Source organism: Corylus avellana, chromosome 7 (genome assembly GCF_965113065.1).
Source record: "Corylus avellana chromosome 7, dhCorAvel1.hap1.2, whole genome shotgun sequence".
NCBI lineage: Eukaryota > Viridiplantae > Streptophyta > Magnoliopsida > Fagales > Betulaceae > Corylus > Corylus avellana.
In genome coordinates this window covers 12802431-12874519 of record NC_142496.1, presented here as the reverse complement: position 1 = coordinate 12874519, position 72089 = coordinate 12802431, and the positions used below count along the sequence as shown (strand labels likewise).

Here is a 72089-nt window from a genome sequence, read left to right as displayed (position 1 = left end):
TCAGGTCGTGGTGCAAGGGGGTAAAGAAATTGTGAACGAAGAAGCCGTTGAAGGTGACGCACTAAAGTATTACAACCTTCTTAAAAAAGCGGAGAAACCACTTCATACTGGGACAAAACATAGCAAACTAAGTGTGACTGTACACCTGCACAACTTGAAGTGCGTTGGTGGACTTAGTAACGCGATATTCTCGACTTTCCTAGAGTTCATCAATCAGTTGCTGTCTGAGAATGATGAAACTCTGCCAGTTAATACATATGAGGCGAAAACGTTTTTACGAGACATGAGACTCGGGTATGAGAAGATTTCGGCATGTTGTAATGACTGTATGTTATTCTGGAAGGGCAATAAGGAGTTGGATTCATGTACCGTCTGTGGAAAATCTAAATGGATGGATGCAATCAATTTAGATGAGGATGGTCAACCCATATCGTCGGGCAAGAAACGTCTGGTGAAGGTGTTGTGGTGGTTTCCACTCATAGCACGACTACAGAGGCTGTTTATGTCAGAGCATACTGCACGCTTTATGAGGTGGCATGCAGAAGGCCGCACTAAAGACGGCGTATTGACGCATCCAGCCAACGGCGAAGCATGAAAGTCATTCGACAATTTACATCCAGAGTTTTCAACGAACAGCAGAAACGTAAGGCTCGGACTAACCTCGGATGGATTTAATCCATTTGGGAACATGAGCACATCTCACAGTACTTGGCTTGTAATGCTTGTGCCCTACAACTTGCCTCCTTGGATGTGCATGAAACAGACGTCTTTCATACTATCCTTGATTATCTCGGGCCCAAGTTCACCTGGAATGGATATAAATGTCTACCTTCAACCCTTAATTGAGGAATTACAAGAACTATAAAATGTAGGGGTACGCACATATGACGTCTCAAAGAAAAATAATTTTGTTATGAGAGCGCAGTTGATATGGACAATTAATGACTTTCCAGCATACGCAGATTTGTCTGGATAGTCTACTATGGATGAGAAGGCATGTTCTTGCTGTATGCACTCGACAAGGTCGAAATTGTTAAAACATGGCCATAAATGGTGTTTTATGGGGCACAGGCGATACTTGCCCATGGATCATCCTGGAGGCGGAACAAAAGAACATGTGACAGAAACATAGAACTAGAATGTGCCCCTGATGTGCCAAGTGGAGATGAAATCATGAGCCAATTAGAAGGGATGGTGTTTGGGGATGAGAACGCCGGTCAGGCAAGGTCGGATGATAAACAAAAAGGAAAGAAGTAGAAGACAAATACTTCTAATGTATTGTGGAAGAAGAAAAGTATTTTATTTAGGTTGCCGAAATGTAAGTGTGCCCGACTGATATGCCTCGAACATTTTCCGTTGTGTACGACTTAAGGACCGTATAATATCGGGGTTAAAGAGTCATGATAGTCACGTATTGATGCAGTAGCTTCTACCTATTGCATTGCGTGGATCACTTCCAAGCAACGTGGTTAGACCTCTTATTAAGATATCTGCATTCTTCAGGAGCCTATGTTCAACAACATTGACACAAGAGGATATTGACCGACTACAGGGTGACATATCACGTTGTGCAAGATGGAACAGGTTTTTCCCCCAGCTTTTTTACTAGCATGGTTCATGTGGTCGTGCATCTTGTCTGTAAATTCGGACTTGGTGGACCAGTACAGTATAGGTGAATGTATCCGGCAGAGAGATAAAATTTGTTTACGGATAGTCTTGATTTTTATTTTTCACTCCAATACAAGACAAGTACTAACTGAACTGATTGATTGTATTGGTTCATATTTAGGAGCCTTGGAGTGTTCAAATCTAATGTGCGCAACAAAGCGGCTCCAGAGGGCTGCATTGCGGAGGGCTACATAGCAACTAAGTTGATGACGTTCTGTTTGAGATATTTAGATAATACACCAACCTTTCACAATAGGATACAAAGAAATCTGAATGGTTCAAAGGAACATGGAACACGAGTCCGACTCGACCGAATCACAATGACACAGAGTCACCGGTATATTGTGTTCAACTCGGACGAGTTCCTTCAATTACAGATGTAAGTCGAGGTCCTTCATTGGCATATTGTATATTCAATGAACTTGTACCATTAGTTTTGAATTATAATAAACCTAATTTCGAATTGTAGGGGGTGAACAACAAAGGATTAGTTGGAAACCCAACATTATGAGCTGTTCTGCGAGTGGTACCGTGACTACGTAAGAATAATGTGATGTTTAACAAAAGAATTGTCGGAGTATATTTGCGAGTTGTTTTTCAAATCAACTAAAGCAACTAACCTTACGTTTTCATTGTACGTAATATATTCACAGGTCGATCGATTGGACGATCAATCCAAGAAGGAACTTGGTGACAAATTGGTAATGCATTGTAGAGGACTCAGAACAGCGGGGTGTGTATGCCGATTCTTGATGGCGAAACGTACTACAGAAAGTTAACGGAAGTACTTGAGATTGAGTACTACGACAGGACTAAGTACTTTATATTCAGATGTGATTGTGCGGACAACACGAGGTACAATGGGTACAAGGTTGACGAATTTGGCATAATACTTGTCAACTTCAAAAACCTTGTCTACACGGGAGAGCTGATTACTAATGAGCAGTATGTGCTAACTTCACAAGTTGACCAGGTGTTTTACGTACAAGATGATAGGGACCCAGATTGGGCTTGCGCTGTAAGGACTAAACTTAGAAACGTATACGACGTTGGTTAGGGTGAAGGGCCTTAGGATGCATGTGCCAACTACTATGAGTGTGAGCCGCTCCTATTAACCAGAGATTGATAAGCGCCGAATGTTGCACATTCAAGCCCCTTAATTTGAATATGTTAATTCCTTAGCGTTGTTATTTGTTTGATTTTGTTTTGTTTTTGTGTTTTCAGGTTATAAATAAAGATGTAATTAATTCCATTGATTTTGGCCCTAAAAGCACACTTTGAGATGATTAAGCTTAGCCAATCATAATAGAGGACCTATATGTTGTGGTTAAGTTTAATCAAATAAAAGAAGAGATTAATTCGGAATTTCTCAAATTGGAGTCAAAATCGGATTAGATTCAAATTTGGATTCTGCATACATCTCGGTATTTAGACCATAACTTTTATCTCAAATATCCGATTGAGGTGATTCAAGAGGAATTGGAAAGCTAACTCAAATTTATACAAATCAGTGTGAAATATCATTTTCCTAATTTGGAGCGTCACACTGCCAAAATCGTCCCGCAAGACAGGAACGCAATTCTGTGCGAATCCTATTCCGATTTGGACTTAGGTTTTCTTTATCCTAATTGGATTTAGACTTAAATCTTCGAAATTTCTAGGATTACTAGGGCTTTTAGGACTTTCCTAAGCCGTCTAAATAGACCTCTAAGCATTGAGAAAAGAGACACCGCTTCCTAGAGCTAGAAATCAGAAAATTGTCTTTAGAATTTAGAAGATCATGAGTGGCTAAACCCCTTCGTGGGGTGTTGATATAATCCTATCCAAGCACAATGGTTTGATTGTATTTAATTTCTAGAATTTCAATTTATGCTTGTTGATTGTATAACTATGAGAATTGCTACCTTTTGACTATGTTCTTAATTATTAAATGCAATTGTTCTTAAATTCAAAAATCAATATTTGTGAAATTCTTCTCTTGTCTTAGAAAATATTTTACTTTTGTTGATCTCAAATCATTCTTGTTTTCTGTGATTATGAGGATGATGGTTATGCAATGGGTTTAATTGACATATGATCAATAGGATTTGATAGGTCATGCCTAGGGAAGACGGATTGTACTACACCCTAGTTTAGTGTAATTTAGGTAGACAATCCGTGCCAACCGAAGATGGGTTACACTTATTCATTGATTGTATGTATCCTATTAAAGAATTTGATAATTTATACCAAGGGAAGACGGGTCGTACCGCATCTTAGTGGTTAGGTGGACTATCCGTGCCAACCGACGATAGATTATGCTTATTCTTCAATAAGGTAGTTTCTTGTTTATTTATAACATGCATAGAATGAATTTCTGGGATTAATTATGATTAGCCATTGTTGTGCGGATAGAGGTGAAGTCAATACCCTACACTCTCCCTCTTATTTTAAATCTCTTTTATTTTCATGCACTTTAGTTTTAAAGCAAATCAAATCAAATCTCCTTTTAATTAAGTTAATTTTAATCTTTTGAATTTTGATAATAAAATCCCTGCAGTCCTTGAGGTTCGACACCCTCAATATAGCCCTATCCTACAGGATTCGTACTATTGCGAGTGGTAATTTTTATTATTGATATTTTTGGACACAAAAATACCACAATCAGAGATATTAATCACGATCCGCAGGATCATATCGAATACGTCAAACCCGACTTAAATTCAACCCAAGCGTATGTGATTGAATAAAAGTTGAATATATATATATGGGAAGAATCCACTTCACCCGCCTGAAATTTCAGGAGTTTTTCAACTTGAACCCAAAAGTTTAAAAATTGGCAATGTACACCCCTAATGTTTCAAAAATTTTCAATTTAAACCTTCCGTTACTAATTTCCGTCAAATTGGACTTAAATCTCTAAAATTACATAATTACCCTCATGCTTTTTTAAAAAAATTTCTGTCCAATTTAACGGAAATTAGTAACGGAAGGTTTAAATTGAAAATTTTTGAAACATTGAGGGGAGTACATTGCCAATTTTTAAACTTTGGGGTTCAAATTGAAAACCCCTGAAACTTCAGGGGGGTAAAGTGGATTTTTCCCTATATATATATATAGTTTAATTGGTTGTGGTTCACTACATGCACATTACATCAACACTCTTAATTAAGCTATGCATTGGGTAAAATCTGGTATATATCTTATTTTTAATATGTGAGTCATGCATACATATAAAGTAGTGAATATTTCATACATTGTATAAGGAATTAATTGGGTACGTGCTGTTTTCACAGATTACCATGAGCGGTAGGGGGAAGACAAGAGCACGAGGGGCTCGTCTTGAGTACGGCAGTCTATGTCGCATGGGTCTCCATCAGACGACCTTGATGACAGCGAGGAACAAAACGTTGCTCAGCTTTTGGGGATGCAGGACGAATATCGACCAGTAATTCTGGGTGATATGGAAGGGGAGATCCCTCTCCATAATCCATACGGTCGGGCAGGCATGGCCCAGATGGGGTATCGGCCTAATTCGTATCCGTATAGCGAGTTAGGACAGAGTTCTCAGGCCCATGTGGAGCGGCTAGACAGCCAGTATAGCACAGGTACGGACGAAAGTTTTTTCAAAAGATTGAAAGTTTTGAAAGTTTCTAACTATATTGGTGCGATATCAATTATATTTAACTATAACTACAACTTCATAAAATTCTAAACATTCTAAAAAAAATACAAAGCAGGTGCTAACGACAGTGGGACAGAGGCCGAGGAAGACACGATTGGTGGGATAGGTGCCACGGATGACCCGCAGCCCACCCCCTGCTCCCGATGACCGATTAGGCCCTCTACAGGTCCGGACGATAAGTAAGTATATTTACTCAAATGTTATGCATATAAGTCTTAATTACTTGTAGTTAGTATTCAATTGTAATAAACTTACATCGGTAATTTTTAATCTGTTAGGTACCGATCCAGATGGGAACACCGTTATTGAGGTGGTCACCATTCTTGACTCGCGCAGGTTGCCGGGGGTCCCCGCTGGCAAAAGGATCATACTTGAGTTCAATGCTTCATGGCAGCCCATCTGCTTTAGCGCCGCGAGGTTTAGACGAATGTCCGGACACATCGTTAGGAGTGGCAATCATGTCCGAATACTGGACGACTGGACGAAGGTACCGTTGCATACCAAGGAGGATATATGTGACACGTTAATGGTATGTGTATTTTATTATGTCAAACAATCCTAATGTATGTATATATACGATCTAAGTTATATATATATGTGTGTGTGTGTGTGTGTGTGTTTATATCTATATACATATACACATATATTTTAGGTTTTTTTAATTTATCAATTTTGAACTTGTGCAGGTAGATTTTTTCGTCCCACCCGAGTGCAACTTGGAGGCCATAAAGAAGGATGCATTCAGAGATATGGGCAAAAAGTTGAGGACTTGGAGGCACAAGCTAAAGAAATATCTTGCCATTACGACGGATGATACTCCAACCACTGTACAGGCGAGAGTGGGGCAAGATAAGCTCGCGGAGTACAACCCCGTCGACTTGGAGATATTGTTGGAGAGATGGTGTAGCCAGAAGAACAAGGTAGGTCATGAGTTATACTTTAATGTTATGTAGTGTCAGTAATTGTAATTGTGTTAGTATTAACATATTAAGAATGTTAATTGCGTAGGACTATGCGGCGTATATGAAGAGCTTGCAAGCATTGAATAATACGCCACATTGCACTAGGTTGAAGAGCTACGCGCGGGTGACACATGAGGAAGTCACTGTGTAATTTACCCTATACTTATAGATGTAAACATTTTATCTATAGATATATTTAAACATATATGCATGTTCTATTTTTTCGGTAGGCCATACATCTGGGCACGCCTCCTACTCGTGCACAGAATTACATCCGCGCACACACGAAGAAGGATGGTGCATATCCGAATGACATAGTGAATGAGAGATGTGTATGCTACTCACCTTAACTCTGTTTTGCTTATATATGTGATAAATTCTTTGTGATTATTTGTTGTATGACCACCTGTAACGACCTAGATTTTAAAACTCTTATTTAAATAATATTAAATAGATTAAAAATATAATGAATAAATTAGATCAATGATATATGGATTAATGATATTGAATAACTATTTAGTGTTACAAGTATATTACATTGATTTTTGACATCTTTTGTATATCCATTCAATTCTAAAATTTAGCTTCACTAATATGTTTATGAGCATAATTAAACACAATCTAGTAAATAAATTATTTATATTGGTGTTTAGTGAAGTTAGAAATTAATTTGAAGCTTTGTAGTTTTTGGCCTAAAAAGCAGTGTCTTAATTTTCATACTGTCTAAATGGGATTAAAACTGCTAAAGAAAGATACCAAGGCTAGCCACCTTTGTTGAAAGCTTAAAGTCTTCTAGTAATGATGATTATAGTAAATATCATGATTATAATGATTTAATAAGGCAAGTGGCCAAGTGGGAATGCAAATAGATTAAAGCCTAAGTTGAATAGGAAACTTTGTACAGGCCAAAAGTAGACTCAAACGAACTCGGATGAAGTCGAACCAAAAATATAAAATGTTTGTTTCGGAGTCCTCTATCTACTCTCAAAATTTCATGTCAATCGGAGTATGTTTGGACATTGAAAAATGAATCGGAATACACTACCCTCATTTTGGACGAAAATATCAATTGGTATAGAGCATGAAATATGGACTAGGTTCATTCTTTTGATTAAATACATCTCAACCCTTAGATCAAATGTGTAAAAATAAATCCTAACCATCCATTCTCTTATAAATAGAGCCTATAGCTAAATTCACTTTCACTTGAGTTTTTACAATCTTAGAACAAGTAAAATTGTTTGCTCCTCCTTTCATTTTATTTCTTAGTTCTACTCAAATACCATATAGCCTAGATCTTTCTTGTAGTGTTCAAGCGTTTTTCTAAAACTAGCTACCTAGAGAAGATTTGGTGGAGTTTTACTTCTAAAGGATTATTGGGTAAGTGTTTCATGTATAAATATCATGATTTATTGCTTTTATTACTTGTCCTCATTTAATTGTTTAAAGACCCAATAAAGCGTATAATGTAAAATAAAGTAATGGAACAAGTGAATTAATAATAAAGAGTTAGTGGACAAAATCAATTAAGGACTTATAATATTATCTATATATTATTTACTTTACAGTATTTACATTCAGTCATTTCTTTTATGTCATTTAAATTTCTGTTCATATTTCTGGCGGTAAAGACCATTTGATGTCATCCCCGAAATATGCATTTAACATTTACATTCAGTCATTTCTTTTATGTCATTTAAATTTCTGTTCATATTTCTGGCGGTAAAGACCATTTGATGTCATCCCCGAAATATGCATTTAACATTTACATTCAGTCATTTCTTTTATGTCATTTAAATTTCTGTTCATATTTCTGGCGGTAAGGACCATTTGATCTCATCCCCGAAATATGCATTTAACATTTACATTCAGTCATTTCTTTTATGTCATTTAAATTTCTATTCATATTTCTGGCGGTAAGGACCATTTGATCTCATCCCCGAAATATGCATTTAACATTTACATTCAGTCATTTAACTAGTTATATATGATTATTTTATATTAATATAATAAAATGAGTAAGTAAAGATGAAGTGACGGATAATAAATAAATATAAAAAGATGAGTGTCTTTAAACAATGATATTATTGGAGAATGAACTAAAGTATTGTTTGTATGTATGTATTATATGCAGAAGTGGAGCAGAATACTACACTAAGGAGTGTAAGTATGGATATACTTACTGAGTACTAGCTTTGTTTTATTGTTATAGGAATTCTTATTTTGTCTTATTAATATAATTTTGCAATACAACTACTGCATAATGTGTCTAATAAAATGGGCTGATAAGATAGCCACCTTAAGAACAAGCTGGGTGGATTGCCGCGAGGAACTGTCGGTATCTCAGTGGATGGGGGTATATAACCGTCCAACAGGCCTAATATATAACTAAGCTGGGGCGGTGTAGTTGCCGGCACCAAACAGGTAAACCTCTAAAGTGTGAGGGACATAACGGACGTAAACGGGCTGAGAGCTCATGAGAAGAGGTCTGAAGAAAGATTATCATAAAACACAAACTAATCTGTCATTACGCTGCATTCACAACTCATTCATTATTATATATTTTAGTCTTTAATCTTATTTGTTCAAACTAGTCTTTTTAGTCTTTATATCTAGGAAAATAGATTACTCACTTGTTTGCCTATGTAAATATGATAACGTCATCTTTACATAGATCTTGATGCAGGAATAGAAAGTGAGGACGATGGTCCTTTTACTGGTTTTGATGGTTGATAGACCATCTGCTGCAGGATTTATGCTTACTCTATGGAGCAAGTCTCATTTATGTTAATCGCTTTTATTATGTATGGTGATGTGTGTAAACTTAATAGATATTACTATGTTAATTTAGGTGCCGTCTGTGGCATATATTTGGTACACCTAGTGTATACATATGTTGTAATGAAAACCATGTTTCTATTTTATTTAATAATATATCACCTCGAGGTATTTCAGTCAGCTCAACTGTGTTGTGTAAGTTATTCCTAGGTCATAGAAAAAGAAAAAAATATACATATTCCGCTGTAAGATTGTATTTTATAAAGTTGCAGCGTCACGACTTCGATATTTGCTAGTTCGAATATCGGGGCGTTACATTATGGTATCAGAGCGGTTTGCTCTATGGGAAAGTTAGTATCATACTAGACTAGGGTATACAACACAAGAGCTTCACTAAATAAAATACTCATAACTTTTTATAAAAACTTTTGTTTGAGAATAAAGTATTAGCGATAGAAGCACAACTATGTTATTTACATGTTTGAGTGATTTTGTTGTTTGCTTTAATATAGATAAGTCGTAAATTAATTTATACAGAATTATGGTACGAAGACGTGATGTCCCTGTCGTTGAGGAAGGCGAAGCACCTCATAATGAAAACAATGAAATACCACCTCCACCTCCACCTCCACCTTCGCCTCCAGCATTCCATGATGGTGTACACCCAACATTAGTCCAATTTATGGGAGATATTACTAGGCAATTCACGGAAGCAATTTCACGGATGTCTCAACCTGTTGCACCAGTCGAGCGTATCGGTTGCTCGATGCGTGACTTTACTGATCAGCAGTTTCGTACTTTCAATGGAACTCAAGGACATACAGTAGCTGAAGCTTGGATTTCAGATATCCAACTGCTGCATGACACGCTCAAGTGTACAAATGAGGAAAAGCTGACATACACCGTATTAAGGCTAACTAGTGAAGCCCTTAAATGGTGGAAGTCCCAGGTAGAGCTGATAGGACCTGGTATTGTTATCACATGGGAAAGGTTTGTTGAGGAATTCAATAGGCAATATTTCCCAAGGTCACAAAAGCAGTTAAGAGCTATTGAATTTCAGAACTTGGTGCAAGGTACTATGTCAGTGGAACAATACTCAATTAAATTTACTGAGTTAGCTAGGTTTGGTATTAATCTTATTCCTGACGAAGTATCAAAGACAGAACGTTTTGAAAATGGTCTTAACTCTCGTATCAAGGAAAGAGTTGTCTGCCATGAGATCAAGAACTATGCTCGATTAGTAAACGTAGCATCCCTTGCTGAGAGGGCAATTCGTGAGACATCTGCAGCTTACGAACATAGGAAACGGTCAATGCCTCAGGCATCCTATCCGTCTAAACGATTTGTTGTAGGGATTGGCTCCAAACCAGTGGATCACCAGAATTTTTCTCCTCCAGTAGGAAGTCAGAAGGTTGCTTGTCCCAAATGTGGAAGAATGCATTTTGGAGATTGCAGGAGCGAAAGTACCGGCTGTTTTCGATGTGGTCAAAATGGGCATTTTAAGAAGGATTGTCCGATGAATACTACAGGGGAAGCTGGAGCACAAAGGAATGACTTCCAACGAAGAAGGCCTGCTCAAGCGAGAGTATATACGTTGACCCCCGTAGATGACGACGAGAATGATGAAGCGAACAATGATATAGTGACAGGTACCATTTCTCTATTTGGTACTCTTGTGTGTACTCTCTTTGATTCTAGAGCTACACATTCATTCATTTCTGCATTATACACTAAGATTTGTCATATAAGTACACGACCATTTGGGCAAGATTGGTCGGTACAAACACCAGGACGAGAAAGGATAAATGAATTACTATCATCATTGAGGGATGAGCATAAGCATAGTCATGTAGAATTAAAATAAGTATATGATTGTTTTGTTATCTTTAAAGAATTATAGCAGTTGTACCTAAGCAAATCACTAATCATGGTACCATATAAGGATTGATATCTAGCTATATTTTGAGGAAAATGATAATCATATTAGTGGTACATGATCATGAATATTAAGAGATAGAGATGTTGAAAAATATTATTGTCTTATAGCCACTTTGACAAGGCTGATTAAATAAAATCGAAGAAACGTAGTGAGCTCGAGAAGAAGGCTACGACATTTTGAGGTATGAACTAGCGATCGAATAATTGTTTGAAATTGATGTTGTTAGGACTTCATAAGAAAAAAAAAAAATAGTGAATGCGATCTAAAAAGGGAAATAATGATGCTTAGCTCATCATAAGGAGATTGAGAAAATGCTATGAAGTATTAAGTGGTGATTAATTAAGGGAAGAAAATGATTATAGAATTACCGACAATTAATGATATGATAAATTGCACATAGCACAAATTGCGAGCTTGATGAATACTAAGTGTAGGATTAGAATTGGTCTATCCAAAATAAAGTGCAGGGTAATTGGATTCGTCAAGGAAAGTACTAAGTGGATCCAATATTTACCTGTTGTCGAGTTTGCTTATAACAAAAGTTTCCAGGCAACTATTGGTATGGCACCATACGAAGTACTCTATGGACGCAAATGCAGGTTGCCACTTTATTGGGATGAAGTTGGTGAAAGGCAATTGGTGGGATCGAAGATAATCCAAGACACTAAGGACAAGGTCATATTAATTTGGGAAAAGGATGCTAACAGCTCAAAGCCGTCAAAAGAGTTATGCTGACAAACGACGTCACCTAGTGAATTTTGAAGTTGGCAATCAAGTATTCCTGAAAGTATCACTAATGAAAGGCGTGATGCGTTTATGTAAAAAGAGAACTAGAACGAGAGAAATACATGACAAATATCCACATTTATTCTAAACCGGATATATCACTCGGTAAGTACATATATATATATTATTACGTCGTAAATGGTATTTCATGATTGCTTATATGGGTATTGTTCAAAACTACAAAAGTTGAGGGATACCTTAGGGATAAGAAGTGATATTATTAAAATGCTTTGGTCGATATTTTGAGATGGTAGATAAATCATGGTATTGTATAAAAGTGTAGTACCTAAGTGAAAACATTGAAACTTAAGACGTAGTACGTCGGAGCTATAGAGTATATGAATAGAAAATTTGATGAACATTATTTTCTTACACCCTTTTTCTTAGAATATTACTGTACGATAAAAGCTTTGGGATTAAGTGTAAAATAAGACTAAGGATTAGACGTTAAGATAAAAATTCGAGTCACTCATATTGAGGTTATGTGATAATTTGAATGCCTTAATTTCGGGGACGAAATTCCAATAAGGTGGGTAGAATGTAACGACCTAGATTTTAAAACTCTTATTTAAATAATATTAAATAGATTAAAAATATAATGAATAAATTAGATCAATGATATATGGATTAATGATATTGAATAACTATTTAGTGTTACAAGTATATTACATTGATTTTTGACATCTTTTGTATATCCATTCAATTCTAAAATCTAGCTTCACTAATATGTTTATAAGCATAATTAAACACAATCTAGTAAATAAATTATTTATATTGGTGTTTAGTGAAGTTAGAAATTAATTTGAAGCTTTGTAGTTTTTGGCCTAAAAAGCAGTGTCTTAATTTTCATACTGTATAAATGGGATTAAAACTGCTAAAGAAAGATACCAAGGCTAGCCACCTTTGTTGAAAGCTTAAAGTCTTCTAGTAATGATGATTATAGTAAATATCATGATTATAATGATTTAATAAGGCAAGTGGCCAAGTGGGAATGCAAATAGATTAAAGCCTAAGTTGAATAGGAAACTTTGTACAGGCCAAAAGTAGACTCAAACGAACTCGGATGAAGTCGAACCAAAAATATAAAATGTTTGTTTCGGAGTCCTCTATCTACTCTCAAAATTTCATGTCAATCGGAGTATGTTTGGACATTGAAAAATGAATCGGAATACACTACCCTCATTTTGGACGAAAATATCAATTGGTATAGAGCATGAAATATGGACTAGGTTCATTCTTTTGATTAAATACATCTCAACCCTTAGATCAAATGTGTAAAAATAAATCCTAACCATCCATTCTCTTATAAATAGAGCCTATAGCTAAATTCACTTTCACTTGAGTTTTTACAATCTTAGAACAAGTAAAATTGTTTGCTCCTCCTTTCATTTTATTTCTTAGTTCTACTCAAATACCATATAACCTAGATCTTTCTTGTAGTTCAAGCGTTTTTCTAAAACTAGCTACCTAGAGAAGATTTGGTGGAGTTTTACTTCTAAAGGATTATTGGGTAAGTGTTTCATGTATAAATATCATGATTTATTGCTTTTATTACTTGTCCTCATTTAATTGTTTAAAGACCCAATAAAGCGTATAATGTAAAATAAAGTAATGGAACAAGTGAATTAATAATAAAGAGTTAGTGGACAAAATCAATTAAGGACTTATAATATTATCTATATATTATTTACTTTACAGTATTTACATTCAGTCATTTCTTTTATGTCATTTAAATTTCTGTTCATATTTCTGGCGGTAAAGACTATTTGATGTCATCCCCGAAATATGCATTTAACATTTACATTCAGTCATTTCTTTTATGCCATTTAAATTTCTGTTCATATTTCTGGCGGTAAAGACCATTTGATGTCATCCCCGAAATATGCATTTAACATTTACATTCAGTCATTTCTTTTATGTCATTTAAATTTCTGTTCATATTTCTGGCGGTAAGGACCATTTGATGTCATCCCCGAAATATGCATTTAACATTTACATTCAGTCATTTCTTTTATGTCATTTAAATTTCTGTTCATATTTCTGGCGGTAAGGACCATTTGATCTCATCCCCGAAATATGCATTTAACATTTACATTCAGTCATTTCTTTTATGTCATTTAAATTTCTGTTCATATTTCTGGCGGTAAGGACCATTTGATCTCATCCCCGAAATATGCATTTAATATTTACATTCAGTCATTTAACTAGTTATATATGACTATTTTATATTAATATAATAAAATGAGTAAGTAAAGATGAAGTGACGGATAATAAATAAATATAAAAAGATGAGTGTCTTTAAACAATGATATTATTGGAGAACGAACTAAAGTATTGTTTGTATGTATGTATTATATGCAGAAGTGGAGCAGAATACTACACTAAGGAGTGTAAGTATGGATATACTTACTGAGTACTAGCTTTGTTTTATTGTTATAGGAATTCTTATTTTGTCTTATTAATATAATTTTGCAATACAACTACTGCATAATGTGTCTAATAAAATGGGCTGATAAGATAGCCACCTTAAGAACAAGCTGGGTGGATTGCCGCGAGGAACTGTCGGTATCTCAGTGGATGGGGGTATATAACCGTCTAACAGGCCTAATATATAACTAAGCTGGGGCGGTGTAGTTGCCGGCACCAAACAGGTAAACCTCTAAAGTGTGAGGGACATAACGGACGTAAACGGGCTGAGAGCTCATGAGAAGAGGTCTGAAGAAAGATTATCATAAAACACAAACTAATCTGTCATTACGCTGCATTCACAACTCATTCATTATTATATATTTTAGTCTTTAATCTTATTTGTTCAAACTAGTCTTTTTAGTCTTTATATCTAGGAAAATAGATTACTCACTTGTTTGCCTATGTAAATATGATAACGTCATCTTTACATAGATCTTGATGCAGGAATAGAAAGTGAGGACGATGGTCCTTTTACTGGTTTTGATGGTTGATAGACCATCTGCTGCAGGATTTATGCTTACTCTATGGAGCAAGTCTCATTTATGTTAATCGCTTTTATTATGTATGGTGATGTGTGTAAACTTAATAGATATTACTATGTTAATTTAGGTGCCGTCTGTGGCATATATTTGTTACACCTAGTGTATACATATGTTGTAATGAAAACCATGTTTCTATTTTATTTAATAATATATCACCTCGAGGTATTTCAGTCAGCTCAACTGTGTTGTGTAAGTTATTCCTAGGTCATAGAAAAAGAAAAAAATATACATACTCCGCTGTAAGATTGTATTTTCTAACGTTGCAGCGTCACGACTTCGATATTTGCTAGTTCAAATATCGGGGCGTTACACCCCCTGACCCAATAATTAATGTAACATACAAGAGAGGATGTAGGAGCTTATACCCACCGACCCTGCAGCATCGTTTAGTGTGACAAAGGGGACGATCAGGTGGGCACCGAACAATGCGTTTGCCCAGGCGCTTGGAAATAAGCCTGAGTATGCTGGCAGGGTTTGGCAAGTTGGACCGAATATTCTGCCTGTACGAGGACACATACACTCATACTATATACCATCACTGGCACGGTCAAAATACGCCGGGCACTCCACCATCTCACAAGAAACACTAGACAAAGCGCTTGAGGCAAAAGGGCAAAGCACAAGGAAAAGATAGATACCCTGTTGGCCGAGAACAATGTGCAGGTAGCTCAGCAACTGGCAGAGCAGATGGCGGCGAACAATGAAAGGTTGGCTCAACAGGAGGCAATGTATGAAGCCCGTTTTCACCAGCTCGAGGAAATGATGCGGTTGAGCTCCATGCCAGACAGAGCTTTCCCGCCCTTTGCGATTGTGCGCTCGTCGGTCGATAGTGGATCAGGTGATGACATTTTTTAACGGTCAATGTGGTTTTAGAACTGTCCCTATATATATGTGCAATTCTAAATTTAGAGCTTGAATATGTTGTAGTCATTCTCATTAATGACGTTGTAAATCTTGTTGTATTTGTAGCCATTCTCATTAATGATGTTGTAAATTTTGTTGAATTTGGTTTATATATCATGGTTGGTTTGGTGATGGATGTGGGTTAGAGCTTTGCATTTGAAGTATTTGGTATTATGAGATTGACCACTATGGTCCTTGTTGAATATTGTTTGGTGCATTTCATTTTATCACGAAAATATGTTAGGGATGTAGATATAAATTTGAATTTGTTGAGTATGATGTCCTTTGTTTACATAGTAAAGTTGCTCAATGATTATTTGTTTTATCATTTGCAGTTAGTGGATTTCATTTGTTTGGTGAATATTGTTTGGTGATTGTTTGTTTTATCATTTGCGGGTAGTGGACATCATAGAGAGGATGCTACCGATGATCGGCATTGAACGTCTGGTTGGCCATTCTCACTTGTTGTACATAAGCTATTTTGTTGATGTAATTGTATTTGTGATAGTTATCTTGATGTACATAGTTAAATATATTTCATCTAACAGAGATAGTTTTATTGGTGTATATAATGTTATTTGCATGGATATGAATATGAATTATGTTATTTGCATGGATCGATAGATAAATTGTATATTATTTGCACAGATCCAAATTGTATATCAGGTTAATTGTAATCCAAAATTCGGGTACAACCCTGAAAAATTCAAAAAAAATATAGGGGGAATTTTTAAAAATCACCAAATTTTATGACGTGTCGTGTTTTGACACGTCAAAATTTTTTGATGTGTCACTTTCTGGCATGTCAAAAAATTCTGACGTGCCAAAAAATGACACGTAAGAATTATCTGACGTGCCAGAAAGTGACACGTCAGAAAATTTTCTGACGTGCTATATTTGGCACGTCATAAATTTTTTTGACGTGTTATATTTGGCATGTCAGAAAATTTTCTGACGTGTCACTTTCTGGCACGTCAAAAAAATTTCTGATGTGTCACTATTTGGCACATCAAAAATTTCTGACTTGTCAGAAAGTGACATGTCATAAATTTTTCTTGACGTGCCAATTTTGACGCGTCAAAAAATTCTGACGTGTTACATCTGACATGTCAGAAATTTTTCGTTTCTGACACCTAAAATTTTAACGCTTGACACACATAAAAAACGCCCCGTCAGAAAAAATTTCCTGACGTGTCAGACCACCTGACACGTCAAAAAACCCATGTCAGCAAAAAATTGGTTTTTTGTAGTTTGTATTAAATGTTTGAATTTAATGAAATCACATATAAGGAAAATTATTGAAATATAATTAAATGTCTTTAATTAATCTAATTTAATGATTGGTTCACTATTGAAAAACCGGTTAAAAAATTATTCCTTAAAAAACTGGTTTATCCTTTAAAAAATTATGAATTTTTAACTTTCTGAGAGTGATTCGGCTTTTATATATGATACCTTAGAGCCTGCGTCTTATGCGCCTGGTTTTTTTTATATATATATAATTAAGTTAAGAAGTCTTTAAAAGATTATCAATAAATTTTATTTTCTTCTCTTAATTAACAAATTAGCTACCAAAAATGACAAATGTTCATAAGATCATTTTAAACCATAGTTTTACTTAATAGCATATACCCACATATCAAATAAAGTTAAAAATTCATAAATTTTAGTTCTTATAAATTGAAATGTGTTAAATATGTATTCTCATATATGTAGTTTAAAATGAAATATAAAGGGAAAAAAATCAAAATAAAAACCTAGATTAATCAATTATAAAAAATGATTGATTAATCATTATATTTCACAATGATACCACTTATCCTCCACTACACAATCCATTATGGTAAAGTTTCTCCTCATAAACAATTTTTTTGAAAAATTTTACTCTTACACTGACAAAATTAAAGAAGTGTTCTAAAATATATGAGCATGGTGATATCTTATTACAATTATGTTTACTAATTTTGAAAACAAAAGAATGTTGTAGTTTAATTTTTCTTTTAAAAAAGAAAGAGATAAAAAACAGTGGCAGAAATATTGGAACACACAAAAACAAAAATGAATAACAAAGTCAGTTAAATTTACAAAAGAAAATTTGTAACTCATATTAAATAAAATTAAGAAAATTTGAATGAAAAATAATAGAAATTAAGGGAAAAAAAATTTAAACAAATGAAAAATACTAATATAATAAAAAAGAACTATTTTTTTGGTATATTTTTCTCAGTTCCAATCAAATCCACAAATATAAGAAAAAGTTTTGTCAAATAGATTTTTTTTTTTCCTTTTTCAACCATCCTTCACATATATAAAAGTAAAAGAAACTAATTTTAAGACATACAGGAAAACAAAGACAAAAAAAAATCTACGATTTGAAAAATGAGTGTGAAATATATTGGAAAAATTGAGTTTCTACGAAGAGAAACTCTCTCACTATTATTTCCTTAATTCAATGTAAAATTTACAAAAGAAAAGTAATCATTTGAATAAAAAATAATATATAAATTAAAAAAAAAACGAAAAAATGAAAATATTAATATAAATGAAAATAACTATGTTAGCAAAAAATTAAAAAAAAAAAAAAAACAAAGTAAAAAAAATTGTAGTATAATTTTTCATTGAGAAACAACGATTAGAAAATTGAAAAGAACTGTTATAGAAAAAAAATATAAAGAAATAAAATAATTGTAGTATAATTTTTCATTGAGAAACAACGAATAGAATCTCTCTCTCTCTCTCTCTCTCTCTCTCTCTCTTGTCTTTTTCCAAAATTGATTTATATAAGTAGAAAGTAAAAGAAGAAAAAATAAAAAATAAAATAGAAAAAAAATATAAGGGACAAAAACAAAAATGGAAGATCATAAGCACCGAAAATAAAGATAAAAAACATATAAAATGACAATACTAATATAATGGAAAATAAATGTTTTTTTTTTTTCAACCATCCTTCACATATATAAAAGTAAAAGAAACTAATTTTAAGATATACAGAAAAACAAAGAGAAAAAAAAAATATACGATTGAAAAATTGAGTGTGAAATATATTGGAAAAATTGAGTTTCTACGAAAAGAAACTCTCTCACTATTATTTCTTGAATTCAATGTAAGATTTACAAAAGAAAGTAATCATTTGAATAAAAAATAATATATAATTTAGAAGAAAAAAATAAGGGTCAAAAACAAAAAATGGAAGAACCATAAGCACTGGAAATAAAGATAAAAAAAACAAAAATATGAAAATATTAATATAATTGAAAATAACTATTCTAGCAAAAAAAAACAACACAAAAAAACTATAGTATAATTTTTTGTTGAGAAACAACGATTGGAAAATTGAAAATAACTGTTATATGAAAAATAAATAAATAAAACAACTGTAGTATGATTTTTCATTGAGAAAAAAAAAATAAGGGTCAAAAACAAAAAATGGAAGAACATAAGCACTGGAAATAAAGATAAAAAACAAAAACAAAAAATATGAAAATATTAATATAATTGAAAATAACTATTCTAGCAAAAAAAAAAAAAACACAAAAAATTATAGTATAATTTTTCATTGAGAAACAACGATTGGAAATTAAAAATAACTGTTATAGGAAAAAAATAATAATAATAACTGTAGTATGATTTTTCATTGAGAAACAACGAATAGAAACTCTTTGTCTCTCTCTCTCTTGTCTTTTTCCGAAATTAATTGATATAAATAAAAAGTGAAAGAAGAAAAATAAAAATATAAACATAGAAAAAAAAAAATATAAGGGACAAAAACAAAAATGGAAGAATATAAGCACCGAAAATAAAGATAAAAACATATAAAATGACAATACTAATATAATGGAAAATAAATGTTCTAGCAAAAAAAAAAAAAAAAAAAAAGAAAAGAAAGACAAGAACTGTAGTATAATTTTTTATTGAGAAACAATGATTGGAAACTCTCTCTCTCCCTCTCTCTCATCTTTTTCTTGAATTGAGTGTGAAATTTACAAAGGAACATTGATATATAAATAGAAAGCAAGAGAAGAAAAAAGAAAAATAAACAGAGAGAAATAGAGAATTTGGGAACCTTTTGTTTTCTTCATTAAGATATCAATTAAATGCATTCCAAATAAAACCCCTATGTTTGAATTGTCTCACATTGAGATAAGATAAAGCAAGAGAAGATAAAAAGAAAAATAAAGAAAGAGAGAGAGAGAGAGAGAGAATGAATTTGTGAACCTTTTGTTTTCTTCAATAAGACAATTAAATATATTACAAATAAAATTCATACGTTTTAATTATCTCACATTGAGATATAAACATAAAGTAAGAGAAGATAAAAAAAATTTAAATAAAGAGAACCTTTTGTTTTTTTCATTAAGATATCAATTAAATGCATTTCAAATAATATAAAGAGAAAGCAATGGAAGATAAAAAGAAAAATAAAGAGAGAGAGAGAGAGAGAGAAAGAGAGAGGGAGAGAATTTGTGAACCTTTTGTTTTATTCGTTAAGACAATTAAATACATTACAAATAAAACATATACATTTTAATTATATCACATTGAGATATAAGCATAAAGAAAGAGAAGACGGGAATATGGGGAGAAAAGACGGGAATTACCTTAACAAAACCCAAATGGGTATGGAAGGAATTAATCTGGGTTTTATGAAAGAACATTTTGAATTTAAATCCTCCAAAACGAAGGCGCATGGAGACTCCTCTCTAGAAGGAAAAAATCAAGAGGCTTTAAAGAGAAAGCAGAGGGCAAATTTTTCTCCTATTAACAAACGACTGCCAATGACGAAGACGTGGCAGGTTGGGGAAGTTCTTAACAAAGACACCCAACCAAATGAGACAGTAGGCCTGGACGGCCTATTCTCTCATAATGGGGGCCCATACACGGGCCTGGTACTCACAGAGGTTGAAAAGTCTTTGAAGAAAACCAAGAAGGAGAAAATAACCGAGAAAGAAGAGAATACAAGTGACCAGGGAGAGAATTTTTCTTCATGGAAGAGGAAGAACAGAGATGAGCTGGCGAAACCTCTTGAATTTCTAATCTCTCTAGAAACCAGCTATAAGAAAAGGTTAGTCAGAGATGGAGACAAACTCAAGGGGACTGAAAATACGGCCTGCTCGGTGAGTATTATTAATGACTTTTGCGACGGTTCGGGGATGGCGGTGGCTGGAGACCAGCCTCGCCGACCGCAATGAACAATTATTTTTTATTTTGTTTTGTTCAATTTTTATTTAGTTTCTGTTTTGTTCCTTTGTACTTGTTTGTGTGTTTTCTATTTTGCAGAGACAAGTGTGCTTCAATTCAAGTTTGGGGGTGTGCTATGAGCCATGCTTTCCAAGACTATGTCCACCATCTCCCGGGTACATTCTTTCCTTTACTTAGACACATTGGGGACAATGTGTCATATAAGTTTGGGGGTATGGGCACACATGTTCACACACACCTTGTCCCAATTTCAAGTTATTTGTTTGTGTTGTGTGTTTATTTATGCATGTTATGCATGTTCTTGTTTGCTCTAAAATTTTAAGTTGATCTAGAAAGAATTATGGCTTGAATTCATCAGTGAGCTTAAAATTTTGAACACATGATCTGATGAGTGAATCTGTTAGTTTGGTTATTTGCTTAGGCCAGTTGAAAAATCACATGTTTGATCTGATCACACAAGCACATTAGCACATAATCTGTGAGGTATGACATGAGGTCTAATATGTGTGTTTTTGCATCTTGGATGAAATTGGATGACTTATTAGATGACGCTTGGCATATATATTGGAAAAAAAAAAAAAAAAAAAAGATATGAAATAAATGATCACTGATGGCTTTTCACTGAGTAACTGGACCTCTTGTCTCAAAGCATTGAGTGTTCACGTCAAAAGGTGAAAAATTTGGATTTGTTCAATGTCATGGTTAGTTAGTTTTGTAGTCTTTTTTACTTGAGTTAATAGGTCGTTAGGGGTGTCTCTACACCTAATGCCCTAAAACCATCTGGTTTGGGAGTCATTGACCTAACACTCGCTACATGGGTCAATTAGAAAGCTTAAGGGTACCAACATTGCACAACCTGACAAAAAAAAAAAAAAATGTCAGTGTGTCATTCTAATAGGAAATTCAGTAAATTCTGAGATAAGGAGACATTGCATATTGGAAAGATTTGGAAGCCTCATAAATTTGTACTAATTCACTGCACACAAATTTCAAACTTGTGATGATTTAGCATGTCCTTTGTAAGTAATTGCACTTTGAGATTCCAATTCATTGTAAAAATGGAGTTCATCTTTTTAAACTTGCTTATGAATGAAAATCATAATCTTGAAGTGATACTTTAATTTTTTGGGATAACATGAACTCTTGCATGATGTTTGTGGGTAACATTTCTGGAAAACCCTCACGAGACTTCACTTGTCTACTAGGAAATTCCTAGTGGTTTAAAAGGCTTGTTGCATACGCTAAATACAATCGTACACCCCACGAAAGATGGATTTATCTTTTCTTTTCTGTTTTTCCATTCTTGTTTTTAGTTTTGTATTGCTAAGGGACTAGCAATATGTAAGTTTGGGGGTATGATAAGTGCTAAAATATTCATATTTTCAGCCCTTAACTTGTATGTTTTAATCATTTGGTTTTAGTTAATTAGGCCATTTTAATTCCTTCTTATGTTTTTCATATTTTTACAGGTTTTTGGAAGAAAATGAAGTAAAACTAGGTGATTTGCGCCCAAAAGAGAAGATAGAGACAATTAGAGCTCCCTGGTACTGTGATCAATCGCAGGGTACCTGCGATCGAGCGTAATACCCGAGAGGACACAACATTAAGCAAGCCAGGAGAGATCAAGCGCATGCTAGAAGAAGGATCGATCGCAGACTTGCGATCGAGCGCACACGGGTTGTGATCAAGTGCACCCGTGCGCAGGAGACACATCAAGTGGCGGCTAAAGTGTCACTCTTTCCATATTAGGGCTTTCCAACTCCCAATTGTAATAGGTCTCAAAACCCTACGAAATTCCTAGGTTTACTACTTTGTCTAGGACTTTTAAAACCTATAAATAGACCCTTAAGCCTCTAGAATTGGTGGGCTTGACGAGGAGAAGAAGAGGAGCTTTTGAAAGTTCAACTCTTAGGTTTATTCTTTTCTTTTCTTTTCCTTTATTTTATGAAGATATTCAACATTAACTTTATGTGTAGCTAATTTAATTAGTAGGGCTTAATTGAAGACCTAGTTATGTTTTGGTAATATTTCAATATTGGCACCTTTGTGATGATCTTGTTGTGCTATTTAACTTGATTAATGCCTACTTGCATGAATTCCTCATATGTGTGTGCCTGATCAACATATGCATGTGGTACAGACTAGTTAGTTAAATCAATTCGGATGGCCGAGTCCTAGGTTTAACATAAGTGACAAAAGTAATCCACACCGGATTCTTGGGTTAATCAACATGGGGAACCGGGAGTATATGCCATGCCCTAGGCCTCATGTGTTTGTCGATGTCCATAGAACATATGCCTTCCTAAGGAACAACTTAGTATAAATCATGCTAAATCCCTTAGGAATGAAAAGAGTTAAGAGTATACGCCATGTCTAACTCGTTGCTTAGGGAAATCTATAACCTTAGAAGTATATGCCATGCCCTAAGGTTGACAAACATTAGATATGCATAACTTGATCAAAGCATTGGCATATTGTTATATTAGCTAAATATAATTAGTGGTGGATATCAAAGCCCTACCCTTTATTATCATCATTTCAACAATCAATCTTTGTTTTGCTTAAGGAATCTATTTTTAAACATAAATTCAGCAATCCTCGTGGGAATGATCATGTACTTACACCATATACTACTATGTTGACCTTGTGTACTTGCAGGTAAAATGTACAATTATAATCTATTAATTTAGGTAATATTTTGCACAACAAAGATTGTAAGAAAGCATTTGGGGATCTAAAGAAGATTCTGACGTCCACACCAATTATTCAGCCACCCAACTGGGGTGTACCTTTTGAGATTATGTGTGACATGTCAAATTATGCAGTTGGAGCTGTTTTGGGGCAGCGTGTTGATAGATGATAAGTGCCAAATATTACATATTTGGACCCCTTTATTTACATTAGTTAATCCTTTAGCTGTGTCGTTATTTAATATTTTGTGTTAGTTTTGTGTTTTTAGTATTTTGTAGGTCATTGAAGAAAAACTGCAGCTTTAAAGGAAAAAATGCGAAGTTTGGAAGAAAAAATACTTTGAGAAGACCTAGATTGTGTGGTTAAGTCTAACCAAATCTAAGGAAATGTTAAATCAGATTAAAGTTCAGATTGGATAAGATTTCGGATCGGATTCAAATTCAGATTCTGCATACGTCTTAGTATTTTGACCATAACTCTTCGCTCAAATATCGGATTGAAGTGATTCAAACGGCATTGGAAAGATAGCTCAAAATACTACAATTTGTTGTGAAATATAATTTTCGTAATTCGGACGGTTTCTATGTCAAAATCGCCCCGCAATTAAGAGACACAAATTTGGACGAATCCTAGTCCGATTTCAGACTTCTATTTTGACTGAGAGACAGACTTCCGAATTATATAAGTTTACTTGGGCTTCTAGGACTTCCCTAAGCCTATAAATAGACTTCTTTGCATTCAAGAAGAGATAGACAATCCCAGAGAGCAAAATTCTTTTGTTTAGTTTTTTCTTTAGGTTTAGGTTTAGGTTTAGATTTTATTTTTATGTGGAACTAAATTCCCAACTAAGGTTGGGGATGAAGCCTCACCGATGAAGAACATCAATACTTTTATGTAAGTTTTTATTATTCTGATTTTATTGGGTTTTATATTTCAATTGTTTTACTTCTAATCAATTGTATAGAGTGATTCTTGGATATCTCTTGTGATTCAAGGATACATGTGATGATTTGAGATAATTTCATATGATTGATTGCTTGGCTTTTAACTCATAAAAATTGGATATCCCTTGTGATTTGTTCTACGGATACATCTGGTGTTTCAATTGAATTTGGATTCCTTTTGTGATTTGGTCAATGAATGGATACATGGGATGGTTTTGATTAATCCTTTGAAGCATAGTAAAACATATCTATGATTTAATTTGTGAGAACTTCGGATTAATATTGATGAACATAAAGTATGTTGTTATGATTTGGTGAGTGTGAATTCTCAAACCTTAGTACCTTTATCCTTAGATTTACTTATTTTATTTAGTTTATGTTTATCCTTTAATTTTCAAAACTCAAAAATCAAAACCCTTTTGGAACTAGATTAGGATTTAATTAGTTTAGATATAAATTGCTCTTTCAAAAATACAATTCTCTGTGGGATCGACCTCGCACTTGCAATCCATTAAACTACAATCGATTCGTACACTTGCGAGTTAAATAAATTTGCACAACAAGTTTTTGGCGCCGTTGCCGGGGAATTGTTCAATTTTTGAAACCAATTTATTTCTAAATTAGTTTTATTCTTCTACTAGTTATAATTAGGATTTTATTTTTCTGCAATTTGTTTTGTTTTATTCGTGTTACTAATAAAAAAAAAAAAAGATTTTTCTTGTTGTTTTTTGTTTTGTTTGGCTTGTTTTACAGTTCTGCCGCAGCACCTTCCGCACATCAGCGCGATCGAGTGCACTCATAGCAAAAGCAGCAGTTCCGTAGATCTTTGCCAAAAAAAAATTTATTTTTGGTCCTTTTTGTGAGTTTTTAAATTTTAGTTTTCATTTTTTTTTATTGTGTTGGCTGTTCTTTTAGTTTATTTTATTTAAAAAAAAAAAAAAAAAAAAAAAAAAATTGGTTAATGTTTTATGTGGGATATCTAGATGCTAAAAAGTGAGGAGAAGCATGAATTTTCATTTTAATGATTTTAATGCCTCTCCTAGTTGTAGGACACCAGCTCCTACCAACTACCCTCAAAATGTTTACCCACCTAAACCATGTTCATTTTGTTTCAATCCTTATCATGAGGAGAACAATTGTCCAGATCTGCGAGCTGAGCTCAACGACTTATGGGACAAATTAGACCAAGTCAGAGCAGCTAGATCTAACTTTTCATATGAACAAATGAACACCGGTTTCTCCAGCCCAGGGTTTGATTCAAATTTCAATTGTTATAACCCGGACTGGAGCAACCAATTTGATTTCTCAGGATCAGCTCAGGCTACAGGAAATTATGCTCACCAATTTGATGAATTGCATCATTCAGAATATCCACAGTTCGATCATCAAGCTCAACCTCCTATTTATCAGTCTACCACTCAAGTGCCTGCACCACAGTCATCACTGGAAGACATGATGAAAGCATTCATGCAATCAATGGATAAGAACATACAAGATATGAAGAATGCTACCATGAGCAACTCCCAAACTATACAAGAGCTCAAGAATTCCAACTCCCAAGCTATACAAGAGCTAAAAGGTTTTACCAATCAAGCTGTACAGGAGCTGAGGAATTCCAACATGGCTAATGGTAGAGACATACAAGAACTTAAGCAGGCCATGACCAAGATAGAAGGACAGATCGGTCATCTAGTTGCTGACTTCAACAGAATAGAGGAAGAAGAGCTTCAAAGTCAGCTGATGGCTGAAAGACACTACATGATGGATGAGGATGATTCTGAAAATTCTTATCATGAGCATGCCCAAGTCACCATCACACTTGAGAGTGAGGAAATTGTGGATAACAAAGAGGAGGAAGAGAAAGATGAGCAAGTTGAGCACTTTGAGCAAGTTGAGCACCATGAAAATGGTGAACTCCCAATGGATCCTAATCTGCCTAGTGACATGGAAGTGAGTACTGAAGCTCCTGCCAGCATCACTGTCCCTCTTGAGACACATCAAGAGCCCAAAGCTTCAGCGCCTAAATATCTCAAAGAGCCATCTTATGTCAAGATACTCAAGGACTTGTGCACACAAGCACACAAATCTAGGAACCACTTTCCTAAGACGATCCTTCAAAGCAAGAAATTCTACATAAGATGGCGAAACATCCTTCCAGAGGGGTATGAAGTTTTGAAGAAGAAGGGGTGGAAGGGATTGGTTGGACATCCGCATGATAGGGGGAAGCACTGTAAAGTTTTCTCCTCCAGTTTATTTTCTGCACTTCACTCCACAAATTTTTTCTTTCCTTTTTCATTATATTGCATTTCTATTTATTTGTTTTGTTTCTAACAGCAATTGATCTTTTGATGTTTTGTTTCTATAAAAAAAATATTGCTCTTAGTTTTTGTTGACAGGTGTCTTGGTGTTTAAGTTTGGGGGACGCCCTAGCCTTTTTCATACCTTGAGATTTCTTTACTTCCGGTAATGTATTTCTATACTACACATTGAGGGCAATGTGTAATTCAAGTTTGGGGGTATGGAAAAACACTTTGTCTATTTATTTTTGTTCTTATTTGTTTATTTTTATTTATCATTTTGTGTTGAAAAATTTGAAAAAAAAGAAAAATTGTGCTATGTTGTTGTCAAGTTTGAGTTAAACTATAACTGTGATTTGCATTTCATTAGCTTGCTTAAAGGGTTGAACATCATCATTATGTCATTAGAAGTTTGAGTCATTTGACTTATTTTTGGGTAAAAGAGATTTCACTTGTTTTGAAATAAATTTTTATGAGCACTTTAACATGTTTTCTGTGAGGTATGATGTTTGAGCTTAAGCTTGTTCTCTTTGAGATTTGTTGGATGACCTATTGATGAATAACCATTGGCTTGCAAGATATATATATATATATATATATATATATATATATATATATATATATAAATAAATAAATAAATAAATAAAAAAGAGAAGGAAAAAGAAAATAAAGATCATGTTGAGTTTTTCACTGAGTAACCGGACCTCTTGCCTCGTTAAGCAGTGAGTGTTCGCGTCAAAAGGTGTGAAGTTCAGTGTTGATTTATGATATGGCTAGTCTGGCTTCGTAGCCTTTTTGACTTAAGTTAATAAGCCCTTAGGGATGTTCTACATCTAGTGCCCTAAAGCTACCTGGCTTGGGAGTCATTGGCCTAACACTTGTTACATGAGTCAATTAGAAAGCTTAAGGGAGTTAGACATTGCAAAGCCTATTAAAAAAAAAAAAAAATGCATATCTTGCCTCGGTTGTTTCATTTGTTAGGGATTCTTACAAATTTTATGGCACTTGTCTTGAGTTTTAGCAGAAAGCTTCATGATTATATGCTAATTACACTTTACACATTTCAGAACATATGAGGTCTCAATTGTCCATTTATGAGTAATTTGATTTTGGATTTCCTTTTGACTGTTATGATGGTGTTTGTCTTTTTAAGTTTGCTCATGAATAAGAACCATGGTTTATGTGAAACTTCTTTCTTGTTAACAACATAGTGCACAATGTTTGTGGGTATCATTCCTGTTAAGCCCTCACGAGACTTCACTCGTCCACTAGGGATGCCTAGGGGTTTAAAAGGCTTGTTGCATATGCTAAATGCAATCGTCTCTCCCACGAAAGAGGATTTATGTTTTGTTTTGTTTTGTTTTGTTTTCATTCTATTTTTTGTTTTGTTTTGCTAAGGGACTAGCAAAATGTAAGTTTGGGGGTGTTTGATAAGTGCCAAATATTACATATTTGGACCCCTTTATTTACATTAGTTAATCCTTTAGCTGTGTCGTTATTTAATATTTTGTGTTAGTTTTGTGTTTTTAGTATTTTGTAGGTCATTGAAGAAAAACTGCAGCTTTAAAGGGAAAAATGCGAAGTTTGGAAGAAAAAATACTTTGAGAAGACCTAGATTGTGTGGTTAAGTTTAACCAAATCTAAGGAAAGGTTAAATCAGATTAAAGTTCAGATTGGATAAGATTTCGGATCGGATTCAAATTCAGATTCTGCATACGTCTTAGTATTTTGACCATAACTCTCCGCTCAAATATCGGATTGAAGTGATTCAAACGGGATTGGAAAGATAGCTCAAAATACTACAATTTGTTGTGAAATATAATTTTCGTAATTCGGACGGTTTCTATGTCAAAATCGCCCCGCAATTAAGAGACACAAATTTGGACGAATCCTAGTCCGATTTCAGACTTCTATTTTGACTGAGAGACAGACTTCCGAATTATATAAGTTTACTTGGGCTTCTAGGACTTCCCTAAGCCTATAAATAGACTTCTTTGCATTCAAGAAGAGATAGACAATCCCAGAGTGCAAAATTCTTTTGTTTAGTTTTTTCTTTAGGTTTAGGTTTAGGTTTAGATTTTATTTTTATGTGGAACTAAATTCCCAATTAAGGTTGGGGATGAAGCCTCACCGATGAAGAACATCAATACTTTTATGTAAGTTTTTATTATTCTAATTTTATTGGGTTTTATATTTCAATTGTTTTACTTCTAATCAATTGTATAGAGTGATTCTTGGATATCTCTTGTGATTCAAGGATACATGTGATGATTTGAGATAATTTCATATGATTGATTGCTTGGCTTTTAACTCATAAAAATTGGATATCCCTTGTGATTTGTTCTACGGATACATCTGGTGTTTCAATTGAATTTGGATTCCTTTTGTGATTTGGTCAATGAATGGATACATGGGATGATTTTGATTAATTCTTTGAAGCATAGTAAAACATATCTATGATTTAATTTGTGAGAACTTCGGATTAATATTGATGAACATAAAGTATGTTGTTATGATTTGGTGAGTGTGAATTCTCAAACCTTAGTACCTTTATCCTTAGATTTACTTATTTTATTTAGTTTATGTTTATCCTTTAATTTTCAAAACTCAAAAATCAAAACCCTTTTGGAACTAGATTAGGATTTAATTAGTTTAGATATAAATTGCTCTTTCAAAAATACAATTCTCTGTGGGATCGACCTCGCACTTGCAATCCATTAAACTACAATCGATTCGTGCACTTGCGAGTTAAATAAATTTGCACAACAATAGAATCCCCCATGTCATCTACTATGCGGGCACAACTCTAAATGATGCACAACTCAATTACTCTACCACTGAGAAGGAGTTGTTGGCAGTCGTTTTTGCTTTGGACAAGTTTAGATCCTACTTGCTAGGATCTAAAGTCATTATCTACTAGGATCATGTAGCATTGAAGTATATTTTCTCCAAAAAAGATGCTAAATCTCGCCTCATCTGGTGGATCCTACTGTTACAAGAGTTTGACATAGAGATTCGGGATAAGAAGGGTTCCGAAAATGTGGTGGCCGATCATTTGTCTATATTGACTGTAGATTTTATTGAAGATGCCACCCCCATCTTTGAGACCTTCCCTAATGAGCAATTGATGCACATTGCTCACACTCCTTCACCATGGTTTGCTGATATAGTGAACTATCTGGTCACCGGCCAAATGCCTTTGCACTGGGGGCGACAAGATAAGTCCAAATTTTTGTCCACGGTGAAGCATTTTTTCTGGGATGATCCTTACTTGTTCAAGTATTGTCCCGATCAGATCATTAGAAGGTGTATACCTGAGCATGACCAATCCAATGTCATCTCCTTTTGTCATGATCATGCTTGTGGAGGCCATTTTAGTGCTACTAAGACCGCTGCAAAGATTCTGTAGGGTGGATTTTATTGGCCTACCCTATTCCGAGACTCTCACACCTTCTGTACATCTTGTGAAGTTGCTAGAAGCAAGGGAGTATTTCAAGACAAAATATGATGCCTGATGTGGTATTTTTGTGACCAAAAATATCAATTATAAAAATAACCACTCGCAATAGGACGAATCTTTGTAGGATACGGCTATAGAGAGGGTGTCGAACCTCAAGGACTGCAGGGGTTTTATTATCAAAATTCAAAAGATCAAAATTAACTTAATTAAAAAGGAGAATTGATTTGATTTTCTTTAAAAACTAATGTGCATGAAAATAAAAGAGATTAAAAATAAGAGAGAGAGTGTAGGGTATTGACTTCACCTCTATCCGCACAACAATGGCTAATCATAATTAATCCCAGAAATTCATTTTATGCATGTTATAAATAAACAAGAAACTAACTTATTAAAGAATAAGCATAATCTATCTTCGGTTGGCACGGATCGTCCACCTAACCACTAAGATGCGGTACGACCCGTCTTTCCTAGGTATAAATTATCAAATTCTTTAATGGGATACATACAATCAATGAATAAGTGTAACCCATCTTCGGTTGGCACGGACTGTCTACCTAAATTACACTAAACTAGGGTGTAGTACAATCCGTCTTCCCTAGGCATGGCCTATCAAATCCTATTGATCATATGTCAATTAAACCCATTGTATAACCATCATCCTCATAATCACAAAAAACAAGAATGATTTGATTTCAATAAAAGTAAAATACTTTCTAAGACAAGAGAAGAATTTCACAAATATTGATTTGAAATTGAAGAACAATTGCATTTAATATGAAGAACATAAATCAATTGTAGCAATCCTCATAGTTATACAATCAACATGCATAAATTAAAAATCTAGAAATTAAATACAATCAAACCATTATGCTTGGATAGGGTTACATCAACACCTCACGAAGGGGTTTAGCCGCTCATGATCTCCTAAGCTCCAAAGACAATTTACTGAATTTTGCTCTAAGAGGCGGTGTGTCTTTTCTCAATGCTTAGAGGCCTATTTATAGGGCTTAGGAGAGTCCTAGAAGCCCTAGTAATCCTATAAATTTCGGAGATTTAAGTCCAAGTCCAATTAGGATAAAGAAAACCTAAGTCCAAATCGGAATAGGATTCGCCCAGAATTGCGTTCCTATTTTGCGGGGCAATTTTGGCAATGAGGCGCTCCGAATTAGGAAAATGCTATTTCACAATGATTTGTAGAAATTTGAGTTAGCTTTCCAGTGCGGCTTGAATCACCTCAATCGGATATTTGAGCTGAAAGTTATGGCCAAAATACCGAGACATATACAGAATCCAAAATTGAATCCAATCCGATTTTGACTCCAATTTGAGAAATTCCGAATTAATCATTTTCTTTATTTGATTTAAACTTAACCATGATTGGTTAAGTTTAACCATATCTTCTAGGTCTTCTCAAAGTGTGCTTTTAAGCCCAAAATCAATGGAATTAATTGCATCTTGATTTATATCCTGAAAACACAAAAACAAAACAAAATCAAACAAATAACAATGCTAAGGAATTAACATATGTAAATTAAGGGGTTTGAATGTGCAACATTCGACGCTTATCAATGCCCCTCAACCCCATTCTGATTGTTGAGATTTTTGATGTTTGGGGCATTGACTTCATAGGACCCTTCCCAAACTCCTTTGGCTATCTCTATATCCTGGTTGCTGTGGACTACGTGTCCAAATGGGTGGAGGCTGTTGCTTGCAAGACCAATGACCATAGAGTTGTGGTCCAGTTTTTAAAGGACAATATTGTTGCTTGTGTTGGTACTCCTCGAGCAATCATAAAATAGGATTAGTTTAAATTGAAATTGATTTACATGACGCAATTTCCTGTGGATCGACCTCGCACTTGCACACACTTTATTACAAACGACTCATGCGCTTGCGAGTATCATTTTAAAAGTCACAACAGTTATCATAAAAAAAAACTTATGGAACACTCGGTATTGAATGATTTTGTTGATTTCTAAATTATCATTGTGGCAAATGATTGGAGATGTAATTAATTAAGAATTGGGAGGTTGGCCGAATGAATTTCTTGAGAAAATCTCTTTTGTTGATTTGCTGGTATTCCATTGGGGCTTGCTGACTGATATGGATTTGTGATTTTTCTTGTGTTCTTTTATGGAGTACTAGAATCGATACTGAAGTTGGAATTAAATTTTCTTGGTAATTTAAAGCATCTAATGGAACTTTGGATATATAATATTTTTACATGGGCTTGGACAATTTTATCCTAATCTTTTAAGGATAATAGAAATATATAGATTCTTGTGAAATACCGTGTGAGTTTGACCTTATGAAGTGGTTATAGAATTGAAGTATATGATATGAAATAGGGCTCGAAGAAAAAGAATTCGAAGGAAGTTATGAAAAACAATTGAGGGGTGGAACTAAACTAAGTAGCAAAGGTTGTCAGACTTTGCATGCGCATTTGCTTATCAAAGCTTTGACTTGTTAAGACAGTGGAGAAATTTGATAGTCTAATGAATAATGGAAAGATATTGGATTTCTCATAACCTTGATTACTTGGGGGGTTTTGTAGCAATTGCTTAACTTGTGAGTGATGGTTCTGTTAAAGAACTATATTTTCTCATATTATCTAATTGCATGTTTTGGGGCTTTTTGTGACCCATTTTAAATTCTGGAGTTAAATGTCTTCATAAAACTTTTGAGTCACTATTTATTTATTAATTAATTTTGTCATTCGAGTTGTTATGGGCTGTCTTGAAGGTACAAAGTTGTTAGAGCTGGGGCAGCGGGGAGTCATACAGTAGTGGTTACTTCAAAAGGAACTTCCCTCTCTATTGGTTGGAACAAACATGGGTAGTTGGGTTCAGGCTCAGCACCAAATGGTAGGTTTATTTTATTAATCTGATTCTATGAAATTTCGATAAGCTTCCAATGCAAATCTCATGGGAATTTGATTTGCTAGGGTGATCACTTTGAGATCTGTGTTGCTATTTTTGGATTCAATTGCTTTACTATTTTTGGATTCAATACTTAAAAATCTTACTTCATATTGGCCGGTGTGCATCAATAGTCCTCAGTTTGCTCTTGCATGTGGTATATTTTTGGAATTATCCTAAACAATTAATGATTTAGTGTGGATTTGAGATTGTGATTTCAATAAATGTGATTTTAAAAATTGTGTTTTTGAATTCGCTACTTTTTACAATTGTACTTGTTTGGTAAAACAAGTTAAGAAGTACTTTTTTTTATCAATTGAGTGTTTTGACAACATTAACATATAATTGTGGTTTAATGGCCACATAAGTAAATATTGCGCCAAATATTATTTTAAGTGAAATCGTGATTTTGGTTTAAATTCACATTTTTTTCAAATAAGCACTATCTAGTCAGCTTATAAAAATCGCAGATTTTTTTCACGATTTTAAAATTTGCGTTTTTAAAATCGCAATCTCAAACACTCTAAAATTACAATTTAGTTTAAAAACGTACTCTCGAATGGACCCTTAGTCACTTTATGTGTAGCATTTTATGATTTCTACCAAAGTTACATCGTGATTTTAAAAAAATTAAATTATAAGACGATGATACATGCAAAATCTTGAAATTCACTGAATTTTTACACATTAAATTATCTATTTATTTGATAAAGATAATAAATCCACCGTTTGGAGAATTTTCATGGATATGACATGGTGACAGTCCATAACCTGATGACGTGGATGAAGCATAACCTTTTTCTTTTTCTTTTGAGTTTGGTTTTCAGTTAGGGGACGAAACATTACATAACCAAAAATGTCGAAGCTTCTTCTTCTCCTCCACACCCCGCATTTCGCCTCCGTCCACCGGCGAGCCCTCATCGCCCCCACCCCTCTCTCTCCTCTCCATTTCCATGGCCCCTCATCCGTTCACCTCCGAGCCTTATCCTTCTCCGTCAAAAGCAAAGAGGAAGAGGAAGTAGTAGTAGGCAAGGATGGAAAGAAGGTTAACAGTAACAAGATTAGTGGTGGAGGTCGCGATGAGGACTATCCGAGCGGTGAATTTCAGTTTGAGGAGTTTAGCTGGTGGAGGAACTTCTCTGTGAAGATTAAGATGCTGGTTGCCTTCCCTTGGGAGCGCGTTCGCAAGGGCGCCGTCTTGAACATGAAGCTGCGCGGCCAGGTAACCGGAGCTTTATTTTCTCCTTCATTTTCTACAAGTTTTTAGTTTTTAGTTTACGTTTGAAATTCGACAAGTTCAAATTGCTGTGCTCAGATATCTGATCAGCTAAAGAGCCGTTTCTCTTCCGGACTGTCTCTACCTCAGATTTGTGAGAACATTATAAAAGCAGCGTATGACCCTCGTATTTCTGGCATCTATCTCCATATTGAAACTCTGAATTGTGGGTGGGGTAAAGTTGAAGAAATCCGAAGGCATGTGTTGGATTTCAAGAAATCAGGTAGCTGATTCTCTTATTTCGAGGTAGGTTTCTATAGCGAATTGTCTAACTTGGATTTTTTTTTTTTTTGTTTCTACTTGTAGGTAAATTCATTGTGGCATATGTCCCTACATGTCGCGAGAAAGAATATTACGTTGCCTGTGCGTGTGATGAGATCTATGCCCCTCCAAGTGCTTATTTTTCTTTGTTCGGTTTGACTGTTCAAGCATCATTCCTTTCAGGTGAGGTAACTTGTTTGATAATGTATGTCGAGCCTGAGACAATTTCTGTCTCAACTAAAAGATATTTCTTCCCATTAGAAAACAAGTTTGTTTCATGTGTCTTATGGGAGCAAATGAATGTTTTCCTCTTTCTCCTTCTGTATTACATGATTTTCAGACTTTAGTAATCTGCTGCAGTTTAAAATATTTTTTCTTGTTAATTGAGTGCAGTTTATATGTATAAGTATGTAACCTTGCAGATATTTTGACTCTTGGCTTGCATGAACTTGCAGCTGATTTCTGAAATGGAGTTACTGCTGATTCTTGCTACTATTACAACTCAATTTACCTTATTAGCTATGTTGCCCTTTTTTTAGTGGGCTCAGGTGTCATGGAACTTACCATCATCTGAATTCTTGGACTCTGTTCATCGTACTAATTTTATCTACATTTTACCGTCACATCTTTTGGGCTATCTTAAGTGAGTAATTACTGCTTTTTTGTATTTTCACCTGAATATATTAAAATACAAAGAGAAAATACTTAGCACAAGGATGCTTGTCACCTGAGTCATTGACTGGATTATGTTATTAATCTCTGTCCCAGAATTTTGATGTAGCAAAACTTTTCTAGTTTTTTGAAATGGTTAGAGTAATCTGGAGATACGAACAAGATGTTGTTCAATTGTTGTATAGCATCAGAAAAGTTTTAAAAAGAGATTTTGGAATCCAACCTTGCTAAGTGTGGAAGGCATTGGCAATCATATCCAGTAATTAAAAGTTTGGTTGGTCACATAAATTGATCCTCCAAATATGATTATCATGGCCTTGGCTCTTTTATTATCATGCAACTTTAAATTGAGAGGGGACTGCATTTTATAGTAGCTGTGCTTAATCCATAATGTTTAACTTGCTCACATGTGCGTCTTATAGATGCTTGTAAGGTAAAAACTTATAGCCTATTTTTGCTTACATTTAGTTTTTTGAAGACAGAGGCACAAAAGTCCTTTCCTAATTTTTCACTTTTAAAAATGGTACTCTGTGCTACCTTATAGTTCCAAGTGTATTATGTGATAGAGGTTCAGAAAATTTTGTTTTGCAGGTGTCCTTGACAAAGTAGGAATTGAGCCACAAGTGGAAAGGATTGGCAAATACAAAAGTGCTGGGGATCAACTGATACGCAAAACAATGTCTGAAGAAAATTGTGAGATGCTGACTGCATTGCTTGATAACATCTATGGAAATTGGCTGGATAAAGTTTCTTCTGCACAAGGTGGCTTGGCATCTGATGCTTTTCTGAATCTTCAAGTATTGAATAAACTTACAGGCTTCTGCAAATTTTTTGTAGGAAAGTCAAGGGAGGATCTTGAGAACTTCATCAATGAAGGAGTTTACCAAGTTGAAAGGCTAAAAGAAGAAGGCTGGATTACAAACATAAGCTATGATGATGAGGTACATAGTTCTGTTCCTGTTTGCTTAGAAGTTAGGGCTTGAGGTATTATGAGGAAGAATCAACATTTGCTACTGCACTTAACTTATAAGAATTTCAATAGATATTTTGAGAGTGAGATGGCATTTTTGTTTAGTCTTCAGTATAGTATTATACTTACAGCCAGTTGAGAGGGTTTTCTAAAACTCAGTCATCGCCCCTCCTTGCTCCTCCAGTTAAGTTATAGGTAGAGCTTCTATCGCATAGTAATTCTCTAGTCTAAATATATCCACTAGTTTTCAGAGATACATACCATATTGTTGTTACAGTTGATTGTTGGCCATCCATACCTGTTCAATAGTTTCTGTTGAGGACTGTGTTTGACAGCCATCTGTAGTGGGAGTGGTTTCTGTCTTTGAAACTGTAAGGCTTTTTTCCTTGATTTATATGATGATTTTCGGGTGGTTTTTAGTAACATCTAGTCCTTGCAGGTTATTTCAATGTTAAGGAAGAGACTTGGCGTGCAGAGGGATAAAAAACTTCCTATGATTGATTACAGGTAGTCAAATTCTTAATTAAGGCCATCAACTACGTATAGTTTAGTGTCTCGTGGAGTATTTTGTTTTCCTGGAGTTGTTGACAACTAGACGTCCCAATTGGAGCTGTCCTTTTCTGTTGTTTAAGTAAAGAATTATTCCTGTTACTTTCTATTGATTAGACATCTAATCTTTATAGAGTTTTCCCAATTGTTTTTTATTGCTGTATCATAATCCAACATTATATGTATATATATATATATATCAACACCCTGCTGTTTTAGGTATAAATATTTTGAGTGAATACTTGCCATGGAGTTATACTTAACTATCAAATTTGGTTTCCACTACTGATCTCTACGATGCCTATGGCATACCTCCATAACCACTTCCCTAAGGGAGCTCAATATCAGATTTCTAACCCTCAAACACCCGAGCAAATTGGAGAACAAATTTTAAAGCACCTTACTAGATGGAATTTGATCTTGTCACCAACTCCACCCCACAGAAAATCCCTTCGAAGTTTCTCAATTTGGTTGGCTACTCCTATAGGAATAGGAAAAAGGGTTGATAATAAGTAGGCAAATTAGTGAGACCGCTTTAAATTAGAGCCAACTTACCACCCTTCGAAAACTACTAGCGTGGTGGATTATATTGGAGGTAGGTTTGGCACATATCCTTGGCTCTAGGGTTTCCTCTTTGCCTCTGAAGTATCTGGGTTTTCCTCTAGAAGCTTCATATAAGGCTAAGTCAATAATGATGTCATCATTCTTCAAAAATTGGAATGTCGTTTGGCAAGTTGGAAGAGGCTCTAATTGAAGAGTGGGAGGTTGGATGATTAAAAGCACTCTCTTTAATTTGCCCACTTATTATCTATTCCTTTTTCTAATTCTTGCAGGAGTAGCCAACTGGATTGAAAAAACTTTAGAGGAATTTTGATGCAGGACAAATACACTTGAGGATAAAGCTTAGAGGAAGAGATTAAGGAGAGAGGGAGAAGCCGAGAGAAAGAAGAAAAGGAGCCAAAGAGAGAGGAAGAAGAAAGATCGGGAGAGGGGAGAGAGAGAAAGTTAGGGGGGGAGAAGAAGACAAACCCATGTCTCAAAATATTATTCATCAAAACTGCTAATACAATAAAAACTTACGCCTAATAGAATATAGGTTAAACCCTAACCCTAGCATTACTTGGGCTAAAGGCGCGGAAAAAAAAAAAATAAAGTCCAAAATAAAATAGTATAACCCATCTGAAAAATAAATAAATAAAACCAAAATGCAACTAATAAAAAGTCCAATAAAGTCCAATAAGGCTCAATAATGATCCATCTCGTGCGCTCAAATTTTCTATTGAGTAGAGTCGATGACGAGTTCAAATTCCATCTAGTAAGTTGGTCTAAAATTTGTTCTCCAGTTCGCTCGGGTCTTTTAGGGTTAAGAAATCTGATTTGGTTTAATTGAGCTTTCCTTGGGAAGTGATTATGAAGGTATGCTAGGGAAAGAGAGGCGTTGTGGTGATTGGTGGAAACCAAATCTGATAGTTTGGGGGAAGATTACTGTTTCACGGAAAAACATTAGGACCGTTGGGGGTGTGTTTCTAGACACGACATTGTGGCGTACTGGTGCTGTTTGTGTAAGAGGAATGGGGATCATGTGGGACAATAAGCGTTGAGAAGAAAGCTTGAAGCAGAAAAGCCAGAGAAAGAGAAAGTAGCTTGGACAGAGAGAAAGTTTGGGGGAAGAAAACGACAAAACCTCGTCAATCATATTATTCATCAAAAATTGTTTTGTACAATAGAAACTTAAGCTTAAATAGGGTAAAGGCTAAACCCTAACCCTAACCCTAACCCTAGTGATAATTGGGTTAACGGCCCGCTAAAATAACATAAAGCCCAAATGTAAATAAATAAAGTTCGAATGAAATTAAAATGAAAATTAATACTAAAAAAATAATAATACGCCCACGATACTATAGGTGGCCCTTGTCAACGTCCATATGTGCGTGTGATCAGTGGCCCGTGTCTGATGTCCCCATCAGGGGAGACTATTGATCACATTCTTTTTCATTGTGAGGTAGCTAGAGAACTGTGGGTTTTGATCTTCCATCTATTTAGCATAGAGTGGGTCATGCCTAGAAGGGTGGTTGAATTGCTGGCTAGTTGGAGAGGCCAATTGGGAAGCCGATGCATTTTAGAGGCTTGGAGGGTGGCTCATTTGTGTTTAATGTGGTGCAGTTTGATAGAGTAGAATGCGAGGAGCTTCGAAAACTGAGAGAGAACGGTGATAGAGTTAAAAGCCATAATGTTTAAATCTCTTTCTGCTTGGTTGGTGGTGTAGCTTTTCTACTTTTTCGGATTCTTTTCAATTGTTTTCTTCCTTTTCTCCCTAATTAGGGATTTCTTTTAGAGAATAACTTTTATAAGGATCTTTTTGTGATGTGGAATACATAGTTGGCAAGATATCTTAGTGTCAATATTCTGTCTGTTCTCTCTCCTTTGTCTCCCGCTCTTCTCTTCCTCTCTCCTCTAGCGGAGGCGCGTCCCGCTAGAGCTCAGTTCTGGTTCATCGGCTCCAATTCTTCGGTTCTGCTTCTGTCTTTGCTGGTCTCTTCCGAGCTTTTGCTGCTGGTATGGCCTGGCAAGATTGAGATGGAGCGTCATTTCTCTGTGGAAGCTAAAGCCTTTTCCTTTTTGGCGATGGCAGGAAAGTCAAAGCTTCGCTTGGAGGAAAGGAGGAAGGGGTTCGTTGGGTTTATTGTTTTGGGTCATCAATGTTCTGTTTGGTTGGCAGCCATGGTGGAGGTGGCATTGTTGTCTCCGGGGAAGGACTTTGTCAAATCTTTCCATGAGAATGTGGAGGTTTTGATGGTTCGTAGGGGTGGTAATAGGGCTGGCCATTTTTTGGAAGTGGCTATGTTTCTGCACTCTCTAGAAGCAACGTTTGGGTTACCGGCCTCCGAGGAGGGTTTTATGGTGGAGAGGAATAAGGGTAAGGTAGTAAAGGACTGCTCATTAGGGCGCTACTTTGGGGCTAGATCCTTCGTGGAGGTGGTGTCTTGTGTTAAGTCCTCTTTGTTGCTAGCGCCAAAGATGGATCTACGCAGCTTGGATCTGTGCTAAGTGGGGTTGGTTAGAGATGCCGAGGATCCGAGGATGGCGGTGAACTGTTTCGACTTGGAGGAGTAGCCGTTTGCTGCGCCGACCAAAAAGATAAAGGTTGGCTCTTTGCTGGGTAGTAGGCATACTCATGGCGGTGGTGCTCCAAGGAAGAAGACGATGAGGTTCTTTCGTTCATGGAAGAATTCACTCCAGAAGTTTAGGTCTGATGTGGATCAGGTCCAAACACTTTCCTGGTTTTAGGTTGAAGGCTGGGCTCAAGGCTTCGTCTGTTGGACCATGTTCGAGGCTTAGGCCTCTAATCATGGATTCTGATCCGGAGCCCATCTCTGGGTCCTTTTTGCTTTTGGATCTTTTTCTGATCCGGGTTCAAGTATGGGTTCGGCTCAAGCTTCTCAGTTTTGCTCTGACACGTCGTCGAAGGCTGCTCAAAAGATGGGGTTGGATTTCCCATCGGCAGTTTCTCCCCAGGTTCTTGCTGAAGTCTCGGGCGCTAGGTTGGTTTCAGGTTCTAAAGTGGATTTTGGGTTTGCCTCTCCGGAGATGGCGTTGGCGTTGGTCCAGGGTGGTCTTCTCAGGTGCGTGATGTCTGTCTCTGACACGCTGGTGACTCTGACGAACCCAATGGTGGCTTCTACATCGCTGGAAGATGTGGGTTGCTCTTCTATGGCTCCTCTACCCTCTTCTGTGCACGCATCTGCTTTCATGCAGTCAGGTGCCATTCCTTCCGGTTTGGATGTGATATGCATGCCATTATTTTCTTTAGAGATGGTTCTACAAAAGCGAAAGCATCAAAATTTGATGGAATTGCTTATATGCTAATGCCACCGATAATCCTTACAACTTGATGAAAGAGGCCTATAGTGCTCATAGGGTCCATCTCAATACCTTTATGCTGTTGGAAGAGAAGACGGCAACAAATCTTGTTCTCAAATTCAGCTGGTGCACATTCCGCCTTCTCCTTAACTGTAGAACTCGTTGGTGTCTAGCATGGAGTGAGGTGTCTTGCCAAGGTTTCTCACCATTGATGGAGGTGTGGTTGGAAAGGTAGATGCCGAAGGAACTTATCAAAAAAAAAAGGTAGATGCCAGAGGAGGAGCCGCCAGAAAAGTAGCGGATGGAGGAGCCGCCGCCGAATAAGAGTCAAATCAGTGGAGCAGTTGGATAGAAATTTTTTCAATAGGGTGAGTTCCCGTGTTTTCATCTTAAGCTCTTTTGGTGCTCTACGCTTATGTGTCTATCTGTGAGTGGAGGGCACAAAGGAGTTGGTTTGTGTTAGGTCTTTACTGAAGTTATTCTCATTCTCTTATATACTTTATGTGTACATGGGTTGTGCAATTCTGCGCTTTTTACGAGATTGAATTACTTTATTAGAAAACAATGTGAACAATTTTGTGATTTAAATTTCCCAACAATTTTTCTGAGGAATTACTGTCTCATACTGTGGTCTCCATATATACCATGTGACTTCTTTTTTTCTATGATATGTATCCATTATTTAATGATTTCTTTCCTTCTTCTTTGTTCATGGTAAATGTAGAAAATACTCTGGAGTTAGAAAATGGACTCTTGGTTTATCAGGCGGTAAGGATCAAATAGCTGTGATCAGAGCTTCAGGGAGCATTAGTCGTGTACGGAGTCCATTAAGTGTTCCAGGTTCGGGCATTATTGCAGAGCAGTTCATTGAGAAGATTCGTAATGTGAGAGGTATACATGACCTTACAATTACAATTTACTTGATATAATGCTTTTTTTTTTTCTTCTCTGCAGAGGCATGACAGTTTTCTCTTAAGATTTGAGTAATGTGTCATTGCCTTACGAGATGATGAATTACGTGAATGTTAACACCATGCGATGCTTTGCAGTTATGGCATGCTGTATATTGTGTAGACATGGGGTGGGGACCCATTTGAAGATGCTATGAAAAAATACATATAGATGTCTGACTTGACTCTTGAGAAGTCTTCTGGCTAGTTATATTAAGAAGACTTCTAATGTAGAGGAATTCAAAAGAACAGAGGGGAATTAGTTCGGTTCACTTGGAGAAATAGTAACATCTGTATGCATTTACGACATGTAGCTTTGATTTCTACTTGGGCCCAGGCACCGTACATGCCGTTTCTTCAACCTCCATCTGTCATTAGAAGTATAAGAACAAAAAGCATAGTCTACCAGGGTCATCATGTCTTTATCGGCTTGGGAGACTTTTTGTTGAAATCAACTCTGTATTCTTGCTGCTTTCCCTTTTTAGTTAAATGATTTTTCCAGTCATGTTGGTTTTTTTTTTTCCCCTTTCTCACCCTCAGAGTCAAAAAGATATAAGGCAGCAATCATCCGAATTGACAGCCCTGGAGGTGATGCTCTTGCTTCTGATTTGTAAGTGCTGGTACATTTTACCTATATATGTAAGATTGAATCCATTGATACGTGAATAAAGGAAGTAGACATTTTTGTAGACCAGGTAGTTATATTTTTGTTTTCTTTAAACTATAATCATTGATTCAGAATTCCCTCTGTCAAGTTTCTCATACTTGAAGCAACCTCATACTGGGTAATAATAGAGTCCCATACCGCTTCCAATGGGGAGATAATACATCAGAAGCAAGACCTTCCTCCTCTGCAGCACCCACTGTTATTAGTTTGCTTTCATCGAAATTAATTCTCAAACTTGTAACTACTTCAAAGCATAAGAGGACAGACCTTAGAGAACCCACCCTGTTTTGTATCAGCCCCACTCGTCTGCTGCAGCCAACATCTGCTGAAAACTCCCCTAACAATTATAGGGAGAAGATGTGAACGTGGATCACCTTGCAAATGTTTCCATCTTTGCTGTTTCTCCCTGAAATCTAATATGCCCCAATTAGCATGATTAGTGTCCCAAAAAAACACGATTACCTTTCTGCATCTAGCAAGCAAACTCAGCCCAAGACTCCTGCTCTCAGAACTCTCATCTAGTCACACACAAACGAACAAAACAGAGTCTGGAATTTATCTTCCTCCTGTATAAGCATTATGTGACTCTGAAGCATCTGTAAAGTGTGGCTAATATGGCACAGTGGAGGCAAGCATTTTGTGTCTACTTAGTTGATGTCGATAAAATGTATGAACTGGACCTACCAATTGATTCTAATGAGGTAATGTCGAGGTAACCATTAGTGATTCAGATGAAGTTCATTGACTAAAAACTAGAGCAATTATATTTTAAAACCTTATATGTGAGCTGCGATACTGGCCTTGTGCTACAGTCAAGAGGCCTTTCCTGCCTTTCTGTGGGAATATGCCTTCCTGCTCTTCAAAATTAGTGTCTTTCCTGCTTCTGGTAGCTGCATTTAAGCATCTTTGAAATGCAAACTTCCTCCAGTTAATACTGTTCTTGAGTTGATCAAAAGTTTCAAACATAGTAGATCTGCAATTGATTTTCAGTCAAGAAATCCATCTAACTTCTGCCTTGGTTTAAACATAACCCTTTCCTCTCCTTCCCTGAGCAGTCATCTGATAAAAACTCAGAAGACAAAAGAAAAGTTGGGGAATAAGATGTGAAGATTGACAAAGAAAGTGCTTTGGTTGCTTGTATTGAATTATTTAAAGAAATTATTATATGGTTAACCTACTAAGATCTGGTATTTATGGTGTACAGAATGTGGAGGGAAATCAGACTTTTGGCAGAATCGAAACCTGTCATTGCATCAATGTCTGATGTGGCCGCAAGCGGTGGATACTATATGGCAATGGCAGCAGGGACACTTGTTGCAGAAAATCTAACATTGACTGGTTCTATTGGAGTTGTCACAGGTGAACCTAAGAATGCTTCAACCCAAAAATAAAAAATAAAGTAACTGAACATCAGAGACATAAGCTGGTAGGACTGTTAAATAGAATAAATTTAAGTTGGCTGCGGCAGTGAGAAAACAAAATATGTCTGCAGATGCGCATGTGCAAAAGGTATTGGTGAAGAATAAGGATTATTTTCAATCACGTGTTCTCTTTTTCCTATTTTGGGATCTCCAATGTTGAAGTATAACTGAGGAGATGCAAGAAGCTTTAGTTTGTTAAGCCAAATATATGGGTGTTAACTTCTGTATTGTGCACTCCTTACCATAAAACACCTGATTACTTCATGTTAACTTCTATATTGAACTCTCCTTACCATAAACACTTTCTGTTTACTTTCTTCATGTAGAGCTAGATAAATTACAGAAGGAAAGAGTCTTAGTATATGTGCTTTTTTTAAATAAATAAATTGACATATCTACATGCCTGCAGCTTATCCTACAGGCACAACACTTGGCATACTGCATATGTGGAAAAGATTTCCCTGCTAAGTGTACATTTATGTGTACCTTCTCTAATAATGAGTATTCTAATTAATTTTTCTAGTTAAAGAAAAATTTCCATATTCCAAGGAAATGCTAATTACATGTGCCTTATTATCCCAAAGGACTAGTTATTATTGGAGTTCCCAACAGTCATGTATATAGCCTAGTTCCACATATTACACAACTAAAGTGAAATTTAGTACTTCCTCATGCAACATGCTCACAATCCATCCACCTAATGTAGGACATAACACAACATCTTCATAATTCAAGATATCACAATCTTCTCCATTCAAACTCTTATCCTCATCAAGGTCCACGTAGCATTGTAGTGTCCAATGCCATATGGCATTATTAATTTGGTCTGATACCACTTTCCATGACATGGGGACACGGTAACACAATCTGTGTGGTACTCCAAAGGACTATTCATAATGAGGAGCTCCTTAAAATTATTGCCAATGTGGGACTTACCACATACCCATTTATCACCTCTACAATTTAATCCAATATAAGGTGTCATAATTTGTCAAGATCCAAGAAAGCACTAAACTAAATTTGCGTTATAAAGGGCTTGTTATTATTATAGCTCTTTAGAATCACTTATATGGTCCAATGCCACCTAGTATACAATCAATCTAGGAGGACTTAGCACATGGCCGTGCAACATCTTCACAATCTACCCGCATGATGTGGGATTTAACTCAACATGTTTAAAATTTGGGGTATCATAGTTCATGAAAGATTGTTACCTGTATGGATCTCAAATAGTGTCTCCTTGTGCTATTAAAGTTGTAAGATTACACATAATGGTTTCTCCAATCGTATATGAATCATGATTGAAATTGTGGTAATCAAGCTAGAACTTTTTGATTCATATCTTTTTTTTTATATAAATAAGTGATTTATTGAAAGCGCAGAGGGGCGTAACCCTAGTACACAAGAAGTATACAAAAAAAAGCCCCACTATAGACAAAAAGAGGAACATAAAGATAAAAATTGAGACATGGTGGAAATTTTAGGCACACTACAAGCTTCGGTCCAATGGAACAATGTTTGAATAAGCAACTTTTTGAGCTCTTCCATTAACCTTTCTTGATCTTCAAAGCATTTTGCATTCCGCTCTCGCCAAATGATCCATATAAGACACAATGGTGCTATTCGCCACACATCCTTAGCTGAAATATTACCACGTTGACCACGCCAACACACTAACAAATCTGCCACCCCTCCAGGCATAACCCATGTGACATCAAAAAGAGTGAGTACTAAACTCCATAACGCTCATGCCACTTCACAATGAAGGAGAAAATGGATGATAGACTCACCATTTTGCTTGCACATGCAACACCATCCTACCACAATGATACCTCTTTTACGCAAGTTGTCCAAAGTCAGAATCTTTCCTAGAGTCGCCGTCCACACAAAGAAACTGACTCGCAATGGAACTTTGACTTTTCATATACTACTCCATGGGAAAGTGGAAGTTTCTGTTTCCAAAGAAGAGAAACATATCAATGTCGCCTTGCAAATTTTCAACTAAATAGGGTTTTCTTTTTTTGATAACTGAATAGGCAAGTTTTCATAAATGCACCATAATTTCTTTGGGTCAGGTTTTTCTTGATCTTTTCTCTGCTTATTGTCGGGTTTATCTCTTGTATAATTTGTGTCTACTTGGCCTCTGCTGTTGAGCTTTGCAATTACTTAATCAAAAAAAATCTTTGGGTCAAAGTGCTTTTCATTTGGAAGTTGCTTATATGTTGCACTTGTGCTTATGGTTGCTAAAATTGAACGAATTAATTCACAATAAAAAAACAAAGTAGAAAAAGGGGAATCTTCTAAACCTTCCCTTGATTGTTAAAAGTATATGGAATGTGTAAGAAGTTGGTGCTGCATCATTAACTTTGATTGTAGGTAAGTTTAATTTGGGTCAACTGTATGAAAAGATTGGCTTCAACAAGGAAATTATATCGAGGGGAAGATATGCTGAGCTCCTTGCAGCTGAACAAAGACCTTTCAGGTAAAGACACCTTTTTTTTTTTGCTAGCTTTACATATCTTTGTGGAACTGGACAAGATAATATTCTGCTATACATATAATTTCATAGTCAAAGTGAAACCAGAATACATCTTTCACTAGCTATGTAAGCGGATAGTGTGTAGATGACTTTGTTTCATTGATTATGCAGTTATGCCCTCACATTAACCTTTGAAAAATACATTAGATAATGTATTGGTTTGAACTTGGGAAGTTGTGGATGAAATGGACATAAGTATTGACCAAACAAACACATGATCCTTCAAATATCCACCATATTTAAAAGTCATATTTTTAATAGCTACGATAATCCATTTCAATAATTTGGTTTTTTAGGCTTTGTTTGTTTCGGCGTAAAATGATTTCTTAAAATGTTTTTCATAATTTCTGATGTTTGGTGTGACGAAAAATAATAGTTAACAAAAAGTATTTTCAATTTGACCGAAAAAAGACTTTAATTTCTAGAAATTGTTTCCATTTTTGGAAACCATAAACCATTTTCAAATTTGAGAATCTCATTCTGAAGTCGACACACCCAACCAAGACATCGCTGGGACTCCGCTAGGACTTTACCAGACCATCGTAGGGACCCCGCTTGAACCTAATCGGAACATCGCCGAGACCTCATCAGGATCCTGCTGAGACCCCACTAGGACCCTGTCGGGATTTTGCTAAGACCCCGCTGGGACCCGAGGGAGACTGTCAGGACCTAGTTAGGACACCGCAGGGGCTTGACTGAGACACCGTTGCGACCCAATCGGGACCTGACTAGGACCTCGCCAGAACCTGTGCGAGACTCAACTGGGGCCCCTCCAGGACATCGTCGGGATCTGGTTAGGACACCGCCAAGACTTGGTCGGGACCTCTCCAGGTCACTATATGACTTAGTTGGGGCATTTTCGTAATTTAAAATTTAATATGATTGAATGAAAATATATATATATATATATATATATATATATATATATATATATATATATTTGTGATTTTCCATACGTGCCAAACATTGAAAAATGTAACATTTTCCAACAAAAAACATTTTACATCGAAACAAATGGAGTGTTAATTTTCACTAAATGTGTTGCTAACTTTAGTTTTTTGGTAAGTAGCAGGTTGCTAAATCAATAGTAACAAAGTTAAAGGCAAGGACCCAAATTTTGTTGATCTGTTTTCTAGATTGAGAGAGGAATTTTATTTGTTTTGTAGATGCAGAATGCTTTTCAATAAGAAATTGAGTCTATTATTTTTTCATTTTAGAGTTTCAAAATTACCAATGAAATAATAGAAATGAAGCTTTCTGTATTGTTTCCAAATATAAGAGAACTGTAATTTTCTTATTCATAATGCCTTTAGTCTTTTGTTTTCTTTCACTTTTCCAGTTAATGATAACAAATAAGGCTAAAGTTCATGTTTGAATTACATAAAAATTTATTACCAAAAATCACTTCATTTTAAAAAGAAAAGCATAATCCTGGCTCCACATTGCACTGATTTGGACTACTGTATCCAATTGACCTGCCTGAACCTCGATGTGTCTTTGATGGCAGTCCTAATTTTACCTTTTGGTGGACGTTGCTCCAGTTTAGTGTGTTGCAGTTGAGTTACCACTCTATGCTTATAAACTTGACTAGTTCCCATTCTCTTATACAGACCAGACGAAGCAGAACTTTTTGCCAAGTCTGCACAGAATGCATATAAGCAATTTCGTGACAAGGCAGCTTTTTCCAGATCAATGACTGTATGTTGGTCATTTTGATGTTTCACTAACAATTTCAGTCGCTTCATTTCATCTCTTTATTCTTAACTTTTAATATCCTGTATAAAATCTGAAATCTTTCTAATGATCCTATCATTCTGTTGCTAGGTAGATAAGATGGAGGAGGTCGCACAAGGGAGAGTTTGGACTGGTAAAGATGCAGCTTCAAGAGGTTTGGTTGATGCTATCGGTGGGATTTCTCGGGCAATTGCAATTGCAAAACTTAAAGCTAATATACCTCAAGACAGACAGGTTTGTTGTTTACCTTTTTCTTCTATGTTTTTGTTTTTTTTTCCTTTGGTAATGAATTTGGTTAGGATGAATACTAGTACTGATTAGTACTTGTGTAAACAAATTACAAGGCTAATAATGCATTTGGTTGGATGGGGCCAGGTTAGTCTAGTGGAACTTTCAAGATCTTCCCCGTCACTTCCCGAGATCTTAAGTGGCGTAGGGAATACTCTAGTTGGAGTTGACATAACACTGAAAGAAGTGCTGCGAGAGTTGAGCATATCCGACGGAGTTCAAGCCCGGATGGATGGAATTATGTTTCAAAGACTGGAGGGATATTCTTATGCCAATCCCATCTTCGCTTTGATAAAAGATTACCTCAGTTCCCTCTAGCCTCTATTGCCGAAATCTATTTTTTAGTTTCTTAAATTTAGGCGTTACAGAGAGGAGCAGTTGCTTTGATAATGAATATATATAAGCAAAAACCAAAGGTAAGAGGTGTAAATTTTTTCCTTTCTTCTCTTCTATATGCTTTTGTATGTACATGTACAGCATTATGGAAAAGGAGGGGGGAGTGAAACATGCTCTGACCCATCCATCCCACATGGCCAATTTTTAATGCTGATGATACATCCAGGGAAGGGGGGAGTTAATCCTTTCTTCTCTTCTGTATATTGAGGATTTTATGAGTACATCCAGGGAAGGGAATTTGATCACTTACAACCTCCCTTCAAATCTGATTTGCTCAAAATGATTTAATAAAAGTTGGGTAATTTACGACAGATGGAGATGATGGTCAAAAAGATTTAATGGGGCAAAACCCTTATTCCATGAGTCACAAATGTTAACTTAGACGGTCAAAGTGACAATGTGTTGTAGTTCATGGGGCAAAATGACAATGCGTTGTAATTTAAGGGGGTAAAGTGACAATGTGTTATAGTTCATGGGGCTAAAATGACGGATTGATCGTCTGAGTTAAAGCATTTAACTGATAGTAGGGTTTTTTGATACAAAATGGTAGTTTGATGGGGTTGGGCAGTAGGGTTCTTGGTGGTAAAGTGATAATGCGTTATAGTTGATGAATGAAAATATAATTACCCCATGATTTAATTAAAGGCCCAATGATAGTAAGCAAACTACCTACAATTACAAACACCCCATTTCCTGCATTGATGATTTGGAGAATTCTTCCTAAATCGTGGAAGGGCAGGCCAACAATTATATAATAATAAAGAAGAAAAATATGGTTCAGGCCCTAATCTATTGGTGTCTTCGAATTAATTTAAGAAGGCGAATAAAAAGCAGTACATAAATGAATGTTGTTGATAAGATAAATGGATGGATGGATGGGCATGGGAGCTATATCGAGGGATCAAGAAGGAAATGCCATTGCTGTGAAAAGCCTAACCAAAATAGGGATATTCTATAGCTGCGTGCATTAGAGGCATTGGCTATACTACAAGCAACAGATTTGGGCATATAGACGATTGTTATTCAAAGGTGATGCGCTCTAAGTGGTGAATGCGATGAAATTTAGAGGCCGGAACTAGAGTAGTTTCAGGCAAATTATTGAGGATATAAGTGTTAGGAATATTAAGTGATAAGGAAGAAGGATCATTAATAAACACTCAATCGTTAGGCAAATAATATTCAAGTAAGAACAAAAATCTAAAACAAAAGATAGCTTCGAGGCACGATGAATCACTATCTTTAAGATGATATTTGTCCCCACTTGGAATGAGTTTGCTAATAGGTTGATAGCAAATCGTTTCCTTGATACAACAAAGCTAAGAATTCTACATATAGCAATTTTGGAAAATTCTCACAATTTCACTTGTCAACTACTAAAGTTGAGAATAAAAAACTGAATGAATAAATCGGTGGGAAAGTCTTATTTATCAGGAAAAAAATTCACACAACCCCCTCAAACTACTACCCAATTGACAATGTCCCCCCCAAACTTTCAATTGTGACAATGTCCCTCTCAAACTACCAAAAATTCTCAATGTTCCCCCCAATGACGAAACTACCCTTAATAAAATAAAAACAAAAAATAATAAAACTTCTAGAAAAAACCTAAAACTAATTAAAAAAAATCCAAAGGGTAGAAAATTAAAAATTAAAAAAAAAAAATCCTTTTTATAAGAAAAAAATTAAGAATTTTCGATTTTTTTTTTGTTATAAAAATTTCGTTTTTTATTTCGTTTTATAAATTTTTTAAAATAAAAATTTCCGTTTAAAAAAAAAAATATTCGTTTTTTTTTTTAAAAAAAATATTCTTATAAAAAAATTAAAAAATTTTCGTTTAAAAATTAACTTTTTTTTTTTTTTAAAAAAAAAAAGTTGTTCTTTTGAAATTAAAATTTTTTGTTTTTGTTTTTTTGTTTTTTTTTAAAAAAAATTTATAAGGGTATTTTTGTTGTATTAAGAAATATACAAGGGCATTTTGATCTTTTTATTAGTCTTAGGAGGAACATTGACAATTTTTGGAAGTTTAAGGGGGACATTGTCACAATTGAAAGTTTGGGGAGAACATTGTCAATTGGATGGTAGTTTGAGGAGGTTATGTGGACTTTACCCTATTTATAACTTTTCCTTTTATATAATTGACACCAATTAACATATTAATAAGGGTTAAATACTCATTTGCCCCCTAGGGATTTAATACTTTATTTTTTCACCATCAGGGTTTCATTTTTATTGTAAGAGGTACTTATGGTTTTCATAAAGACCAAGATGATACATCCGTCCAAAATTTAACGGAACGCCATGTTAGCACCAATCAAATGTCAGCACGTGTCATATAATTAATTTTTTAATAAAAAATATATATATTTTTTCAAAAAAAAAAAAAAATTGGGGGTGGCCGGGCCACTCCCAGAGCCCAAGGGGTGGCCGAAACACCCCCAATGGGTTTGGAGGGGTGGTTTTGGCCACCTCCTTGGGCCATGAGGTGGTCGAGCCACCCCATCTAGCCCGTTTGGAACATGGATGAAAACTTCAAAAACCAGGCAGTATCAAGTTCAAAATCAACAAAAAGGAATAAAAACATTCACTTTCTGTTACGTGCTCGAGAATCTGAACGCGTAACAGGTTTGTGAACTGGAAATTTACCAGGATGGTTCTTCCTTAACCTCCCTATTGTGGGGAAATCAAGAAGAAAACAATTCTAGCGGTAGGATTTTCGAGGAATCCTGGACCTCCTTTGGTAGAGCAATTAGAGAAGCTCTCAAACTCCCACAAACACAAGGTTTGAATAAATTGTTGATTGATTTCTCATTCCATAATAATGCAGTATTTAAATGAACATAATACCTATAAAATAGAGTCCCAATAGGACTTCTATTCAACTCCTAAAGATAAACATAAGCCTAATCTAATTTAAGTAATCAAACATAAAGTAATTCTAATAGAAAACAAACACTGAAAAAAACATAGTTACTGCAACAACAATACTCTGTATTGTTTACGCCTTTCTAGCCCTTCAACTTCTAAGTGGTCTCCAACTCCACACGTAACACTCCATCCTCCTTAGGATTGTCCTTGTCCTCAAGACAAAAGACGGAAAACGTTATTGAATGTCATCCAAGATCTCCCATGTTGCATCAGCCGGAGAAAGACCCTCCCAATGGATTAAAACCTCAACCTCAACAATGCCCTTCTTGGTTCGATATTCCAATGCAGTCCTTGGCCGTGGCAGCATATCCCCAACCACATTATCAACATAAGGCAACTTCTCTTGCACCTGGACAGCCATGCCCAACCTTTGCTTCAACAAGGATACATGAAAAACTGGGTGTATTTTGGATCCTGATGGTGAAGCTAGTTTGTAAGACACAGCCCCAATTTTCTCCACAATCTGATACGGCCCATAGAATCTGGGGGATAATTTGAAGTTCCTCCGCATTTGAACCAACATTTCCCTGTATGGTTGTAGGCATAGATAAACCCAATCTCCCAACTTGAACTCCCTCTCTTGGTGGTGTTGATCATAAACCTTCTTCATCCGCGCTTGTGCCTCCTTCAAATGCTCCCGAGCTCCTTTAACCATCTCATCTCTATCCACTAGTAGTTTTTCCACAGCTGCCACCCTAGAAGTACCCGGCACATATGTTAATAAATTAGGTGGCTCTCTTCCATAAACAACCTGGAAAGGAGTGCCTCTCAATGATGAGTGATAGCTAGTGTTGTAGCAGAATTCCACCCATGGTAACCACCGAACCCAATCACTAGGTTTTGAGCTAGTGAAACACCATAAATACATTTCAATGGTGCGATTTACTACTTCTGTTTGACCGTTCGTTTGAGGATGGTAAGCCGAGCTGAAATTAAATTGTACTCCATTCAAGCGGAAGAGTTCTTTCCAAAAAATACTTGTAAAGGCTGGATCACGGTCACACACTATAGTCTTGAGAATCCCATGTAGCTTGAAAACATTATCAAAGAAAACATGTGCGACAGCAGGGGCTGTATAAGGATGGCTGAGTGGGGTGAAATGTCCATACTTTGATAACCTATCAACCACCACAAAGATGGTTGTTTTCCCCTTTGACATTGGTAAGCCGTCTATGAAATCCATAGAGATATCGGCCCAAATTACCTTTGGAATAAGCAAAGGTTGCAGCAAACCATTTGGTTGGGTTGTCTCAGTTTTATGACGCTGGCACACATCACAATTCTGTATAAAAACCCGAATATGACCCCTCATTCCTGCCCAATAAAAAACAGTTCGTACTCTATGTAATGTTTTGTGAAAACCCTCGTGAGTGCTTGAATGGTACTCCTTGATGATGGTAGGGAGCATAGGAGAATTTCCATTAAGATATATTCTGTTTTTGAAGTATATCAACCCACCTTTGTAATCCCATGGCCCGATCGCCTCCCCATCTTGAATTTTTTTTACTAACTCTTGCATCTGTGGATTAGCCACAACTTCTTCTTGTATAGGCTCCAACCAATGAGGTATGGGGTGTGAAAGTGCTTTCAATTCCCCACAATCCGTCCTCCTAGATAGTGCATCTGCTACAGCATTGTCCACGCCTTTCTTATACTCGATTTTGAAATCATAGCCCAATAATTTAACTAACCATTTCTGTTGTGCAATAGTAGTAATTGCTTGTTGCCACAAGTATTGCAAACTTTGGTGATCTATGCGGACAATGAAGCGGCTACCCAGCAGATATGGTCTCCATCTTTGCACTGCTGTGACCAATGCAAGCATCTCCTTCTCATATGTGGATAGTTGTAGGTTTCGTCCTTGTAAGGCTTGGCTGAAATACGCAATGGGACGCCTCTCTTGCATTAGAACGGCCCCTATACCTTCCCCCGATGCATCACACTCCACAATGAAATCCTTGGAGAAGTCCGGTAACGCTAGGACAGGGGCTTGGGTCATGGCCTTTTTTAATTCATGAAAAGCATGCTCAGCTAGTGATGACCATCCAAAGGCATCTTTTTTTAGTAGTTGAGTAAGAGGTCTTGCTATTTCCCCATACTTTCGAACAAATTTTTTGTAGTACCCCGTCAAACCAAGGAACCCCCTCAAGGCTTTTATGGTTTTTGGAATAGGCCAACACAATATAGCTTCTATTTTCTCCGGATCCATTGACTCCCCCATTTGACTAATAACATGACCCAAGATAATTTACTTCTTGTAACCCAAACTGACATTTTTCCCTTTTGACAAACAGCTTATGTTCTTGTAAAATTGTTAACACCTTGTTTAGATGATAGAGATGATCCTCCCAATTGTCACTATATATCAATATATCATCAAAAAACACAAGGACAAACTTACGTAGGAATTTGGAGAAGACGTCATTCATGAGCGCTTGGAATGATGATGGTGCGTTGGTGAGGCCGAACGGCATAACTAGGAATTCGTAGTGCCCTTCGTGAGTTCGGAATGCTGTTTTTTCTACATCTTCCGAGTGCATTCGGATTTGGTGATAACCAGACCGCAAATCTAGTTTAGAGAAGAATTTGGCACCATGCAACTCATCTAGAAGCTCGTCAATCACAGGTATGGGAAATTTGTCCTTGATGGTGATGTTGTTGAGTGCGCGATAATCGACGCACATACGCCAAGATCCATCATGTTTCTTCACCAATAAGACCGGTGATGAGTAATGGCTGGTGCTAGAGCGAATAACCCTTGATTCTAGGAGTCCCGAAACTATTTTCTCAATTTCAGTTTTCTGATAATGTAGGTAACGATAAGGACGAACACTAACTGGGCCTGTCCCGGGCTTAAGAGGAATACGATGGTCCTGAATTCTTTTGGGAGGTAAGCCTTGAGACTCCACAAAAATTTCTGAAAATCTGTCTAATAATTGCAGCAATTCTGGATTTGTTGAGCTAGGACTTGGTTGTGACATGCCTAGGTTGATAGAGAACAAAATAAATCCTAGTTGTTGATTTTGAACCCCCTGCCAAATCTCCTTAGAGTCCACAATTTTATTTCTTGGCACCGACAGACCCCATAACTCTACTTCCTTCCCCTTCCATGTAAATTTCATGTGCAATTTTGCAAAATCCCATAAAATTGGTCCCAATACTCGTAACCATTGTGCCCCCAACACAGCCTCACAACCCTCCATGGGTAATAAGAAAAAATCTATCACAAATTCAGCTCCATTTAGACATACCTGAACTCCATAACAACGCCCTTCACTGCGAATTCTTTCCCCATTAGCTACTGCCACTTCAAAATATTCAGCCATCTTTATGTGCAGCCCCAATGGCCTAGTAGTGCAGGTGCTCATGAAATTGTGAGTTGAGCCCGTATCCACCAACAACACAGCCCCCCCTTCTTTGCATCGTCCATGCACTCGCATCGTCTGAGGAGTTGAGACGCCTGTCAAGGCGTTGAGCGAAATTTCTACATCTTCCGTTTCATCGGGTCTGGGTTCCTGATTTTCTTCTGCCCAATCATCTCTCCTTTCTTCCTCGTCCTCCGGATAAATGCCTTCGATCAAGAACAATTTCTTGCAACGATGACCAGGTCGAAATCTCTCATCACAATTGAAGCACAACCCCTTTTCTCGTCTCTCTTTCATCTCTATTTCGTTTAGTCGCTTGGTGGGTATGCTACTATTGCAGAAAGGAGATGAAGCTTGTGGTTGAGAAGGATTTTGTGGTGCAGATGGCTTTGGTTTGTAGTCAAGAGGAGATTTTCTTTGGGCCAATACACGTGCCTCAAAGAGGCGGGCCAACCCGACAGCTGCAGTCAAAGTTGTTGGCCTTGCAGCTTGCACTTCAGTTTGAATGGTCTCCTTTAACCCACTGACAAAACATCCCACTTGATGCGCTGGAGACAATTTGCCCACTCTGCTGAGTAACTTCTCAAATTGAGAGTGATAATCTTTAACACTTCCAACTTGTCGCAATTTTGAGAGATCTCCGTAGAAATCTTCAAATTGTGTAGGCCCAAATCTAACATGTAGTCCTTACTTCAGAATTTCCCATGAGACGTCGTCGATATCTTGTTTGAATATTTGGTACCATAACAGTGCCTCTCCCTCCAGATGATAAGCGGTTAATAGTACCTTATTTTCTTCCTCCATCTGCTGAAAGCCAAAGTACTGCTCGACTCTACAAATCCAACTGGTTGGATCTTCAGTCCCGTCATAGTGTGGGAACTCCAACTTGGTCAATTTTGTATTGATCGACCCTTGTGGATAACCCCCAAATCCCTTATTTTTGCTCAATTTAGAGACAGATGCATCATCATCACCTTTCTTTATGACCAGTTGCTGGATTTGAGCACTCACACCTTCAATTAATTCCTGGAGCTCACGTTTAATGGACCCAACTTCAGACTCTAGCCGATCAAAGCGTTGGTCTGACATGGCTAGCTCTGATACCACTTTGTTACGTGCTCGAGAATCTGAACGCGTAACAGGTTTGTGAACTAGAAATTTACCAGGATCATTCTTCCTTAACCTCCCTATTGTGGGGAAATCAAGAAGAAAACAATTCTAGCGGTAGGATTTTCGAGGAATCCTGGACCTCCTTTGGTAGAGCAATTAGAGAAGCTCTCAAACTCCCACAAACACAAGGTTTGAATAAATTGTTGATTGATTTCTCATTCCATAATAATGCAGTATTTAAATGAACATAATACCTATAAAATAGAGTCCCAATAGGACTTCTATTCAACTCCTAAAGATAAACATAAACCTAATCTAATTTAAGTAATCAAACATAAAGTAATTCTAATAGAAAACAAACACTGAAAAAACATAGTTACTGCAACAACAATACTCTGTATTGTTTACGCCTCTCTAGCCCTTCAACTTCTAAGTGGTCTCCAACTCCACATGTAACACTTTCAACCAAAACCCAGAACACAAAACCTCTAAATTCAGTTAACCCTGTGAGGAACAGACACACTTCGACTTCAAGCTCAACTAAAATAGAATGAAAGCACTCACTGTAATTTGTATCAAAAAAAACCCAGAACATAAAACCTCTAAATAGAATCGCTTGCACATTTATACTTTGAAGGCATATCTATTCCTGAAAATATACAGCTTTTTCTTGATTCATTGTTGAACTGAGAGGCGTTTGTGAGAGAGAGAATTATGAAGAAATCGCCATTTTCTCGCTCCCAGAAAGTTGAATCTTCTAGACAGGATTTGTAGAAGCTCATCTCATCTACAACTGAAACATTGAGATAATGTTTACCAAAATCTCTGCCTCTCGGAGCTCATCTAGCTGAGTGCATATAAATAGATTTTGGCCAGATGGCCACCCCCCAAATGGCCGTAGTCACCCCCAAATTTATTTTATTTTATTTTTAAAAAAATATATTTTTTTAAAAAAAATTATTATAGGACATGTGGCGACATTTGATTGGTGCTGACGTGGTGTTCCATTCAATTTTGAATGAAATTTTAACGGAGGTACCATCTTGATCTTTATAAAAATCATAGGTACCTCATGTGATAAAAATGAAACCCTAAGGAGGAAAAAATAAAGTGTCGAAACCCTAGGGGGCAAAAGAGTATTTAACCCTATTAATAAACGCATTTGCAAGTTTAGTATCATATGCACTGTGTTAGCTTGATGGTAAAGCTATGACCTTTCAATTGGCAATGCACCAGTTTGAGTCTTGTTAAATGCCGAAATATTCATATTTTAAGCCATTAACTTATATTTGTTAATTCCTTAGTTTTGTTAGTTTATACTATTTTAGTTCTTTTATGTGTTTTCTGTTTTTTTGTAGGCTTTTGGAAGAAAATAAAGTATTTCTAGAAGTCTCGGGCTTAAAGGACAAAATTGAAAAAAAAGCTAAAAGATTTGAGTCAAACAAAAGGTTCTAATAGTGTGATCGATCGCAAGGTTACTACGTTCAAGTGCACTACCAGAGAGGTCCAAGCCAAGACGAACGAGGTGCGCTTGCACGCACAAGAAGCAACCTCGATCGCATTTATGATCAAGCACCTAACATAGGAGATCGATCGCAGTCTTGCGATTGATCGCACACGGGTTGTAATCGAGCGCACTCGTGCGCTGGAGCAATGAGACATGCGGCCAAACTCCTTTTTCCTTCCAAAATAGGGATTTCCTAGTCCTAATTGTACTAGGACTAAACCCTACGAATTTTATAGGTTTACTAATAGTTCTAGTATTTCTTTAGGCCTATAAATAAACCTCTTAGCTTCTAGGAAAAAAAGTGTGGAGAAAGAGTCACAAGCTCTAGAAAGAAACTGAAGGCTAGATCAAGAGGAGTTTGAATTTTTCTTCTCTTCCACCTTTTATTTTGTTATGTAGTTTATATTTTAATTGGGGCTAGATTGAAGCCCTAATTATGTCTTTTTAGGATTTCAATATTGGTGCCTTTGCTAAAATTATATTTTGGTGTATTTAACTTGATTAATTCTTGTTTTATTGAATTTCACATATGTGTTTGACTGATCAACATATGCATGTGGTATGAATTAGTTAATTAAATCAATTTGAATGACCAAGTCCTGAGTTTAATAGAGTAACAAAATAATCGCACACTGAGTTCTTAGGTTAATCAACATGGGGAACCGAGAGTAGACACCCATGCCCAAGGCCTCATGTGTTTGTCAATTTCCATAGATCTATGCTTTCTTAAAGAACAACTCAGTAAACACCCATGCTAAATCCTTTAAGAAAGAAAAGAATTAGAGTAGACACCCATGCCTAATATGTTGATTAGGGAGATCAATAGCTTAAGGAGTAGACACCCATGCCCTTAGGTTGGCAAACATTAAATATACCGGTATGATTGGTGCATTGGCATATTGTTATCTTAATTAGTCTGATTAGTGGTGGATATCAAAATCCAAATCCTTTTTAGTTTTAGTTTATCTTTTATTTTAATTCAATCGTGACAATTGAATTTATCTGTTAACTAAATAGGAAATTACTTTTAAACATAATTTACCAATCCTCGTGGGAACCATCTCGTATTTGCATGCTATATTATCGTTTGATCTTGTGCACTTGCAAGTAAAACGTACCAAGTATTTGCCTATTAATTTAGGTGGGTATTTGGTACAACAAGCTTTTGGCGCCGTTGATGAAATTTCAACAGAGATACCATCTTGGTCTTTATGAAAACCACAGGTACCTCCTATGATAAAAATGAAACCCTAAGGAGGAAAAAATAAAGTGTCGAAACCCTAGGGGGCAAAAGAGTATTTAACCCTATTAATAAACGCGTCCGCGAGTTTAGTGTCATATGCACTATGTTTGCTTGATGGTAAAGCTATGACCTTTCAATTGACAATGCACGAGTTTGAGTCTCGACAACCACTCAATTGCGGTTATGTTTTTTACTCTTCAAAAACCCTCTGTCCAAAAACAAACATTTTTGGATTCAAACCTTTCCCCCCTTCTTCTATTAAGTACAATATAACCACTAAGCCACCTGAACATTTTATTTAATATTACAATATAACAATATTTATAACAATCTCTCACTTAGATTGTAATATTAAATTATCAATCTAATAATGCTATTATCATGCCTACATGAAGGTATCTTTTGACTTAAACCTTCCCATAGTGTAATCATTTCAAAGTTCTAGAAAAGTTAGTGGTGGCCTAAGCTTAAACCAAAACTCTTATAATTCATAACCAGAAATAACACACACATGAAAATATATAGTTCACATAAGAAATTCATAATTATTAGCACTATTATGGCCTTGTGCTACATCTTGGTTTAATGAACATTTACAAGAGTAAACCCTAACTCTTGTTAGAAGCAGCACCACTTCTATGTTCATCTAGGTGAAGTTCCTTTAATGTCCCTATTACTAAGACATTTACTTCTACATTTGAACTTCATTAAGAGTATAACTCATCCTTCACAATCGTAACCGTCAGCATTGATCCATCCTGGATGAGACTTAACTATTCTAGTGCATAACTAATCACTTATCAGTAACTTGTTATTACCCTTTAAACCTTTTATTAGATTAGATCTTAATAAATGTTGGGTTACCATTACTGGTGATTCTTTTGAAAATGTTTTAGTCCCATTCCAATGGATGTTACCCTTACCAATTCTCGAGATAAACCCTCTGGTAAAAGGGTCTACCAAGTTACTACTTGACCTAACATCGACGGTAGTTATGATTCCATCAAGAATTAATTGTCTAATGTACTCATGTCTTAGGCTTATGTGTCTAGACTTCCCATTGTATACTTTACTATAAGCTCTAGACATGGTAGCTTCACTATTGCAATGCAAAGAAATGGCTGGCATAGGTTGTGGCCACAACTTTATATCTAATAACATATTCCTAAGCCATTCTGCCAATTTTCCTGTCACTGCCAATGCAATAAACTCTGATTCCATTGTGGAATGTGAAATACACGTCTGCTTCTTTGATACCCAAGAAATCGTACCTCCCCCAAGGGTAAATATCCAACCAGACATAGACTTATTGTCACTTATGCTAGTAATCCAACAAGCACCTGAGTACCCTTCTAATACAGTTGGAAACTTTGAATACAATAGTCCTAAATTGATGGTTCTCTTCAGATACCCAAGGACTATACCAATTGCTTTCTAGTGATCTATTAGGATAACTAGTGTATCTAGAAAGTTTGCACACAACAAAGGCAATATCTGGTCTCGTATAATGGCATACATCTTGCTACCAATTGCACTAGCATACTCAAGCTATGCTATTGCCCTTCCAGAATTCTCATTTAATTTTACACTAGAATCAAAAGGAGTATTTGCTTCTTTTATTTCAAGATATTTGAATTTAAGAAGCATTTTCTCAATATAATGAGATTGTCATAGTGCATAACCCCCACTATGTTTCTTCACTTTAATTCTTAAAATAGTATCTACTTTATTTAGATCTTTCATCTTAAACATTGAAGTTAGATACTTTTTTAGTTTCACATACACCTTTCATATTAGTGCCAAAAATTAGCATGTCATCACCATAAAGGCAAACAATTACACCATAATCTTTTGTGAATTTCGAACAAATACACTTATCAACTCCATTATCTTTGAATCCATTAGATAAAATAACAGAATCACACTTTTCATGCCGTTGTTTTGGTGCTTGTTTTAACCCATATAACGACTTTACTAATTTACAGACTTTCTTTTCATTTTAAGGTAGAACAAACCCTTTTGGTTGTTCCATATATACTTCCTCATCAAGATCACCATTTAAGAAGACAGTTTTTACATCCATTTGATGCACATACAAATTATATATAGATGCAAGAACCATAAGAACACGAATAGATGCGATCCTTGCTACAGGTGCATAGGTAGCGAAATAGTCTATGCCCTCCTTTTGTTTAAAGCCTTTTGCAACTAACCTTGCCTTAAAGGTTTGAATTGATCCATCAGAATTATATTTCCTTCTAAATACCCATTTACAACCAATAGGTTTGGAACCTGGAGGTAGATCCACTAGTACCCAAGTATTATTTGATAATGTTGAGTCCATTTCATCATTGGCAGCTTCTTTCCAGAAAGCTGGGCCTCTATAAGACATAACTTCATTAAAAAATTTTGGATCTTTCTCTATATTAAGTAAAATACGTATTTTATTAAGGACTTTATCCCTGTCTCCTTCCACAAAAAGGACTATTGCTTGAAATGAAACAAAATTAAGACTAAAGTTCTTTTCTTTTCTGACTCTTCCTTTATTCTGTTGGCAAATTTGTAGCTACTCTTTTATCACTGTTAAAAGAGCTACCAGGATTGGAGTCAGATGCTTGTGTTTGATTAGGTTTTAAAATATATTTAGAATCATATTTGAATTTATTGAAACCCCTTGATTCCACTATGACATTAGAGCTTATGTCTAATAGTCTATATGCCCTAGAATTTTTAGCATAACCGACAAACACCCTTCTAATTGCCCATGTTCCTAATTGAGTTCTTTTTGGATTAGGAACTCTGTAAAAGGCACGACACTCCCACACTTTAAGATAATTTAGATTTAGTTTTCTATCATTTCATAACTCATATGGTGACACTTGCATTTTCAATGTATGTGACTTGCTGTAAGTAGTGCCTCTTCCCATAAATTGAAATGAAACTTTGCACTTAAGATCATGGAATTAACCATGTCCCATGTCTACAAGTGTCCTGTTTTTTCATTTTGCCAAACCATTTTGTTGTGGTGTGTAAGGTGCAAACATTTGGTGCACAATTCCATGTTCCTCACAAAAAGAAGAAAATTCACATGGAAAATATTCTCCACCTCTATTTGTTCTAAGAATTTTTATTTTCTTCTCTTTCTGATTTTCTACTTTAGATTTGTAACGTTTGAACATGTCAAAGGCCTCATCTTTAATTTTCATTAAATACACGTACGTGTATCTAGAAAGATCATCTATGAATGTAATAAAATATCTTTTGCCTCCTCCAATTAACATACCATTTAATTCACATATGTCAGAATGTATGAGTTCTAAAATTTGTGAATTTCTATGGACAGTAGGAAATGGTTTCTTAGTCATTTTAGCTTGAATACATTTTTAACATTTTTCATTATTATCATGGTTGTAAGAAATTAAACCATGCTTAGACATATATTTCAAATATTTAAGATTTAAATGTGCTAAACAATTATGCTATAAAGAAGATGACTAAATAATATACAAAGAATGTGAAATAGATTTATTAATAATAATGAGTTTGAACATTCCATCATGATGTGGTTTTTTTGTGTTCAAAAATATCAATAATAAAATTAACCATAAGCAATAGGATGAATACTTGTAGGATATGGCTATATTAAGGGTGTCGAACCTCAAGGATTGTGTGGGCGTTGTTATTAAGCTTTTCAAGATTAAATATAACTCAATTTAAAAGATGATTGTTCGATTCTTTTTGTTTTGTAAAAGTAAATGCATAAAAGCAAAGATAGTTGTGATGAGAGAGAGAATAGGGGATTGATTTCACCACTAACTTCATAAAAATGGTCAGTCATCAATTAATAAGGAAAATTCATACTATACATGATATAGGGCTCATCTCACTCGAATAATCAAGAAAATACCATCATTAAGAAATAAGTATAATCCATCTTCGGTTGGCACGGATCGTCCACCTAGCCACAAAGATGCGGTACGATCCGTCTTCCCTAGTTATGGATTATCTAATTCCTTAATAGGCTACACACAATCAAGGGATAAGCATAACCCATCTTCGGTTGATATGAACTGTCTACCTAAATTACACTAAACTAGGGTGTAGTACAATCCGTCCTCCCTAGACATGGCCTATCAAATCCTATTGATCATGTGTCAGTTAAAAAACTATTGTCTAACAATCATTCATATAATTATAAAAAAATATGAGGGTTTGAGTTCAATCGATATAAAGGCTGTCTAAAACAAGAGAAGAATTTCATAATGATTAAATATAAACATTAAGATTAATTCTCACAGTTATACAACCTTCATAAATATAGAAAAACCCAAATTAAAATACAATTAAACCATTGTTACTTGGAAATGGCTACATCAACGCCCTATTACAGAATTAGTTGCTTATCCTAGTGCTGGGATGGCCTCCTGCCATGATCTTCTTCCCTTCAACTCTTCAAGCCTCCAAGAAGTTATTTATGTCTAAAACTAAGCACACATTCTCTTGAAGCTTAGGGGCCTATTTATAGGGTGTAAAACAAACCCTAGAAGCCCTAGGAATCCCTAGAAAAAGCGTAGACTGTCTCCTAGTCCAACTAGGAGACTGAAAACCCTCTCCAAAGTGGAGTTGGAGTGCTGTCGGATTCTGGAGGCTTGAGTGGGCTCGAGCCCATGGTATGTGTGCTCGAGCGCACCTGCTCTCGAGACTAGGCTGGTATGCGCTCGAGCGCATGTGCCCCTCCTCTTGTGCACTTGAGTGCATGTGCCCTCGAGCCGCTCCTCTTGTGCGCTCGAGCGCGTGTGTGCTCGAGCTCTTCTACTGTGGGCTTGATTCTAGTGCTACCAAAATCCTCCCAATGTGTGTTTTAAGCTCAAAATCAATGGTTTTTCTTGTATTCTTGTTAAGTGCCAAAATATTCATATTTTAGCCCTTAAACTTAGATGCGTTAATTCCTTAGTGTTGTTAGTTTATGCCATTTTATTCCTTTTCTATATTTTCTATGTCTTTGTAGGCTTTTGGAAAAAAAAAACCTAGAAGTATTGATCTTAAAGAGCAAATTTGGGAAAAGTTTGAGGCTCTAGTAGTGCGATCGATCGTAGGGGATCTACGATCGAGCGCACTACAAGTGGAATGACCAGACGAGCACAAGGCGTGTGCTCGTGCACATAAGGAGACTCGATCACAGACGTGCGATCGAGCGCACACGGCTTGTGATAGATCGCACTCATGCGCTGGAGAACAGTGAGCTGTGGCCAGAATGCCCTTTCCTTCCATATTAGGGTATTTAAAGTCCCACTTGTAATAGGACTAAACCCTACGAATTTTTTAGGTTTACTAGTGTAACAAGGACTTCTAAAGGCCTATAAATAGACCTCTTAGCTTTTAGGAAAAAGTGTGGAGAAAGAGGCACAAACTCTAGAAAGGAATTGAAGACTAAATCAAGAGGAGTTTGGGTTTTTCTGCTCTTCCACCTTTTATTTTGTCATGTAGTTTATACTTTAATTGGGGCTAGATTTAAGCCCTGATCATGTCTATTTATGATTTCAATATTTGTACCTTTGCTACAATTATATTTTGGTGTATTTAACTTGATTAATTCCTGTTATCTTGAATTCCTCATATGTGTTTGCCTGATCAACATATACATGTGGTATGGACTAGTTAATTAAATCAATTTGGATGATTGAGTCCTGGGTTTCATAAGAGTAACAAAAGAAATCACACTGGGTTCTTGGGTTAATCAACATGGGGAACCGGGAATAGACACCCATGTCCTAGGCTTCATGTGTTTGTTGATTTCCACATATTTATACTTTCTTAAAGAACAAGTTAGTAGACACCCATGCCTAATTAGTTGCTTAGGAAAATCAATACCTTAAGAAGTAGATACCCATACCCTTAGGTTAGCAAACATTAAATATATCGGTATAATTAGTGCATTGGTATATAGTTATCTTAATTAGTCTGATTAGTGGTGGATATCAAAACCCTAATCCTTTTTAGTTTTACTTTATCTTTTATTTTATTATATTAAATTCAATCATGACAATTGAATTTTATTTGTTTAATTAAATAGGAAATTACTTCTAAACATAATTTATCAATCCTCGTGGAAATGATCTCGTATTTGTCTGCTATACAATCATTTGATCTTGTGCACTTGCAAGTAAAATGTACCAAGTATTTGCCTATTAATTTAGGTGGGTATTTGGCACAACAAGTTTTTGGCGCTGTTGTTGGGGATTACGTCAAATTTTGTTTAGAATTATTTTGCTTTAGTTGGTTATTTTAATTTTTAATTTTAATTCTGTTTTTATTAACAAATAAAAATAATAATAATAATAATTTTTTTTTTTTTTTTTTTTTTTTTTTTTTTTTTTTTTTTTTGTTTCTGTTCTGTTTCAGCTTTGCAGCACTCGGCATTCTGTTACTGTGATTGAGCGGAGACCAAGTGTGATCGAGCATAGTGCGATCGAGCACACTAACCTGCAATCGAGTGCACTAACTTGCGATCGAGCACAGTTCCAGAGGACATGCAAACAGTAGTACTGAAGTTGCTATGACTGCAGGGGCAAATATTCTTATGCAAGGTCGTCAATCTCAAGCCCCAACCATCTTTCCACTTGATCCAGCAATTGAGCTGACCATTCAACAAGGGCATAGAGACAACTCCGACACAGAAGAAGAAGAAGTTGAGGAAACAATGGAAGAGCTGCTAGAAAACCCGCCACCAGTGCAGAGGCCCATGAAATAGTCTTTCATCCTGAAAAACCTCAACCAGCCATCATGCATAGCCTATCAACCGGAGGTGGAAGGCAATTACTAAATATCCCCACAAATACTCAATGCCTTGACTCGCTTCAGAGGTACAGCTACGGAGGATGCAAACTTGCACCTCATGGAGTTCTTTGATCTCTACAAGCTTCAGCACGTTCAAGGCCTAAGTCCGGAGAGACTCAGGTGAGTCTTATTCCCCTTTTCCTTGAAAGACAATGCCAAGTTGTGGTATAATTTCTTGCCTGCAGAGTCCATTCATACTTGGGAAGAGTTGTCCAGTAAGTCCCTAAAGAAGTTCTTCCCAGCTCAAAAGACAAGGCAGCTTAGAAGAGAGATTCAATCATTCCAACAAATAAATGGAGATCTTTTCTTTGAAGCGTGGGACCACTTCAATACTCTGCTTCTCAAGTGCCCACATCACAACATGCCTCAAGATGATTAGGTACAAGCTTTTTATGAAGGTTAAAATGATATTAACAAGGGTATTGTTGATTCAGCTTGTGGAGGTGTGCTGATGGAAAAAAGTAGTGAGGAAGCCATAGAGCTCTTTGAGGCATTGAGTGAACACTCCCAACAATTCTCATCCAAAGGGAGGCAAGGAGTAAAGAGCAAGAGCATGTATAAAGTGAACCTGAGTGGTGGACCTCCAAATCAGATGGTTGTTGTGGAAAAAAAGCTAGATATGATTGTCAAAGCCATGATTGCTCAGAACGTCTCACCTAGTCAACAAGCCGTGCAACCCCAGGTATGTGCTTTATGTTCTCATTTTGATCACACTACTGAGACTTGCCCCTTGTATTCATCTGTAAATCAAGAGCAAGTAAATTATGTGGGATAGAACAATTATCCTCCTAAGAATAATCCCTACTCCAACACCTACAATTCAGGGTGGCAAAACCACCCTAATTTCTCATGGAGAAACAATCAGAATACTCTGAACCATCAAGGACAGCAGAGGAACTATCAACAAGCAAGCCAACCCATGCAAGAACCAAAGCAGAATGACCTGGAGAGTATGGTATGCACCTTTGCAACTACGCAATGGGAATTCATGAATGATCAAAGACAAATCAATGCAAAAACTGATCAAGCGATGCAAAGAACTGAGCAAGCTATGCAAAGACTAGAAGTACAAATGGGGCAAATGGCTAAGGAGCTCAGTGAAAGAAAACAGGGTGGATTTCCATCCGAAACAAAACTCAATCTAGAAGCATCTTCTTTGGGACAGAAATAAGAGAATAAGAGGAGAACAACAGTCTGGCTGAAGACATTAAACTTAGCACTCATGGGACGCACCCCATAGTTTATCCTATTATTTTTCTATTTGTTTTTCAATTTATTTTTATGTTTGTCTTTAGTCTTGTTTTTGTTTCCTTTTTATTTGTTTTAGTGTTTTATTTTCTAAGGACAAGTGTGCTTCAGTTCAAGTTTGGGGGTGTGCTATGAACCATGTTATTCCAGACAATTCTTTTCATATCTTGAGTAAATTATTTCCATGTTATAGACACATTGAGGACAATGTGTAATTTAAGTTTGGGGTATGGGAGACACTTTATACACACTTTGTCCCAGTTTTATTTTATTTTTATTTTTGTTGTTTATGAAAAGAATATATATAAATAATCATGTTTGTCTTAAAATTTTGGTTGATCTTAAAAATTGTGATTTGATTTCATTGGTAAGCTTAAAATTTTGTACACTTGATCTGATAATTGAGTTTTTCAGTTTAGTTACTTGCTTAGGACAGTTGAGAATTCACATGTTTGATCTAATCTTACACAAGCACATTAGCACATAATTTGTGAGGCCTCTGATGTGTGTGTTTCTATGTCTTGGGTGAAACTGGATATATATATATATATATATATATATATATATATATATATATATATATATATCATTGACAAGCTTTTTACTAAGTAATTGGACATCTTGCCTCAAAAGCATTAAGTGTTCACGTCAAAAGGTGCAGAATTTTGATTTGGTTAATGTCATAGTTTGGTTTCGTAGTCTTCTTGACTCGAGTTAGTAAGTCCTAGGGGGTGTCTCTACACCTAATGCCCTAACACCATCTAGTTTGGGAGTCATTGACTTAACACTCGTTACATGGGTCAATTAGAAAGTTTAAGGGAACCAAACATTGCACAACCTAACAAAAAAAAAAAAAAAAAAAAAAAAAGCCATTGTTGTTCATTCTAATAGGGATTTTAGTGAACTTTAAGATATTAAGACATTGCACATTAAAAATAATTGGAAGCTTCATATTTATGTGCTAGTTCACTTTACACTATTTTCGAACTTTTGATGCCTTAGCATATCTTTTGTAAGTGATTAAATTTTAAAATTCCAATTCATTTTGAAGATGGAGTTTATCTTTTTAAGCTTGCTAATGAATGAAAATCATGGTTTTGAGTGATACCTTAATTTTGAATAACATGAACTCTTGCATGATATTTGTGGGTAACATTCCTGGAAAACCTCACGAGACTACACTTATCTTCTAGGGAATTCCTAGGGATTTAAAAGGTTTGTTACATATGCTAAATGCAATCGTACATCCCACGAAAGATGGATTTATCTTTTTGTTTTTTGTTTTTCCATTTAGTTTTTAGTATCGTATTGCTAAGGAACTAGCAATATGTAAGTTTGGGAGTGTGTTAAGTGCCAAAATATTTATATTTTAGCTGTTAAACTTATATATGTTAATTCTTTGGTGTTGTTAGTTTATGCCATTTTATTCATTTTCTATATTTTCTGTGTCTTTATAGGCCTTTGGAAGAAAAGGAAGAAAACCTTGAAGTATTGAGCTTAAAGAGCAAATTGGGAAAAGCTGGAGGCTCTGGTAGTGCGATCAAGCGCACTATGATGTACAAATTTAATTGTACTCGCAAGCGCACGAGTTGTGTGCAGTAAAGTGTGTGTGCAAGTGCGAGGTCGAATCCACAGGGAGATGTGTTTGCAAAAATCAATTTTCTAGTTTAAACCAATTTTATCTTAACCTAGTTCCAGGTTGCGTATTTTTGTCGTGCAAAAAAGCATAAACTAAACTAAATGATTTGAAAACAATTAATGGGAAAAGTACTAAGGTTATCTGAATCCGCCTCGCCAAATTGAACAACATGTCCTTAAATTTTAAGCATACAATAGACAACCAAAAAGTTTATACATTGTTCAAAAGTTGTAATCACGCACATTAATCATTCGATGAATCCATCCGTTAAAAGAATCACAACGAATATTTAATTGAGATCAAATCATCCACTGTATCCGTAGATCACAATGGATATTAGTCTCAAACCAATCATTAGATGTACCCCTAAACGAAACACAACGAATATAAAATTTAGCACAAATAAAAGAACAACATTCAATCAAATGAAATTAATCAAACAATTGAATTGACTTTGAACAACAATTTAATTAAAAATCACATTGTATACATAAAACGACAAGAACATGAATGTTTATCAACGACGAGGCTTCATCTTCAACCTTAGTTGAAGATTTAGCCTCTCGTGACAAAAGAAATCATAGAGAAACTAAATTAACTTTATTAAAATCAAATACTTACAAAATAATTCGAGTTCAAAGTGACAAAATGCCCAAAAAACACAAAAACGACAAAGAACGGCGCCCCTGGTGCGCCTCCATACGTTTACAATGAAAAAAAAATGATATTTATAAGCTAATTTTATGGTTTTAGCGCTGCCAGGTTGGTCGAGTGCGCTCGATTGCACTCGTGCAACATGTCTTTTGCTGTATAGGGCGCGAGTGCGCTCGATCACACTAAACATGCACTCGAGCACACTTCCAGTTGGAATTTGCCTACTCTTATGAAACATGACTTTGTAGATATTTGAGTTAGCTTTCCAATGACACCAAGATTGCTTCAATTCGAGTTATACAACTCTAGATATGGCTTTTTTAGTGGAACTCGTTGGGTGCAAATCATCTCTTTATCCCAATTTACTGCCAATGCTCCATGAAGTGTCTTAGGCCCCAGAATTACTAGAATAAGTTGCAAATTTCACCTTAAAACCGCATTTTTCTCTTAACAACCTACAAATCACTAAAACACCAAAACTAACCAAAACATCAGAAAATAATAAAGCTAAAGGCTTAGCAAATGCAAATTAAGGGGTTCAAATATGCAATATTTGGCTCTCATCACACTACAAGCAGAATGACCAGACGAGCGCAAGGCATGCGCTCGTGCGCACACAAGGAGACTCGATCACAGACGTACGACCGAGCGCACACGGGCTGCGATCGATCGCCCCCGTGCACTGAAGAACAATGAGCTGCAGCCAGAATGCCCTTTCCTTCCATATTAGGGTATTCCAAGTCCCACTTGTAATAGGACTAAACTCTATAAATTTTCTAGGTTTACTAGTGTAACAAGGACTTCTAAAGGCCTGTAAATAGACCTCTTAGCTTCTAGAAAAAAGTGTGGAGAAAGAGGTACAAACTCTGGAAAGGAACTGAAGGCTAGATCAAGAGGAGTTTGGGTTTTTCTTCTCTTCCACCTTTTATTTTGTTATGTAGTTTATACTTTAATTGGGGCTAGATTGAAGCCCTAATCATGTCTATTTATGATTTCAATATTAGTGCCTTTGCTACAATTATATTTTGGTGTATTTAACTTGATTAATTCCTGTTATCTTGAATTCTTCATATGTGTTTGCCTAATCAACATATACATGTGGTATGGATTAGTTAATTAAATCAATTTGGATAATCGAGTCCTAGGTTTAATAAGAGTAACAAAAGAAATCCACACTAGGTTCTTGGGCTAATCAACATGGGGAACCGGGAGTAGACGCACATGCCCTAGGCCTCATGTGTTTGTCGATTTCCATAGATTTATGTTTTCTTAAAGAACAACTTAGTAGACACCTATGCTAAATCCTTTAAGTAAGAAAAGAATTAGAGTAAACACCCATGCCTAATTTATTTTTAGGAAAATCAATAGCTTAAAGAGTAGACACCCATATCCTTAGGTTGTCAAACATTAAATATACCAGTATGGTTGGTACATTGACATATTGTTATCTTAATTAGTCTGATTAGTGGTGGATATCAAAACCCTAATCCTTTTTAGTTTTAGTTTATCTTTTTATTTTATTATATTAAATTCAATCGTGACAATTGAATTTTATTTGTTTAATTAAATAGGAAATCACTTCTAAACATAATTTGCCAATCCTCGTGGGAATGATCTCGTATTTGCCTGATATACTATCGTTTGATCTTGTACACTTGCGAGTAAAACGTACCAAGTATTTGCCTATTAATTTAGATGGGTATTTGGCATAACAATTTTTTGGCGCCGTTGCCGAGGAAATCACTAAGAACCTGAAAACATTAAAACAAAACAAAATCAAACAAATAACAACGCTAAGGAATTAAGACATGCGAGTTAAGGGAATTGAATGTGCAACATTTGGTGCTTATCACATCACAAGAATAACCATTTCCTATAAACATTCCATTCTTAGATAATATCAACTTATGAGACTCGATGACTGCTTTTATGTCGTTCTTACAAAATAATTTGGCAGTTACAAGGTTCTTCTTAATTTATGGGACATGAAAGACATTGGTTAAAATTAATTTCATCCTAGAAGTAAACTGCATCTCTACAATCCCTTTTCCATGAATCTTAGCAGAACTGTGGTTTCCCATCAAAACTTCTTCACCATCAGTTGCTATGATATAGGTCTTGAATTGTGCTTTCTCGTTGCACACATGCACGATAGCACCATAATCAAACCACGAATCAAAAGAATTTGTCGCCGCAACCATATTCACTTCAGTTATCATGCCAATTCGCATTTCACTCACTATAGCAATAATTTCTTCAACTGCTTTTGCCATGTTTGAACTGCTGCCATTTTTTTTCTTCTTATTTTTTAAAAATCAGCACTCATGAATATAATGGTCCTTTTTTTCCGCAATTAAAACATGACCTATTTTTCTTGTCTATGTTGGGATCTTTAGAGTTATTCTTTTTAAAATTAGTTCCCTTCTTATTCCCTTTAAGATAATTTTGTGTTCTATTAACTCAGCTATGAACATTATTTACATTTACATTAGTCTCAAATTGGATACCATCGCATATTTGACTTTCTACTTCAATTCGCAAATGTTTTCCAGTTTGCTTGAACGTAAAATCTTCTGTCATATGCAGAAGCCTATAGTAATTCCAACTTGGTGGGAGTTTTATAATAATTGCTCCCACTTGGAAAGACTAAGGAATTTTGACCAAAATTTGCAACTCATGCATTGGTCTAGAACAGACAAATTATCTATCATTTTAAATTCAAAGTACTTTAGAATTAAAAATTTATCCGTACCTATT

At 35.8% G+C, this 72089-nt stretch overlaps 1 protein-coding gene and 1 non-coding gene across 2 annotated transcripts; one reads left to right on the top strand and one right to left on the bottom strand.

The window, feature by feature from the left end:
• The first annotated feature begins 34067 nt into the window (after window positions 1–34067).
• On the top strand, window positions 34068–48845 carry SPPA (signal peptide peptidase). The gene is made up of 13 exons (XM_059597129.2): window positions 34068–34442; window positions 34536–34719; window positions 34803–34940; window positions 36021–36191; window positions 36267–36370; window positions 36839–36906; window positions 41534–41700; window positions 42300–42369; window positions 43631–43785; window positions 46224–46329; window positions 47997–48084; window positions 48211–48354; window positions 48496–48845. The coding sequence occupies exons 1-13, from the start codon at window positions 34077–34079 to the stop codon at window positions 48724–48726; spliced, it is 1992 nt and encodes a 663-aa protein (XP_059453112.2). The 5' UTR covers window positions 34068–34076; the 3' UTR covers window positions 48727–48845.
• A 17202-nt stretch (window positions 48846–66047) lies between these two features.
• LOC132186004 (small nucleolar RNA R71) lies at window positions 66048–66154 on the bottom strand. Its single transcript, XR_009440687.1, has one exon. It is a non-coding gene; the product is annotated as a small nucleolar RNA R71 (small nucleolar RNA).
• Window positions 66155–72089: the final 5935 nt, after the last annotated feature.

What these genes read in the sequence shown, in the direction of transcription:
- SPPA (XM_059597129.2), top strand. Translation starts at nt 34,077, where the DNA reads ATGTCGAAGCTTCTTCTTCTCCTCCACACCCCGCATTTCGCCTCCGTC. An exon ending in ACATGAAGCTGCGCGGCCAG is followed by an intron (nt 34,443 to 34,535) that starts GTAACCGGAGCT and finishes TGCTGTGCTCAG; the next exon opens with ATATCTGATCAGCTAAAGAG. An exon ending in TAAAGTTTCTTCTGCACAAG is followed by an intron (nt 36,192 to 36,266) that starts GTGGCTTGGCAT and finishes AATTTTTTGTAG; the next exon opens with GAAAGTCAAGGGAGGATCTT.